This window comes from Carcharodon carcharias, chromosome 1 (genome assembly GCF_017639515.1).
Source record: "Carcharodon carcharias isolate sCarCar2 chromosome 1, sCarCar2.pri, whole genome shotgun sequence".
NCBI classification, from domain to species: domain Eukaryota; kingdom Metazoa; phylum Chordata; class Chondrichthyes; order Lamniformes; family Lamnidae; genus Carcharodon; species Carcharodon carcharias.
The window spans coordinates 16824310-16896398 of record NC_054467.1 but is presented as its reverse complement, the minus strand read 5'-3'; the positions used below and the strand labels follow the sequence as shown (position 1 = coordinate 16896398).

At 43.2% G+C, this 72089-nt stretch overlaps 1 protein-coding gene across 1 annotated transcript; it reads left to right on the top strand.

Annotated features, from left to right (window-relative positions):
• Positions 1-16599: 16599 nt before the first annotated feature.
• fut10 (fucosyltransferase 10) lies at positions 16600-65566 on the top strand. Its single transcript, XM_041197560.1, has 4 exons — positions 16600-16719; positions 27247-27526; positions 63302-64137; positions 65336-65566. The coding sequence occupies exons 1-4, from the start codon at positions 16600-16602 to the stop codon at positions 65564-65566; spliced, it is 1467 nt and encodes a 488-aa protein (XP_041053494.1).
• Positions 65567-72089: the final 6523 nt, after the last annotated feature.

The window sequence follows — 72089 nt, the reverse complement described above, 5'->3', positions numbered from 1 at the left end:
TTCTTGGTTCTGCAGGTTAGCTAAAAGGAATTGTCTTGTTTCCTTTCTGACTGTGGCTTTGCTGACTTGTGACTTGCTTCCAGAAATCAGAGTAAGACTTTTTACCTGCAAACGCAGGAATGCCTAGTTGATGTTCTTCAGCTGTGACCTTCACAGCACACGCTAGCACCAGAACAGAACACCAGGCAAGCACACCGAGACCAGGGTTGCAGTTGGCTTTTTGACCCCTTCTCTTGTGTATTCCTGGGAGGGAAAAAACAAGCATGCCTTTCACCCAGAAACTGCTTTCTTTCAGCTTACCTCATTTCCACAGTCTGGGATATAACTCACAGGAGATAGCTCCTGCTGAGATGGTAATCAGCCTCCTTACCTCCGCAGCCACAGGAGATTACAGTTCAGCTTTTGCATTGCATCTCTTCCTTTGAAGTGTCTCTGTCTGAAGTAGGCCTTGACACCTTTTTAGGTGGACTAGTTAGTCAATTGTAATCACATGTAAGTTTTCCAGCAAGTGGTTACTTTACAGTACCAGCCAGCTTTTGCTTATAGGCCCTTTTAAAAAAAGAAAAACACATCTTACTTAAAAGTTCAATATGTCTGTAAGTAATTTGGGGCTATGATCTGTGGTCATAACAAAATGGTAAGTTTTCCCAAAGTCCAGGATGTAATCAACTCCTCCATGCAGCACTCTTACTTACAAATCTGAAGATTGTGGGTTTAAGTCCCATTCCTTAGATTTTGCAGGCAATATTTAGGCTCACTTGGATGTAGTACTGCAAGAGAGCTGCACTGTGTTTCAGATGTGATTTTAAACCCTGGCCCTGTCTTCCCTCAGGCAGATATTAAAAAAATCACCTGCCACTATCTTAAAGAAGAGCAGAGCAGCATTCTCTAGAGTCCTGGCTAATATTTATCCATTGACCTGTACCAATAAAACAAATTACCTGGTCATTGTTACATTGCTGTTTGTGGGACTTGCTGTGCACAAATTGGCTGCTACAATTTTTATATTGCCCTTGTTATAACACAGCAGATGGTAAATGCTGAGCTGTTTAAATCCCAGAGGGAAACTTGAAACAACTGTCACAACAAATTTTCAATTTGTATGTTTTGAGATGCAGGCTTTGAATTCAGTAATAAGACCACTGAGTCTAAAGAGGTTTTTATAAAACTAAATTAAACATTCATTAATAAAATAAAAGATTGTAAGCACATACGTATGTCTACAGATTACTATTATAATAATTTCTAAATCCCCTAGTTAATTTAACTCCCAATACACTTTCGAAAAGGCAACAGTGAGACACATAGATTTTAAAAGACCCAGGCAAAGTGAACAATACCCTGGACAGTCAAATTCAAAGTGAGTTCTCTTAACTTCAGTCCCTGGAGGCAACAGTTTGGTACATACAGGCTAAAGGCTTTTCAAACTACTTGGTTCTTAAACTGCCTCCCTTACAAACAGCCTTCTCTCCTTTATACATATTTTCCTCTTTGAATGCAAATTCACTATGTCTTTTGAACTTTACCTCTCTACTAATAAAACATCTATCATAGCACCACTTCCACTGGTAACCTTTGGGAAAAATAAATAAACACACTATTTCTTACTACTTCTGCTGGCTAGGTATATATTACACCCACTCCTTTGAATTCAAGCCACAACAGTTTGTTTAAAAATGCAAATGTTCCCTTTACACTTCACATTCTAAAACTTCCCCATGTTTACCTAATTGACATTTCAAGCCAAACTTCTCTTCTTACATCAAAGCATCCAGACTAGCCATCTCTAATTCAATTAAGTCTCTCACACCCACGTGCAGACGCACACATAGACACATCAGACTATTACTCTGTTATACAATAAATTTCAATAACATTATGGAAATTATTATATCTTCCTGACACCATGAAGTACCAAAGAGTACTGCATTGTCTATAAAACGCTTTAGGATGTCCGGAGGTTATGAAAAGTGTAATACAAATGCAAGACTTTTGTTTTTCTCTTTCTGCCTTTTTCTTCTCTTTTCCCCCTTTCTTAAGTTTTGTCTTATTTTTTCACCCTCTTTCTTTCACTTTTGTTTTTAAATCAGGGTTTAACGCCAAGCAGTGCAAAGTTTATTCTTTGTGCTGGTGATTTTGTCAAATAACAAAGCAGACATGCTTGATCCATTCCAACCTTCCAAAACCATTACATTTCCTTTTCACCACAAGGATAATGAGAAGCTGAGTGAGTACAAAATGTTGACAAGCAATTAAAAAAAAAACTCCTTTCAAGGCAGAAAACTTGCATTAGTGATTAGTTTAAAGTACTAAATGGGAAGAATATATTTAAATACGATCTACTCTTGGCACACTTCCACGTTACTTAATAAAACAAAATTAATACACAAAGGCACTTATGGGAAAAACAGCTTTCAGAAAGGTCTGCTTTGATTGCTGGTTTTAACAAATTGAAGTTGTAGTTCGACAATTACAGGGAAACAAGCCAAAAACTGACTAATCCCTACCAATTGCACAACTCTTGATAGAGTGGATTTTGTGTTCCTTTGAAGTTGGTGAGTGCAGTAATTGGCAACACCCTGGTAGTGTTGTACTGGTGATGAATGAATGATACTTTTTAACATTTATGGTATTCCTGTAAAATGCTTCCGCGTCCTACAGGAAGAATATATTGATGTCAGTGGGAAGCAACTCATAAATGTAGTAGAAAGTTAAATCCGATGAGTGAGATGAATTCTGGATATGATTCACATTGAAATTGGAAGCATTTATACACTGAGTATAAAGAAATTTATGAATGCAAGCAAATGTATTTGATGGCAGGTACCAATTCACTGTAGAACCATTGAATGCACTTGATGTAAAGGAGAAGGGATCTGGCTTTAGTATGCAAACATTTATATTTCTGAATGGTATCAGAATGGACTTTTACAATAGTGCTTTGAGTTTATCCATGTTGCTATCCTGGGCTAGTCTTATGGTGCAGTTCCGTGTGAAAAATTATGACAGATGAGGTTCGGTGTGCGCAAGTGTGAGGTTGTCCACCTTGGACCAAAGAAAGATAAATTGCATTGTTGTGTATGTGGTAAGAAACTAGGAACTGTAGAAGAGCAAAGAGATTTGGGAGTCCGAGTATGTAAATTGTTAAAAGCTGGCACATAGGAAGGAACAGGTCTTTATCTCAAGGGGGTTAGAATACTAAGGGAAGGAAATTATGCCCCAGTTGTACAGAGCCTTGGTCAGACCCCATATTGAATACTGAGTTTAGTTATAGACATTGCACCTTTGGAAGGATATATTGACCTCAGTGAAGATGCAGTAAAGATTCACCAGATTGATAATGGAGATTAGAGGGTTAAATTATGGGGACAGGTTGCAAAAACTTGGCTGAGTATAGACGATTGAGGGGCGATCAAGCTGTTCAAAATGTTATAAAGATTCAATCAGGTGGATACAGAAAAACGATTTGCTGTGGTAGGGAACCTAGCATGAGGGGGTCATAAACTTAAAATTAGAACTGGGCCATTTAAGATAGAAATCAAGAAGCACTTTTTCACACAAAAGATAATGGAAATCTGGTATGCTCTCTCCACAAGGGTGCAAAAGCCAGGATAAATGGAGTTTTCAAGACCGAGATTGATGAATTGTTGCTGGGTAAAGGTATCAAAGGATATGGAGCAAAGAAAGGAGTTGAGATACAGATCAGCCATGCTCTAATAGAATGACCAAACAGGTTCAAGGGGCTGGCTAATGTTCCTATGTGTCCCTGGATAGAAAAAAATGAAAGGCATGCTTTCCATACATGTAAAGAAGCAGAATGATTGACCTATACACTGGTGTGTACCGTTGCAATTCCTCCCCTCTTCCAACATTAATCACGCAAGATAGCTACCATAGAGAGGGTTATGGCTCCGGGAACCAAACACAACACTATGTGTGAAGTGACTTGTGTGTGAGATGTAATTGTAGCCCACAACTGAAGAAAGGAGGAAGAAGAAAACGGGGAACTACAGATCTATTAGCCTGACATCAATTGTAGGGAAAATGCTTGATTCTATTATAAAGGATGTAATAACTGGGCACTCAGAAAATAATGGTAGGATTGGGCACAGTCAACATGGGTTTTGAAAGGCAAATCATGTTTTTTTCTATCCAGGGACGCATAGGAACACTAGCCAGCCATTCAGCCCCTCGAACCTGTTTGATCATTCTATTAGAGCATGGCTGATCTGTATCTCAACTCCATTCACCCTTCCATGCTCCATATCCTTTGATACCTTTACCCAAATCATGTTTGGAAAACCTGATGGAGTTTTTGAGGATGTAACTAGCAGCATAGATAAGAGGGATGTGGATTTGGATTTTTAGAAGGTTTTCGATTATTGATCTGGAAGCCGAAATGCAGACACTGCGCAGCATAAGGGATGGGGAGAAATACCTGGATATTTTGTTCCAGAAGACAGTCACACCTCTTAGAAGAGGGTCATTTGTTTTCATCAGCAGTGAGGGACAGGAGGATGTGACTGTCGGTGAGGCAGGTAATGGGACTGAGCAGACAATAGGGGAGGAGCCTGAGGCTTTGCGATTGTCAAACAGGTTTGAGGTGCCCACAACCTGTATGGATGAAAGCGAGGTCTGCAAGGTGGATGAGCTGACTGGCCATGGCACTGTGGTACAGGTACCACGTTCAAGTGGGGGGGGGGAGCAAAAAGGAATGCAGTGGCAGTAAGGGATAGTATATTGAGGGGGAATTGAACTGTTCTCTGCAGCAAAGTGAGAGAGTCCAGATGGCTATGCTGCCGGCCTGGTGCCAGGGTTTGGAACATCTGCTTGGGGCTGGAGAGGAACTTGCAGTGGGAGGGGCAGGATCCAGTTGTCGTGGTCCATGTAGGTACCAATGATATAGATAGAACTAGGAGAGAGGTTCTGTAAAGTCAGTATGAGGAGCTAGGTACCAAATTAAGAAGCAGAACCTCAAAGGTAATAATCTCTGGAGTATTACCTGAGTCATGTGCAAATTGGCATAGGGCAAATAAGAACTAGAGAGATGAATATGTGGCTCAGAGACTGATTTCAAATAAGTGGGTTCCAGTTTGTTGGGCACTGGCATCAGTACTAGATAAAATGAGGGTTTTTAATGTTGGGACGGTTTACCTGCACCGTGTTGGGTTGGGTGTCCTCGCAAATTGCATAACTAGGGAAGTAGAGAGGGCTTTAAACTAAACAAAAGGAGTGAGGGATCAAGCTTGGGTAGAGGTAGCAATTCAAAGTGTAGAGTCAAGACAGAAGAGCAAAATAGTAATATGAGAAGTGAGGGCCAGAGAATGGCAGGAAGAGACAGAGAGAAAAAAACCTAAGGATACATCAACAGTCAAGACTATGTGTTACAAAGGTAACAAAAAGACAAAACTGAAGGCTCTCTACCTGAATGCACATAGCATTCATAACAAGGTAAATGAATTGATGGCCCACAATGAAGTAAGTAAATGTGATCTGATAACAATTACATGGCTGCAGGATGACAATGATTGGGTCCTTAATATTGAAGGGTACATGACATTCAAGAAGAATATGAATATAAAGGTGGAGGGGTAGCACCGTTAATCAAAGAGGGCATTGGTGCAATAGTTAAAATTGACCTTGGTTCGTGAGATCAGGATGTAGAATTGCTTTGGGTGGAGGTGACGAATAGTAGGGGGAAAAAGTCATTAGTAGGAGTGGACTATAGGCCTGCTAACAGTAGCCACAGTGTAGGACAACGTATTCAGGAGAAAATATTGTGTGCTTGTGATAAACGGAAGGGAATAATCATGGATGATTTTAATCGACACATAAACTGGCATAGATTGGCAGTAGTAGCCTGGATGAGGATTTCTTAAAATGCTTTCTGGATAGTTTCTTAGAGCAGCATGTTCTGGAACTGATCAGAGAGCATATTTTTTTACATTTGATATTGCATAATGTGACAGGATTAATTAATGACCTCAGAGTAAAAGCACCCCTAGGTAGCAGCGAACACAATATGATTGAATTTTACATCCCGTTTGAAAGGGCAAAGAGTGGGTCTAAGACTAGTATCCTGAATGTAAATAAGGGCAACTATGTGGGGATGAAAGCTGAGCTAGATGAAGTGAACTAGGAAACTAGGCTAGAGGATAGATCAACAGAGAAGCAGTAGCAGACATTGAAGAGGATATTTCAGAGTATTCAGAATAAGTGCATTCCTACTATAAAAAAAATTAACCACCATCCGTGGTTAACTAGAGATCTTAATGAAAGCATCAAACTTAAGGAAAAAGCATCCAACTTCGCAACGATGAGTGGCAGGACAGATGGTTGGACAGAATATAAAGAATGGCAGAGAATAACTAAAAGGTTAAAAATTATGAGAGGAAGCAAGCTAGAAATGTAAAAATGGAAATCAAGAGTTTCTACAGGTACTTAAAAAGGACAAGAGTAAGTAAAGTGAGTGTTGGTCCTCTAGAGAGTGACAGTGGGGAGTTAATAGTAGATAATAAGGAAATGGCAGAAGAAACAAACAATTATTTTGCTTCTGTGTTCATTATAGAGGGTACAAAAAACATTCCAGTAGCTGCAAATCAGGAGGTGAACGGGAGAAAGGAACTTGGTGAAATTGAAATCATGAGGGGAATGATACTGAGTAAGTTGATGGAGCTGCGGGCTGGCAAGTCTCCAGGTCCCGATGCACTACATCCAAGGGTCTTAAAAGAGGTGGCTAATGAGGTAGAAGATGCTCTGGTGTTAATTTTCTAAAATTTGCTAGATTCTGGAAAGGTTCCATCTGATTGGAAACTAGCAAATATAACATCTCACTTCAAGAAGGGAGGGAGGCAGAAAACAGGAAACTATAGGCCAGTTAGCTTGACATCTGTCATGAGGAAGTTATTAGAATCGATTATTAAGGAGATAATAGCTGGGCACTTAGAAGAGCTCAAGGCAATTGGGAAGAGTCAGCATGGTTGTGTGAAAGGAAAATCATGTTTAACCAATTTATTGGAGTTCTTTGAAGGAGTAACATGTGCAGTGGATAAAGGGGAGCCTGTAGATGTACTGTACTTAGATTTCCAGAAGGCATTTGATAAGGTGCCACATCAAAGATTATTGCGGAAAATAAGAGCTCATGATGTAGTGGGTCAAAATCCTGGAACTCCCTTCCTAACACTACTGTGGGTGTACCTACACCACATGGACTGCAGTTGTTCAAGAAGGCAGCTCACCACCACCTTCTCAAGGGCAAGTAAGGATGGGCAATGAATGCTGGCCCAGCTAGTGAAGCCCACATTCCATGGATGAAGTTTTTAAAAATTAGCATGGATGGAAGATTGGCTGGCTGGCAGAAAGCAGATAGCATGCATGAATAAGTCTTTTTCTGATTGGCAGAATGTGACAAGTGGCGTCCCACAGGGGTCTGTACTGAGGCCTCAACTTTTATGATTTACATCAATGACTTAGATGAGGGGAGTGAAGACATGGTAGCTAAATTTGCAGATAACACAAATATAGGTAGGAAAGTATGTTGTGAAGAGGACATGAGGAGGTTGCAGATGGATATAGATAGGTTGATTGAGTGGGAAAAGATCTGGCAAATGGAGTTTAATGTAGAAAAATGTGAAGTTGTTCACTTTGGCAGGAAGAACAAAAAAGCAGAGTATTACTTAAATGGAGAACGGCTGCATAATCCCGAGGTGCAGAGGGATCTACGTGTTCTAGCAGATGAGTCACAAGAAGTTAGTATGCAAGTACAGCAAGTAATTAAGAAGGCTAATGGAATGCTAAGCTTTATTACAAGAGGGATTGAACATAAAAGTAAGGATGTTATGCTTCAGTTATACTGGGCATTGGTGAGACCACACCTCAAATACTGTGTGCAGTTTTGGTCCCCTTATTTAAGGAAGGTTGTAAATACATTGGAGGCCGTTCAAAGGGGTTTTATTGGATTGATACCTGGAATGAGTGGGTTGTCTTATGAGGAAAGGTTGGACAGACGGGGCTTGTTTCCACTGGAGTTTAGCAGACTGAGGGGTGATTTGATTGAAGTATACAAGATCCTTAATGGCCTTGACAAGGTGGACGTTGAAAGGCTGTTTCCTCTTGTGGGTGAATCCAGAACTAGGGGGCACTGTTTTAAAATAAGGGGTCACCCATTTAGGACAGAGATGAGAATTTTTTTTCTCTGAGGTCTGTGCAACCTTGGAATTCTCTGCCTCAGAAGGTGGTGGAGGCGGGATCATTGAATATTTTTAAGGCAGGGGTAGATAGATTCTCGTTAGGCAAGGGAATCAAAGGTTATGGGAATTAGATGGGAATGTGGAAATCGAAACACAAACAAATCAGCCATGTTCTTATTGAATAGCAGAGGAGGCTTGAAGGGCCGAATGGTCTACTCATGTTCCTATTTCTTATGTTCTTATGTTCTTGTGATAAGGTCCCACATAAGAGGTTAATAAAAAAAAAGTGCATGGGATGGAGTGAGAATTGGTTAATGGACAGAAAACAGAGTAGGAATAAATGATCACTCTCAAGTTGGCAGGGTGTGACTAGTGGGGTGCCCCAAGGATTAGTGCTTAGGCCCCAGCTGTTCACAATCTATATCAACGCTTTGTATGTGGGAACGAAATGTAATATTTCCAAGTTTGCTGATGACACAAAATTACATGGGAACGTGAGTTGTAAGGAGGATGCAAAGAGGCTTCAAGAGGATTTAGACATGCTAAGTGGGTGGGCAAGAACGTGGCAGATGAAATATAATGTGAGAAAATGTAAAGTTATCCACTGTGGTAGGAAAAACACAAATGCAGAATATTTTTGAAATAGTGAGAGATCGGGAAGTGTTGATATCCAAAGAAACCTGGCTGTCCTTGTTCATAAGTCACTGAAAGCTACCATGCAGGTGCAGCAAACGATTAGGAAGGCAAATGGTATGTTGGCCTTTATTGCAAGAGGATTTGAGTACAGGAGAAAAGAAAGATGTCTTACTGCAATTGTATAGAGCCTTGGTGAGACAGCGCCAGGAGTATTGTGTACAGTTTTGGTCTCCTTACCTAAGGAAGTATATACTTGCCATTGAGGGAGTGCAACAAAGGTTCACCAGGCTAATTCCTGGGATGGTGGGATTGTCCTACAAGGGGAGATTGTATTCTCAAGAATTTAGAAGAATGTGAGGTGATCTCATTAAAATATACAAAATTCTGACAGGGCTCAGCAGAGTAGATGCAGAAAGAATGTTTCCCCTGGCTGGGAGGTCTAGAACCAGGGCACACAGTCTTGGAATAAGGAGTAGACTTTTAGGAATGAAATGAGGAGGAATTTCTTCACTCAAAGGGTGTTAAATCTTTGGAATTCTCTATCCCAGAGGGCTGTGGAGGCTCAGTCATTGAGAATGTTCAAGCAGAGATTGATAGATTTCTAGATAGTAAAGACATCAAGGGTTATGGGGATAATGAGGGAAAATGGCATTGAGGTAGAAGATCAGCCATGATTCAACTGAATGGTGGAGCAGGCTTGATGGGCTGAATGGCCTCCTCCTGTTCTTACTTCCTACGTTTCTATGACTCGTAGAGTGTCCCTCAGCATTCACCTTACAATACTGTGGTATACACTAGAAGTTTTATTGATTGCCCAATGTACAGTGCTAACTTTAAGATAGTTGCAAAAGCACTACACTTGCCCAACAGTGCCTCACGGTTCCTAATATCAAGAAGGACAAGAGCTGTAAGATCACAGGAGCACCATCACCTCTATATTCTCCACCCCGACTAGGACAAAAATTGTCATTCCTTCATTGTCCCTGGGCCACTGCCCTGGAATTCCCAATTCAGCAATATTTTGGAAGAAAAATCACCACGAAGATTGTAGTGTCTAAGAAGACGACACATCACCACATTCTCTGAGAAACTGGTGGCAATAAATGCCAACTTCACCCACAATCCAAGAATAAAAAGTTCAAAACTGGAAGAAACTTCCAGATTGAGTAGCAAAGACAAACTGCCTGAAAACCCATAAGAAGCCATGGCTCAGTTGGTAGCACTCGCACCTCTAAAGTTGGAAGTTCTGGAGCACAAAAAGCAAGGCTGACTCTCCAGTGGAGTACTGAGGGAGTGCTGTGCTTTCAGAGATGCCATCTTTTGGATGGAATGTTAAATCAAGGCCTTGTCTGCCCTCTCAGTGAATGTAAAAGATCCTATGACACTATCTTGCAGAAGAGTGGGGAGGGCAGGGATTATCCTCGGTGTCCTGAGTAATGGGACAAGGAACACGAAATGGCTCCTGAGGAGATATAAATGGTTCTAGCAGCATCTGATGTCCAAGAAGATGTAGTTATGATCTAGAGTTGTTGAAGTCCATTTGGAGGCCAGAAAGCTGTAAAGTGCCCAAACGAAAAATGAGTAACTGCTTCTCAAGCTTCCATTGAGCTTCATTGGAACAGTGTAGGACTGAGGACAGAAAGGACAGAGGGTAAATGGTGCTGCAAAGGAAAACTGGAAAATCTGCTAAACCCGGCCTAACCTGGGCATCAAACACCCCAAAGTTCTGGAGAAATCAGTCCAAAACCTAGGCCTTGAACCTCAAAAACCCAGGCCTCAAACTCCCAAAGCCTGGCCCTGAACCCCCCCAAACCTGGGCCCCGAGCATCCCAAAACTGTGGCTCCAAACGCCCCCAAACCCCAGGCCAAAATTAGTCCCAAATTCCAGGCCCCAATTACCCCCAAATCCCAGGCCCTGACCTTGCAGAAATCTGGGCTCCAAACCTCCAAAATTTGGGCCTCAAAACCCGGGACCTGAACTGCACAAAATTGGGGCCCTGAACTCTCCCAAACACAGGCCCTGGACCCACCCTCTCGCCCCAACAAAATCAGGGTCCTGAACCCCCAGAACTCTGCAACCTAGTGTCCCAAAATTCAGGAACCAAATCTCTGAAACTCGGGCTGTGAACCCTCTACAGCTGAGATCAACCTCTCAAACCCCAGGGGCCAAACTTCCCAAACACTGGGCTCCGGAAGTCTGAAAAGCCTGCTTCCGGACCTCAAATGTCCACCCCAGGTGGCAATATCTGCTCATCCAGTACGGATCCAGTACAGGATAAGCAGCCTGATAACTTGGTAACAGTGAAAGAGTTGAGAGAGGTGTTGGTGAGCTGGGCATTGTCAGCGTACATGTGAAAACTGATGTTGTGCCTTTGATGATGTCACTGAGAGGCAGCATGTAGATTCGAAATAGCTGGGGACCAAGGGTAGATCGCTGGAGGACACCGGAGGAAATGGTGTGAGAGCGGAAAGAGAAGCCACTACAAATGATTGTCTGGCTATGCTTAGCTAGATAAGAATGGAACCACATGACAGCAGTCCACCCAGCTGGATGACAGTGGAGAGGCTTTGGAGGAGGATGGTGGGGTCAACTGTGTCAAAGGTTGAGGAGGGAAAGTTGACCTTTGTCACAGTCACATAGGATGACATCTGTGACTTTGATGAGAGCTGTTTCAAAACTGTGGCATATATGGAAACCTGACTGGAAGGGTTCAAACATAGGATTACATTGTAAATGGGCTGCGACCTGAGAGGTGACAACCTGTTAACAGAGGGTGGAGTTGGGTCGGTAGTTTGCAAGGGCTGAGAGGTCAAGTGCAATCTTTTTCATGAGGTTACTGATGACAGCAGGTTTGAAGGGGACAAGGATGTTACCGGAACTCTTAGAAAAATGAATTAATGGGATGTGAGCGCCACTGGCAAGCCCAGCATTTACTGCCCTCCCTATTTGTCCTTGAGAATGTGGTGGTGAGCTGCCTTCTTGAGCCGCTGCAGCACACCTGGTGCAGGTATGCCTGCAGTGCCTTTAGGAAGGGAGTTATAGGATTTACTGTGAAGCAACGACGATATAATTCCAAGTCAGGCTGATGTGTGGCTTAGAGGGAAATTACTACTGAGTTGTTGAATCTGTTTCCAGCCTGCTTTCATACAACACATTCCCGATTAAAACAATTGGCTGTGTAGAAATAAAATTCATCTCAACTCCCCTCTGGTTCTATTGCCAATTATGTTACATCTGTGCCCTTTGGTTATTGACCCTCTTGCTACTGGAAACAGATTCCCATTATTTACTCTATCAAAACACTTCAGCATTCTGTCTCTTAAGACGATGGTTTGGACTGTGGTGGTCAACCCTGTGTTAAGACTCGCCTGGTGTAGCTCAGGAACCCCATGCTGCCATGCCAGTCTCTGCCACATTTGCTGTAGAGGAAGATGGTGGACTGAGAAGGTGCAGGATTCGCTGGCTACTGTCTTCTCAGGACCCTCTTCTCAACCTTGTTTGGAAGTACAGACACCCAGAAGGTCTTAATCCAGTAACCAGTTCACCATACAGAAGGTCTTTGGGTGGATGGCCATTATCCATTCGATGAACATGGCTGAGCTAATGCTGACATCATTGGCTTAGAGTGTAGCACACTCCAGGACCTCTGAGTTAATGAAATTATCCTGCCAAGAGATGCCAAGGTTACATCTGAAACAGCGAAGGTGGAAACCGTTTAGCCTTTTCTTCTGTATAGCTTATGTTGCTCAGGTCTCACCACTGTTGAGGAGCACGCTGAGGACACAAGCTTGCTAGACTCGCAGTTTGGTGTTCTCAGTTGGGTTGCTGCTCTACACTCTCTTACTCAGCTTGCACATAAAAGTTGCAGCTTTTGCAATGCATTTGTTGACTTCAGCATTGAGTGACAGATTGCTGGTGATTGTGGAACCTCGATATGTGAAGCTATCAACAACCTCTAGCATCACATTGTCGATGCTGATAGATTGCGGTATGGCAACATCCTGGAGCTTGACATTTAACTTTCTGATGCTGATGGTCAAACTAAACTCTTTACATGTGTGAGAGAGTCGATACATTTGCCACTGAAGGTGTTCCTCAGTATGGAATGCTAGTGTGATATTGTCAGCATAAAGCATCTCTCTGATGAGGACTTGGTACACCTTTGTCTCAGATCTTAGGTGAGCAAGGCTGAACAGCTTTCCATCACTTCTGGTATATATGTAGACACCCTCTGTAGATGACCTGAAGGCATATGACAACAGCAAAGAAAAGAATATGTCAAAGCTCATATTGGCTGTAGATCTTCCAGTTCTGGATCCACACTGGGATTTGGGGTAGATGCGTTCAGCCAGGATCTGCTGTCTGACACAGGCAACAGCAAATACTTTTCCCATGATGCTCAGCAGGACCTTGATCTTTGTTGCAATCGCCAAGGTCGCCCTTGTTCTTCTACAGGGTCACATTCTTTGCATTACGCATATCCTAGGGCACTGCCTCCTCCCTTCAGCAGAGACAGAGGTTTGTGCAGATGCTGAAAGAGTGCCTGTTTCCCGTGATTAATGAGCTCAGGTGGTGGAGCAACAGCACCTGGAGCTTTGCCTATGGCTAGTGAGTCAATAACTTTGCTAAGCTCCTCCACTGCTGCATCAAGATCCAGCTTTGCTGTGACAGGCAGGCTTTCTTCCTCGGTGACAGTGTTCTCCCTAGAGTTCGAGTCAAGGTAGTGTTTCACCCATCTCTCCAACTATTGCTGTTGGTGATTACTTCCCCTATCTTTGCTTTCAATGTAATTGTTTTCTTTGCTGATGAACCTGTTACCTTTTTGATCCCTTCATACATCTGCTATCCTTACCTGGTCTGGCCTACGTGTGACTCCAGATCCACAGTAAAGTGGTTGACTCTTAACTGCCCCTGAAATGGCCTAGTAAACCACTCAATTCAAGGGCAACTAGTGATGGGGTAACAAACGCTGGCTTTGACAGCAATGTCCGAACTCCAAATAAAAGAATGAAAAAAAGGTCTCTGTGTTAAGGATCATTTGGATATCCTGGCAAAGCTGTACCCAGTAGCCATTGGCACACTGCTTAGCAAACTGTTGGACTTTATTTCAAGCGGCTCTTAGTGCATTCAGAGTCCTCTTGTTTGGATCTCTTTTGTAATTGATGAGAGAGGACCATTTGGCTTCAATGACAGGTTCCATCACAATGGTGTTAGTCTTGAACCATTCAGCAATTTTCCACTCTTGCTTCCCATATGTGGAGAGTGTGGTATTGTTGATAGTGTGTCAAAGTATGTTCCATTTCTTCTCCTTATTTAGTCTATCAAAACCCTTTGTGAATTTGAATACTTCCAATAAATCTTCTCTGCTCTAAGGAGAACAATCCCAGCTCCTCCAAGCTCTCCACATAACTGAAGTCCCTCATCCCTGGTACCATTCTAGTAAATCTCCTCTCTACCCCCTCCAAGTCCTTAACTTATAGGAAGTGAATAGATTAAAAGATAAGAACTAGGAACTAGCATAGGGCAAATGGCCCCTTCAAGCTTGCTCCACCATTCAGCAAGATCTTGGCTGATCTTTGACCTCGATTCCATCTTTTCCTCAGGTTTCGGAGAAATAAAGAATATAGAAGGCACCACTGGGGAGACAAAATCTATAATAGAAATGTTTTAAGAACTGCTGTGGCTCAGTGTGTAGCACCCTTGCCTCTGAGCTGGAGCATCATGGGTTCAAGTCCCACTTTAAGTCTTGGAAAGCAAAAATCTAAGCTGATACTGTAATGGAGTGCTGAACTGGCAGGGGTGCTGCCTTTTGGATGAGATGTTAAGAAAGGCCCTCTTAGGTAGATGCTAAAGATGCTATTGTTCTGAAGAAGAGCAGGGGAGTTATCCCGGGTGCTTTGGCCAATATTTGCCCCTCAATCTGCATCACAGAAACAGATTATCTGGTTGTTGTTGTTTGTAGGATCTTGGTATGTACAAATTGGCTGATGGACTTCCTACATTACAAAAGTGGCTACGTTCCAATAGCTTCAGTGGTTGTGAAAGGCACTATGGAAATGTAAATCTTTCTTAAAATACGGGCATTGTACATGGATGTGAGGAGGAACTTTTTTATACAACGAGTGGTGATGACCTGGAACTCGCTGCCTGCGAGTGTGGTGGAAGCAGAGACGATGAATTATTTCAAAAGGAAATTGGACGGGCACTTGAGAAAAATAAACTTGCAGGGCTACGGGGCTAGAACATGGCAATGGGACTGACTGGATTGCTCTACCGAGAGACAGCATGGACTCGATGGGCCAGATGGTTTTCTTCTATGCCACAATGACTCTATGAAAGTAGCAATGTTATAACAGTGATGCTGCAGTATTTAGAGATGACACCAGGAGCTTAGTGGCAAAGCTCTTGAACAATCCTGCGAATCAATAATGTTATTTGTTGCCCAAGCAAAATGTTTTATCATAGTTCTTGCTTACTGCAACTGCACCAGAGGCAGGAAAGTGAGACTTGCAGTGGGATTTTGTCACTTTGTTCTCAGTGTTGGTGACTTGTGTATAAATAAGAGTCGACAACAAAAATTGGTTTTAAAAAAAAATCATATCCAGATGGGGGAAGGAGATTTTTTTTCAGAATTGTTATGATCTGGGACGGACTGCCTGAAAGGGTATGGAAGCAGATTCAGTAGTAACTTTCAAAGGGGAAATGGATACATACTTGAAAAGGAGAAATTTGCAGGGCTGTAGGGAAAGAGAAGAGAGTAGGGCTAATTGGATGGCTCTTTCAAAGAGCTGGCACAGACACGATGGGCCAAATGGCCTCCTACTCTGCTGTAAGATTCCAGGATTCTAGCTAATATTTATCTACCAATCAGTATCACAATAAAACAAATTATCTGGTCATTATCACATTGTTGGTGGTGGGGGTTTGGTGTGTGCAAACTGATTGCTGCATCTCCTGTATTTTTTATAGGTGATCCATATAATAATCTGAAGGGGGTTTGATAAGATTAGATGCCGAAGGGATGTTTCCCCTCGTGAGGGAATCTAGAACAAGGGGGCACAGTTTGGAACTTAGGGGTCTCCCATTTAAGACTGAGATGTGGAGAAATTATTTCTCTCTCAGAGGATCCTTTTTCTTTGGAATTCACAGAGCAGCAGAGGCTGGGCCATTGACTATGTGCAAGGCTGAGTTCGACAGATTTTTGATCAACGAGGGAATCAAAGGTTATGGAGGACAGGCAGGAAAGTGGTGTTCAGGCCACAATCAGGTCAGCAATGATCTTCTTGACTTGGTGCAGGCTTCGGGGGCCAAATGGCCTGCTTCTGCCTCCATTTCTTACATTCTTATGTACTTAATTGACTGCATTTTGGGGCATTCAGAGGTCATGAAAGGCACTTTAGAAATGCAAGTCTTTTAATTATATTGTATTTCTATTTATTTTCCATTCCACCAGACTCAATTTAGTTTTTCTAACTAAAGTTCTTCTGTGAAGGGAGTTGGAGTCACTAATTAATCTTCCAGTAATTAACTCTCGCAAGTGAAGAGGGGACAAGAGGGGGTGGCGGCAGAAATAGGGTCCAGGACACGTGACACTGCTCAGTCCAGGCGGGAGGAGGAGGCGGGAAGAAGCTGTTGATTGGCAGCCCACGTAGCCAATAAGCGTGCAGCACGGCGATGATATCACAAAGGGAGGTCGGCGAGCGGCCGCGGAACGAGCCAATGGGGGCAGGGCGGAGGCGGGAATAATGATGTATCCTTTTTTTTGGTTACATGATGGAAGGGGAACCGTGGCTCCGGCGAGAGCGGCGCCGCGGAGGCAGGACGGGGCTCAGGCGGCTCTGGCTCTACTGTCTGTGCTGCTGCGCCCTGCTGTTCCTCATTGTTACTTTGCAGGTTAGCTGCTTTCAATCCGTACTTGCTGCTGTCCCTCTGGGCGCGGTGGTTGATGAATGGCTCCCCCCCCCCCCCCCCCCATTGTCACACCCAGCCATTGATTGCCCTCAGTCCAGCTCGTCTCTGGTACAGGTATCTCCAGCCTTTGGTTACAGCTCACCTTGCACAGGGGGAGCCCGTGTATCCTTCAGGTGGACTAGGGGAGGGCCTCGTTTCTGTATTGTAAATTACTGGGCGCTATTATAATGGAAATTAACACATGTACTGTTGCTGTAAACCTGAAATAAAAGAACAGAACATGTTTTGACAATCCTCGGGTCTGGTAGCATCAGTTCTGATGAAAGTCGTTGACAAACGTTAACTCTGTTTTTATCTCCGCCGATGATGCCAGACCTGCTGAGTATTTCCAGCATTTTCTGTGTTTAATTATCATGCCTATGTAAACTTGTCACGCTGTACTTTCTGCGAATGACGGTGCTGCAGCCACTAGGTGGTATGTCATCTTGACCTCAGGACACCCAAAAGTATCTTACTGTTGAGGGTTCACATAGGCATTTCTATAATAGGATTAGAAATAGGAATTTATGATAGAGAAGTTGACTAGAAGTTGGTACTGATGTAGGATGTTTACTGTATTAAAGCACATGCAGGAATGTTTGGCCTTTATGAATAATGTGTGGTTTACTAACTTTGTTTTTCAACATGATTACAGAATTGCTTGTGCAGGTATGCTTATTACAAAATGAGCTGCAAAACACAGGAAAGGCCATGGTTCGCCACCCTTTTTTTATTTAAAGGTTTAATTTAACCCGTCACTGCATAAACCTTTGAAGTTAATTGTGACCCTTTTCAAGGTCTATTCACCACTGCCTGTTTTACTTTATAATAGAAAAATTGTTGAATCTCCAAATACAAATGGGATGCATTTGCTCTCATGGGAGAAAACCAAATGAGCAGATAATCTTTCCTCACAGGTCTAAGTATATGTCCTTATTCTCTCACTACCTTTTCTGTTTGCTATTGAATAGCTAACCTCCCATTTTACATTGGAAAAAACAGTTATGATTTCTCAATTTTGTCTTTACTGTATGAAATATTGAAATTTTGTCCTAGTCCTTGAACTTGTAGATTTTTTTTTGGTGGTGTGGGGGCAAAAGAACTGTAGTTCTTAAGCTACGGTCTTTAGAGTCGTTGGACTGTTTGTCTCCTCCTTCATTCTGATTTGAGGTCCATGTTGGTTTACAGTGATCACATCAACCCCAGATGACCACCCACTTTCTCTTTGCATACGTGCTTCCTGACTTTTAAGGTTTAAGTTGAGCATCGCAGATCCTTCTGTGCACCTAACCTTTCAAGACCACCCATACTGATCTGTAAAACTGTCCAACATCTTCAGAGACACTGACCTCCACTAGACACCTGCCAACTCAAAAAGTGTTGAATATAAGTCCACCATACTTCACACTGAAAGTGCAGTGGGGCTTGGGGGCTTGTCATAATTTCAGCTGCTGGCATATAGAACATTCCATTTCTTGTACAGCAAAGAACATGGAAAAATTATGGAAACTGTCCTCTTTCTTTGGGGAAACTGCAGATCATTCTGTATCCTCTGTTGCCAAATTGTCAGTCTTTCCTCTTGCACCTCAGTTTATCCCAGCACTCCTTTCATTCACACTGGCAAACTTCTAGTTTTTCCCTGTCAGATCATGATGACACACAGCGTTCCTTCCCCTAGCCCTTTTTTTTTATGCTGGCACTTCCTCCCAGTTCTCACTGGCATTTTTTCCCCCCACCCCTCCTCACATACAGTTCCCACCTGATTTTGCAGCACCAGGGAATAAACTACTCTGTAGTTGGAAATAACAGATCTTGCAAAATTATCGACACTGGCATGCTGTCTATCAACATCGACTCGCAATGTACTGTCTTCATTGGTCACATTACTGAAATAATTGTCCCGACTCAACAGAAGGACATTACAAAGTTAAGTAAAGCATTGCTCAGCAGATGTGGTGACATCTTTGGAGGCTGAAACAGAAGTTAACCTTTTGGGTCAATGTTAATATAGTTTGGTTCCAAGCACGGTGCTTGATTCTTACCAGAGCTTAAAGATGTCAGATGAACTAGGCACAGAAGCACTCCCAACTTTAACATATGGTACTGTTTGTAAGACTATTTGCATGTAACAGTTGTGTGCCTATCTTACAAATGACTGATGAGTAAGATAGTAAGATATCCTTGGCAGACACAGCAAAGGAGGCACATAAGCAGTTCCTAGTGGTTCTGAGTTTCGGACCAATCATTTAAAGTCCTAGTGGTGTCCACCACAGAGGCTGATGTTCTTCAAACCCTATTTCCAAGTATCAAAAAGCCATTACTCATGATTCTGTCCCACTCTACTAAAAAGAATTAAAAAGACAAACTTAATTTCACACCAGTAGAGCCAGTGTGAAGCGCTGAGCATTGTGAGACTGTCTCCTTGAGGCTGTGCCTTACAAACTGCTTAAATTGGAGTAGGATGGTCTTGCATCTGCATTAAAATGCATAGTGTGGGACTTCACTTTGATGCAAATATTGCAATGTATCTGGTCAATTCATGTGTTTGGTTCACTGCCTGGTTGTGAAAAAGTCCTACCAGATCTGGAGCTTGCATGAGCCAGCTTTTATGCATGTTAGTGATAAAGTTTGCAAATTAGGATGATTTTGCTTGCTTAATTTTCTTCCCTTATAATTCTTTATAACTTTTAGCTCTGTAACCTAAGTATTTTTTAATGCTATGTATATCACGATGCTAAATAGATGTTGCTGTAGATGATTCATATTGATCATTTTGATACAATTTTGCTCTCTTCTTGCAGGCTTTACCCTACAGTAGCTTACGATATCTTCCTGGCTTTCCTTTCTCCCTGAGCAACCTCTACCAGTTCCTGTCTCCTGTTGCTGATCCTGTAGCTTACAGCTGGCGGACTCTCTTCCAATCCCACTCTATTCCTCCTGGTATATACAAAGTGTGGTGTGACATTTTATTGTCGCTACTAACTTTCTCTTGCATGTAACTAATTGTACCGTAACTAACAGCAATGCTAGAACCGAAGCAACATGCTGCAGATACCGAAAATCTGAAATAGAAGCAGAAAATGCTGGAAATGCTTGGCTAGTCTGGCAGCATTTGGCTAGGGAGCAACAGAGTTAATGTTTTGAGATGATGACCATTTATCAGAACTGGAAGAAGTTCGAATTTAAACAATTTCCAATAAGTTCAGAGCTGGGTGGTGCTGGTGTAGAGGCAAGACATAGGACAAGAATGGTGCCAGGGATGAGGAAATGCAGTTAGGCAGCTGAATTGGAGAAACTGCAACTGATTTCCTTGGAGAAGAGAAGGATGAGAGGAGATTTGATTAAAGGTGCACAAAATCGCGAGGGGTCTGGAGAAAGTAGATAGGGAGAAACTTCCTGTTGGTAGAAAGATTGCGCACGAAAGGGCACAGATTTAAGAGAATTGGCAAAAGAAGCAATGGCGACAGGAGGGGAAAACTTCTTCACACAGTTAGAATCTGAAATACACTGCCCGAGAGTTTGGTGGAGGCGGATTCAACCGAGGAATTCAAGAGGGAATTGGATTGTTATCCGCAAAGGAAGAATGTCCAGGGCTATGGGGAGAAGGCGGGGGAGTGGCACCAGATAAATTGCTCCTACGGAGAGCCGGCACAAACCTAATGGGCTGAATGGCCTCCTGTGCTATAACAATTCTGAGACTCTGGAAGGCCGGTGACAGGCGGAAGGCAGGAGTATTTGATTAACAATGATGGTGTTAAGATGAAAAGGAGTGGTAATAGAAGAAAAGAAACGAGAAATGGCTCCTGAGGAGATATAAGTGGTTATAGCAACATCTACTCTGAGAAAACAGCCGCGGTAGTTATAATCCAAAGTTGTTGAAGTTGTTTTGGAGGTCAGAAAGCTGTAAAGTCACCGATTGAAAGATGAGGAACTGCTACCCAAGCTTCCATTGCGATTCAGTGAAACAATGTAGAAGGCTGAGGACAGAGGGTAAATGGGGCGGAGAAGGAAAGTAGCGATGTTAGAACGGTGATACTGCAGCATCTAGAGCTGGCACCAGGAGCTTAGTGGCAGAGCTCATGAACGACCCTGCCAATCAATAATCTTATTTGTTGCACAAACATACGAATTAGGAGCAGGAGTAGGCCACTCGGCTCCTTGAGCCTGCTCCGCCATTCAATAAGATCATGGCTGATCGGATTGTAACCTCAACCCCACATTTCACCCTACCCCCATTCACCTTTCACCCTCTTACTAATCAAGAATCTATCTAGCTCTGCCTTAAAAATATTAAAAGACCCTGCTTCCACCACCTTTTGAGCAAGAGAGTTCCAAAGACTCACGACCCTCTGAGAGAGAAAAAATTCTCCTCATCTCTGTCTTAAATGGGTGACCCCTTATTTTTAAGCCGTGACCCCACGTTCTAGATTCTTCCACAAGATCCTCTCCACATCCATCCTGTCAAGACCCTTCAGGATCTTAAAGGTCTCGATCATGTTGCCTCTTTCTGTTTTAAACTCCAGTGGATACAAGCCTAACCTGTCCAACCTTTCCTTGTAAGACAACCCACCCAAACCTGGTGGTAAGATGGTTTATCATAGATCTTGCTTACTGCAACTATACCAGAGCCAGTAAAGTGAGACCTGGGGTTTAGTCACTAGTTTTCAGTTTTGGTGACTTGTGTATGAATAGGAGCCAATAACAAAAATTAGCTTTTAAAAGAAAAAATCCAGATGGGGCAACGAGAATGTTTTTTTCTCTCAATGGGTTGTTGTGATCTGGAATGTACTGGCTGAAAGGGCGTGGAAGCAGATTCAGTAGTTACTTTCAAAATGGAATTGGAAACCTACTTGAAAAGTAAAAATTTGCGATGTCATAAAGGAAGAGTAAGAGCGAGTGATTAATTGGATGGCTCTTTCAAATAACCGACACGATGGGCCAAATGGCCGCCTCCTGTGCTGCATGATTCTACGATTCTGTTCCTAGTTTATTAATGAGGGCTAATTAATGGAAATGGAAGCCACAGAAGATTGTACGATGCTCTGGACTAACCTAAGTGTCTTTTTGAGCTGTGTTATTTCTTCTATGTTTAGAGAAGGACAGAAGAAGGAGAAGCTATTTAGTCCACTTAGATCGCTCCTCCCAATATGATTGTGAACTCCTGTTGAGTAATTTGGTTTCCTGAGGGGGATACCTAACCTGGAGGAAAGTTTCCCAGGTGATAACATTTCTTTGGAATTTCTCCCTCAATCCCCAAGATAATTGCACAAAACTTCCAGAAGATCCATTTCATTTTGTAATTTACATTGAGCATCAAAATGCTGGGCGGCTTCAGTTAAAGTGACATTAGATGGAGAGAGATATAAATGAATCATGACATGCAGATACAGCCTGTCCCTGTTTTAAGTTGTTGTACTTTAACATCAGTTAATGGGCCCGTATTCGTGTTTAGCTTCAGCAGTTTTATTTTAAAGTCATCTTCCTGTCGGTTCTGACAGAGCACTGCGTGAGCCAAATGGCGCTGTTTAGGAGAGGCAGAGACCTCTGCCTTTCCCTGTCCCTCCCTCTCACAGCCGACCCTCCAGTTTGTGGCCTCTGCCCAACTCTGTCCCTCCCTCTTGTCGCCGATCCGCCAGTTTGCGGCTCACCCCCTGCCTCTCGCCACTTGTCTCCAGAGCCCTTGTTCACAGTGAGGGTTCGGGATAGGGAAGCAACAAGCAGGAGAGCTGGGGAGTGGGAGGTCTGGCGAGAGGAAGGGTCTGCAGTGACCAGGGTGAGGAGTCAGAGTAGCAGAGGCCTCAAACCAGAGGGTTGGTGATAGGGAGGGTCAAGGAGCGGGATGTGTGGTGAGCAGGAGGTAATTGGAAAATTAGTACATCTCTTTTAACTGCTAAAATAAAATTAATTTAAAAATATATTTCATTTACCAATATAGGAATTTAGCAATGTAAAGTATTTCAACTTACAGGGTATAATGTTTTAATGATTTTTCTTATCAAAAAAAAATCCTACACAATCTAACTACAGCTTTTACAGCGGTTTTAATGGGAAAATCTGATTTGCTTAAAGTCATTTCCCATATAGTTGCTTGTTTCAGGAAAACAACTATAACTTTAAGTCAGGACTTAGTGTATAATGGAGTCCCCATATTGAAGTCCTACAACCTGTCCTTGTATTCATGGAATATGTGTGTTGCTCATTTTCCTAGTTTGGTGTCATCTGCAAACTTGATCACTTTGTATTTGAGTGGTTTATTGTAATCCTAGTATGGAGGTAGTTAAGAAAGCTATCTATTTAAAGTAGAATGGCCTAGCTGTTTGAGGTAGCATCATCACAATAGAGAGTATGGCTTTTCCTTATTGCAGGCATGTGTTTCTTTTAACGTGGGAATGTTGGATGAGAGGGTAAATTGTAGTCTTTACCTTGGAGTTTGAATTTAATGGTGCAAAGCAGTGTGCTAAGGCAACCTTGTGCCGACACATGATCGTGGTGTGATTTATGAACATGAACTTGCTTGTTCCTGAATCCTCAAACAAAATTCTTACATTCACTGTGAAGTAGAAAATGGTAGAAATGCAATTTGCATTATCCTCTCCTTGAGTTTTAGGTACTTTGGCTTAGTGCTGAGCTTGCTGTATTTGGCTTGATGAAAGAGAGCTACTTTCCATTTCTAGGAGAATTTACTGCCACACTGCGAGTTTGACCGATATCTAAAATTAGTTTTCAGTGCAATCCTTTGCACAATCAGGATTGTTTAGCAAGTGTTGTCCAATAGGGTTTGCAATGTGGCTCACCTCAGCATGCTAGAAGCTACATATATTCACACATAGGGCCCTGTCCTTTGCAGACAGAAGGACCATGTCCATGCATTGCACCTTTTTCAACTAAACAAAAACATGGGGGGGGCAGCCGTTCCCTTGTTCATTCCCCATGGCAATGCCTTGACCAGTCAGAGCCGACCTGCTTAGTTTGAATTTGAACTAAAGCTTGGTAGTTAACTGTTCCCTGGTGCATTCTTCATGGCAACGCCTCTACCGCTCAGAGTCTACTTGCCAACCAATCAGCACTCTCATCAGCATAAATTGTTGTTCCCTTGTTGCGAGCTGTCCTGATGAGTGCAAGACAAAAAACTTCATGTCTCTTTTTGTCAGTGATACTCAAGTTCTTTACCAAATGACAAATTTCCAGTCTCCATCTCTACCTTGGCACATCTGTTGAAACCCATCAGACCCGACTAATCAAACATTATGGTTGCCAATCTCTCACCTTACACTCGCCATAGACTTCTGCTTATCCAAAACTCTGTTGCCTGTATCCTATCCCGCACCAGCTTGGCTCACCCATCACCTCTGGCCTCACTGCTCACTGATTTACATTGGCCCTCAGTTCCTTAATGTCACAGATTTAGCATTTTTATTTTCGTATTTATGCCTTTTCATGGCCTCGCCCTCCTTATTAAAGGAACTTGCTCAACCATACAATGCCTCCTCCGAGTTCTGTGACACTGGGCCTTTGTCTACTCACCCCTGCCCCCACCCTTGCTCCCACTTTGGCGGCTGTTCCTTTAAGCCCCTTGGCCCCATACTTTGGAATTTCCCCCATAAACCTCCTCTCTGACCACATCCAAGATCCTCCTTGAAAACTGACCCCCCCCCGCCAACTGCCCTCCCTGCACTTTCATCACCACAAACCCTGTCCATAGTTATCTACTTCTTTGAATAATTCTACCTGACCAGCTCTGTGGAGTGTCTTGGGGCCAACACTTGTCCAAAAGATTAAAAATTGAGCTTGTCAGATTTTGCCACTGTGGATTTAGTAATTGATGCAAAGCTTTTAAATATTATGCTGATCCAGTGTTGAGGTACACGCTGTTCCTTTATAGTGCTCAGATTCTTATTGAGCCGCCATCTGAAACCTCTGATGCCCTCTATTGCACAAGGAGACATGAATTGTAATGTACAAGTGCAAAGTCTTGATCGAAACAATCCTCCTGAATGTACGTCCCAGTAATTGGGAATAAAGCTGTTTATGCTTGCTCTGTTTAAGGCCTCAAATCCAAATTCTGTATGGGGCTGTGAGAGTGTATCTATGAATGTGTTTGGATATTCTCTTGACTCTTCTTTAGGCTATGAATATGGCTATTGTACAGGCACAATTTAAAAAAAAAACCTTTCTGAATTCTGAACAATTATTTCTTTGACTGGTCAATCCTTTGGGGCTAATTGTTAAACTTCTGTTTTCCCAACATAACTTGGTGATTCATGGGACTCCTCGTATGATAGATATTTGTTGGAAGCTATTAAAGCCCAGTTTTTGATGGGACCGCTTCTGCCAATGTCTTGTAACGAGTCAAATTGTCTCAATAATTGTAAGCTAAATTTGTTTGCTTGGGGATTGTAAAGAAATGTGGCTTTTCTCTAGAAAACTCCAGATCAGCCCATCCAGTACTAAATGAATTGAGGGGAAGTGCTGATTAGCCGGAACATTTCATGTTACCTTGCATTGCTTTGAGCTTCTTTCTTTGTCAAAATTCAATATTAATTGCTTCCAGTTGAATATAATAAAGTATTTAATTTCAGAAATCACTATGGGCTAGGTCACCGCAAGCTTTTAGTTATGTAAGCATGGGTTGAAGAAAATATGTAAACATGTAGTTTTATTGCAACCCCTATTTTTTTTTTGGAATTAGTAAAATTGATTAGAATGTGATTTCTTTTGGGCGTGAAAGGTTATTACTTTAAACCTCATTCCACACTCAAGTATTGGGGTTGTTCCAGTGTCTCGGCTCCCAATACTCTTGGTTTTGGGATGAATGATTTTCTGCAGCCCTCCGTTGATAGTGAGGCCCAACAAAAACTTTATCTCGACGTTTTTTGACCGAGTACGAGGAAGAAATAATTGCTTTGAGCAGGTAAAGTGCGCAGATGGAAAGACATATGGGTATGTCGGCACAATCTGAATGTCAAACGGATGAACAGACCGATGACTGATGTGATGTGGCTTAATGAAGAAATGCAATATTAGTTGTAAAAATACAACTTGTAGCTAAGCATTTGTTAAATATCCTAACATGGTTTCTTGCCAAGTGAAATGATTGACACAGAATATCGTAGATGCCAGCACTTTAACAGCAGACACTGTATAAAATTCTAGAAGTTTGGATTGATTTCATTGTGGTAGGTTGCAGTGAAAAGTAAATTTGGTTCCTATCCATGCTCATTCAACAGCAGCATTGCATTAGCCAGTCAAGGTAAGAAATTAAACACAAGCCCTTTAGTAAGAGAATATTCATATGCTTGAACATTATAACACATATTGTAACATATGTGTGTGTTTAGGAGTGAGCCTTGACTGAGTAGCTGTATTCCTGCCTCGTGAATTGGCAGATTATAGGTTCAAAGCTCACTCCAGGCAGCCCCAGCAAACAGGAAATCAGAGCTCTGGATGGTGAACCCTGGGTTGGCATCCAGCAGGTACCTTCCTCTGATAGGAACAGAGTGACGCCTCTGTGTGTCTCTCCTCCGTCGTATCTAGGCAGTGTTAGCTGTGCTAACGACCTGTCCATGCAAAAGCAAAAGTGAGACATTGTAATGGAAGTAACCCAGAACACAATTAGTTGTTAGTGCAGTGGAAGAAATGGGTTGCTGCTTGGCTTGAAGGAGGAAAAAGAAGAAGGCGTATGTGGCTCGGTGTCATAATTGGTTTTATAATGTTCTGCGAAGTGCCTTGGAATGTCTCATCATGCTGAAGTTGATATATAAACATAAGTTGTTTAGTTGCAGGCACAGATACTGGTCAGAAACTTGTCTTGGATTACTTTATTCATTCTGGAGATGTGAGCACCGCTGGCAAGCATTTATTGCCCATCCATAATTGCCTTTGAGAAGGTGGTGGTGAGACACTTTCTTGCACCGCTGCAACCCTTGTAGGTACACCCACAGTGCTATTAGGGAGGGAGTTCCAGGATTTTGGCCCAGCGACAGTCAGGACGGTGAATGTCGTGGAGGGCAAATTGCAGGTGGTGATGTTGCCATCCATCTGCTGCCCTTGTCCTTCTGGCTGGTAGAGATTGTGGGTTTGGAAGGTGCTATCGAAGGAGCCTTGGTGCGTTGCTGCAGTGCATCTTGAGGGTGGTACACACTGCTGCCACTGTGCATCGGTGGCTGAGGGGAGTGAGTGTTTAAGGTGGTGGGTGGGGTGCCAATTCAGTGAACTGCTTTGTCCTGGATGGTGTCAAGCTTCTTGAGTGTTCTGGGAGCTGCACTCATCCAGGCAAGTGCAGAGTACTCCATCACACTCCTGACTTGTAGATGGTGGACAGGCTTTGAATGGTGTTTCAGGAAACCGTTGTCAGGTCTGAGGGGTGGAGAATAACTCCCCCCACCGAAGTGCATTAGACAATTCTGCAAGTAATTCAAAATGGTTGCACCAACTCGAAGCTTCGCATGACTTGAATGTTCATATCTGCAGGTGGTGGTTGAGCTCGGACAATTTGAAAGGAAGAAAGTGAAAATTGAGAGTGTGCACAGAGACGGACTGGAGCTTTGGGATCATGTGAAGGAAACAAATAATTCACCAAACAACGTGAAGAAATCTTCAGATGTGGACATCCAACATCCCATTATTATCTGGTGGTCACCACTGACTGGTGAATTGGGCCGATTAGGCCAGTGTGGAGCAGATACCTGTTACTTTACCATAAACAGGACTTACCAAGATCATCACATGACACGAGCATTCCTCTTTTATGGTGAGTTTTCATTGAATTCTTGGTCTGCCTTGAGAACTTTAGATATATATATAGACACTTGAGTTTAGGATGTAAGGGCTTATATACATAGAAGTTGAGATTAACTGCGGGGCCCCTTGTGTTCATGCTGACCGACAAAGAACTATCCAGCCCAGCCTCACCTTCCAGCTCTTGGTCCATAGTCCTTCAGGTTATGGCACCTGAAGTGTATATCCAAGTACTTTTCAAATGTTCTGAAGGTTCCTGCCTCTGCCATCCTTTCAGACAGTTCCAGAGCCCTGCTACCTCTTTGGTGAAAAAAATTCACCTCAAATCTCTTCTGAACCTCCTACCTCTTTGCCTCAATCTGCCGCCCTGTTTATGGGCCTTCAACCAAAGGATATCTGATCCACCATATCTCGACCCCCTCATAATTTTATACACTACAATTAAATCTCCTTTCCAAATGAAACAACCCTACCTTATCCAATCTTTCCTCATTGCTAAAGTTTTCCAGTTCAGGCAACAAAGTTGTAAGTCTCTTCTGGGCGGCCAATTTATAATCCCAATCAAAGTTGAATTTCACCGCCCTAAATTTTTAAAGGGTTGAACAAGCTGTAAAAGAGGCAGTTTGATTCTGGAGTATTGAATGTAAAAACTAGAAAGTCCTGTTAAATTTATGCAAGGCAGCAAAGTAACATCGGTTAGGTGAGTGGGCAAAGATCTGGTAAATGGAGTATAATGTGGGCAAATGTGAAATCGTTCATCTTTGGCAGGAAGAATAAAAAGGAAGCTTATTATCTAAATGGTGAGAGATTGCAGAGATCTGAGATTCAGAGGGATCTGGGTGTCCTAATGCATGAATCACAAAAGGTTAGTATGCAGTTAATTAGGAAAGCTAACAGAAAGTTATCATTTATTGTGAGGGGAATTGGTTATAAAAGTAGAGAGGTAATGCTTCAGTTGTACAGGGCATTTGGTGAGACCACATCTGGAGTACTGTGTTCAGTACTGGTCTACTTACTTAAAGAAAGATGTAAATAGATAGAAGTAATTCAGAGAAGGTTTACTAGACTAATATCAGGAATAGGTGGGTAGTCTTATGAGGAAAGTTAGGCTTGTATCCATTGGAATTTGGAAGAGTAAGAGGTGACTTAATTGAAACCATTAAGATCCTGAGGTGACTTAATTGAAACCTTTAAGACCCTGAGGGGTCTTGACAGGGTGGATGTGAAGAGGATGTTTCCTCTTGCGGGAGAATCTGGAACTCGGGGGGGGGGGGGGGGGGGGGGGGGGGGGGGTCACGTTTTAAAAATAAGGGGTCGCTGTTTTAAGACAGAGATGAGGAGAAATTTTTTCTCTGAGGATTGAGAGCCTTTGCAACTCTTCCTCAAAAGGTGGTGGAAGCAGAGTCTTTGAATATTTTTAAGGCAGAGCTAGATAGATTCTTGATTACAAGTGGGTGAAAGGTTATTGGGGGTAGGCAGGAATGTGGGGTTGAGGTTACATTCACATCAGCCATGGCAGAGCAGGCTCGAGGGCCTAAGTGGCCTACTCTTCATAATTCATATGTTCATATGTAAAATGTTAGTTATAATTGGGGTATTTAGTGAGTGCCGTTACTGGAGGAATTATTGGAGCCATGGGAAGGGTACAGCAAAGATTCAAAAGGATGTTGACAAGAATGAGAAGTTCGACTTGTGACGAAAGGTTTGGGAAAACAGGGGCTCTGTTCCCTGGAAAAGAAGGTTAAGTGGGAAACAAATAGAAATATTCAAAATGCTGAATGGCATTGAGAGCACCTTGGGGTACCTTACAAGGCATTTGATAAGTACAAGCTGTTGGTAAACTGGAAGCTAAAACTCAGACTATCGCTAAAAGACTGAAAAGGGAAGTTAAAACTTTTTTTCGTAGAGGATTATTAAACATGCAATGCTTTATAATTAATTTTAAACCTGAGATTGATAGATCTTGCTAGCCAAGATACAGATTACCTGTCTTGGCTCCATGTCATTTAATGCCTATGGCCAGCAAAAATCTCATTGATCTTATTGAATGGCAGAACAGGTATGAGAGCCTGAATGGGCCTACATCTGTTCCTATGTTTCTTTGCTACAAATCTGGAGGATGTGACTAACATAATGTAGAAGGGAATTGGAGAGGAATTTGAAAAAAAAGAATATAATAGGATACAGGAAAAGAGTAGTGGACCGAAGTGAAAGTAAATACACTTAACACCATCTCCCTGTCTTTTGTTGGGAGTGAATGATCTCCGCCTGTACTATAATAAAACGTCTGTGCTAAAAATGACGATTAGGTGCTGTTTGTTTGATATTTGAAATTACATGCCTATTATTAAGTAGTTGAGTAAATGTCCTGCTGGTGATATAGAATTCATTGATGAAGCCGACTGAGACTTTTTTTTAGAAGAAATTCTGACCAACCTATTAAGAACAATCTCAAGCTTCCTATGCATGGGTGACAAAATGTTGTCTGGTACCAGTTAGTCTATCCTATGTGAGCTGTGGTTATGGTTGAACTGTCACCAGGTTTATTTAAACTCTGTAGGATGATTGGAAGCATCAGCTACAACATGGCCGGACGTAAGTGGGTCTTGGTTTGTGTATTTCTGGATGGTCGCTGAATGCTGCCCTCCCAAAGAACAAGTTATTATCAGCTTGGCTATGCTGACCATGTTCTCTCCTTTCCTTTTGGGTCAGTAGCCTGTGGGTTCAATGCCAATCTTGAGCACCTTATCTGAACTAATGCTTCAGTGCAGCATTGAGGGCGAAGAGAATAGAGGGATACTTGGTGAGGATAGGAAGGTCCAATTTTAGAGTTGGGGGGTGGCATGTGTTGAGTATGAACGCAGGTATGGATCAGTTGGCCTGTTTCTATGACATAGAGTATATGAAATTCTACACGGTTTTCACTCTCTCTAGGTTACTCCAGAAGCAACCGTTTTATTTACTTTTTTCTTGGAAAAATGGATCTCTTGCGCATTCCTTTTAATCTCCATTACCTGTCCTCAAGAGCTGAAGGAGTTGATGCTTGAGTGACCTCCATGACCTATATAAATCCTGGAAGGGCTCTTAAACAGCATTGCTATTTCCAACTTTATCACCAACTTTGAGTGCAAGCAGGGTTTTTACTCCACAATGTATCAACGGGGGGAGGCTGCCAGAGGACTGGAAAACAGCCAATGTGGTTCCACTATCTAAGGAGGCTTATAGAGATAAGCCAGGGAACTACAAGCCAGTGAGTCTCTCGTCAGTGATAGGGAAACTATTGGAGAAAATTCTGAAGGAAAGAATCTATCTCCACTTGGTTTGATCAGGGATAGTCAGCATAGCTTTGTCAGAGGGAGGTTATGCCGAACAAATTTGATTGAATTTTTTGAGGAGGTGACCAGGTGTGTAGATGAGGGTAGTGCAGTTGATGTAGTTTATATGGATTTCAGCAAAACCTTTGACAAGATCCCGCATGGGAGACTTATAAAGAAGGTAAATGCACATGGGATACACGGTAATTTGATAAGGTGGATTCAAAATGGCTTAGTTGTAGGAGACAGAGGGTGATGACAGAAGGATGCTTTAGTGACTGGAAGCCAGTGTCCAGTGGCTTACCACAGGGATCTGTGCTGGGTCCTCTATTATTTGTCATTTATATAAATGACATAGATGTCTATGTGAGGGGTAGGATCAGTAAATTTGTGGATGACACGGAGATTGTCCGGGTTGTTAACAGTGAGGTTGAGTGTCTTGGGCTACAGGAAGATATAGATGGGATGGTCAAATGGGCAGATAAGTGGCAGTTGGAATTTAACCCTGAAAAGTGTGAGGTGATACACTTTGAAAGGAGTAATTTGACAAGGAAGTATTCAATGAATGGCATGATACTAGGAAGTTCTGAGGAACAAAGAGACCTTGGCGTGTGTCCATAGATCTCTGAAGGCGGAGGGGCATGTTATTGGGATGGCGAAAAAGGCATATGGGACACTTGCTTTTATCAATCAAGGCATAGATTACAAAAGTAGGGAGGTCATGTTGGAATTGTATAGAACCTTGGTGAGGCCACCGCTGGCTACTGTGTGCATTTGTGGTCACCACATTATAGGAAGAATGTGATTGCTCTGGAGGGGGTGCAGAAGAGATTCACCAGGATGTTGCCTGGGATGAAACATTTAAGTTATGAAGAGAGGTTGGATAGATTTGGGTTGTTTTCATTGGAGCAGCGAAGACTGAGGGGCGACCTGATCGAGGTGTACAAGATTGAGGGGCATGGACAGAGAGCAACTGTTCCCCCTAGTTGAAGGGTCAGTCACAAGGGGACATAATTTCAAGGTGAGGGGCAGGAGGTTTAGGAGGTATGTGAGGAAAACCTTTTTACCCAGAGGGTGGTGACGGTCTGGAATGCGCTGCCTGGGAGGGCGGCGGAGGCGGGTTGCCTCACATCCTTTAAAAAGTACCTGGATGAGAACTTGGCACGTCATAACATTCAAGGCTATCGGCCTTGTACTGGTAAATGGGATTAGGTAGGTAGGTCAGGTGTTTCTCACGTGTCGGTGCAGACTCGATGGGCCGAAGGGCCTCTTCTGCACTGTGATTCTATGATATAGGAATGCACATGATGTGTTGGGTTGGCCAATGTGCTGTCAGCTCACCCAGCTGGACAGCAGTTGGCTGGATAGACCCAAACCAGGACTCAGCACCTGGCTACAGAGGAAAAAAATTAGGGTTTCTGTTCCTCATTGTTAGACAGTAGCCTCTGCTAATAAGATTTTTGTCTTTTTGTAACACTTTTTCTCAGGATGTGAGTAATTCTTAAAGGCTATATTTATTGCCCATTCTTAGTTGCTGTAAGAGGGTGGTAGTGGTGGATCACCTCCTTGAATCGCTGCAGACCTTGTGATGGTGCTGTCAATATGATGTTAGGTAGAGTTGTGCAGGATCTTGACCCAGCCACCATGAATGGGCAGCATTCTATGTTAACACCAAGATGGTGTGTGCGCCTGGGAGGAAAATGTGAAGGTGATGGTATTCCTAGGATCTTGTTATGCTTGACCTTCTCTGCAGTAGAGATTGCAGAACTGGAAGGTGCTGTTGGAGTTGATTTTGGTGAGATGCTGCAGTGCATCTGCATATTGTACACACTACATCCACAAGTGAAGTGGGGAGGGTGGGCTGATAACATATTAAGTCTAGTGCAGTGCTCTGACCTAGTATACTGCTGTGTCCTGGATGGTATTGAGCTTCTTGAGAATTGCTGCGATTTACCCCCACTCCTTTATTTTTTTGATCGGTGTCACTTATGGTTCAGCAGCTGAGATGGAGGGTAAATTACCACTTGTTGGTCATCTACTGCCCAGCAACAGTGAGAGGTCACCAGGAGATGCCATTCAGAGTTACTTTCTCCACAGTTTCTGTCTATTGCCCCTCTTGGGCTCATGCATTCCTCAGAAGCACCTCACTTACCAAATGTTGGCTGGGATGAGGACCTTCTATAAGAGACAGTGTTCCCTGTAAGCTCTGTGTATGTGAGATTATGCAGAAATCCGGAGGTACCATGCAATGCCCCCTTTAAGCTTTAAGACCGCTAGATGTTATAAGATGGTTATATTTTAAACTGTCTCCTTTAATTCAAGGTAAAATGGAATAGTGGAGAGGGGCATTTGATCTCATACAAAGCCTGCCCAGGGACAAGCCTATGTGATCTGGTTGCCATAGGGTGAGGGGCCCAGGTCGAATCTTATTGCAAGTAAGGTGCAAGCTTTAACACCTGAACACAAAGGAGAAGGCAGCTGTTCTTGCTGCTTGCAGACTTACAGACTGTCAGAGATGGTCAATCCAAGAGAGTTGGAGAAGACCTGCATGAGCTGCTGTTATGCCAGGAAGAATGAAAGGACTGCTGTTGTGGTAACCACCAAGTGGAGGGCTGGTGACGACGGAACCCATGTTCAATGAAACAAGGATTGTGAAGAGTTAAAGACCACATAATTACCAGAGGGTACTTTGCAACAGGAAGTCCATGCAATTATGCGCAAAAGGTTGAGTAGAGGGGACTTTGTTTAAAAGGACACTGGAAGATTCAGCCTCTTGAAGCAGAGCGAAGCAATCTTGTTATTGCCAGGAGGAGCTATGGGCTTTAAACTGAAAGCTTCATGTCTACAGAAAGTGTGGTGTAATGTATAAACATGGCATGGGGCTTTTATTTGTGTTAAGTTGCTGGGAATACCTAGTTTCGGGTATAAGTTGCCCACTAAGTCATGTTTAGTCTATGTTGACTTTTAGTGTGTTTGTTACAGTAAAAGTCTTAAAACATGAAAACTTCTTGTGTGGTCCTTTGAGTCGCTTACTGGAAAATCCATATCTCTTTTTAAAAGTTATTGGTATCTATGGGGATTGCAACATAAGATACTGCACAGAAAAACTTTAAAAGTACAGTACATTCAGATGAACAGGCCGTACCCAACTGAAAGAATTTCATGGGGATTGAGTGAACATTTGCATCTGAGCACTCTGTGGCCAATAGTTTCTCAAACCGATCAGTAAGCAGTTCCTTGTATCCACCAGCATTTATTTCTTGTGTTTCACCTCATTACAAGCTAATAGGGTCCAACGCGCACTGACACAGACAATCTGTTGCTTCTGTCAAGCTCAGTGCAGACATTTACAGCCTTGTGTTAGAAACAGACCTTGAAATATTTCAAGTGAATTTCTTTTTTTTTAAAGATAGAGAACACGATTTAAAAACTAGATTTCTATTATTTATTGACAGCTTTGCCCTCATCCTCCAACTTCTGTACCAGAGCATAAATGGGTGGGTTTATTTGTTCGTTCCTCGGATGTGGCTGGGCCAGCATTTATTGCCCATCCCTAATTGCCCTTGAGAAGGTGCTGGTGAGCTGCCTTCTTGAACCACTGTAGCTCATTGGTTTAAGTACACCCACAGTGCTGTTAGGAAGAGTGTTCCAGGATCTCAACCCGGTGAAGGTGAAGGAACGGCAATACAGTTCAAAGTCAGGATGGTGTGTGAGCTTGGAAGGGAACTTGCAGGTAGTGGTTTTCCCAAGTTTGTGCTGCCCTTGTCCTTTGAGATGGTAGAGCTTCGGGTTTGGAAGGTGCTCTCTATGGAGCCTTTTGGTGATGCAGTGCACCTTGTAGATGGTACATACTGCTGTCACTTGTGCATCAGAGAGGGAAGGAGTGAATGTTTAAGTGGCGGATGGGGTGCCAATCAAGCGGGCTGCTTTGTCCCAGTTGGTGTTCAGCTACGGAGTGTTGTTGGAGTGCGCTCATCTAGACAAGTGGAGAGTATTCCATCACACTCCTGACTTGTGCCTTGTAGTTGGTGCACAGACTTTGGGGAATCAGGAGGTGAGTTACTCGCCACAGGATTCCTAGCCTCTGACCTGCTCTTGTAGCCACAGTATTTATATGGCTAGTCCATTCAGTTAATTCCATTAAATGTTAAGTGGAGATGGTTAGATTCTCTCTTGTTGGAGATGGTCATTGCCTGGCACTTGTACGACACAAATGTTACTTGCCACTTAACAGCCCAAGCTTAAATGTTGTCCGGATCTTGCTGCACACGGACACGGACTGTCTCAGTATCTGAGGCGTTGCAAATGGTGCTGAACATTGTGCAGTCATCAGCGAACATCTCTATTTCTAACCTTATAATGGAGGAAAGGTCATTGATGAAACAGCTGAAGATGGTTGGGCCTAGGACACTACCCTGAGGAATTCTGGAATTCCTGCAGCAGTGTCCCAGGATTGAGATGATTGACCTCCAACAACCACCACCATCTTCCTTTGTGCTAGGCATGACTCCAACTGGTGGAGAGATTTCCCCCTGATTCCCATTGACTTCATTTTTGCTAGGGCTCCTTGATGCTACACTTGGTCAAATGCTGCCTTGATGTCACCTTACCTCAGGAGTTCAGCTCTTTTGTCCATGTTTAGACCAAGGCTGTATTGCGATTCTTTACAGAATAAAAACATATGCTCCTTTTATTTCATGTACTTGGAAAGCAAATAGCTCTCTTACTATCAGCCTGCTCTGGTGTTTTGCCTCAGAGGTAAGCATTTTTGGATTTTAAAAAAACTCTTTCATGAGATGTGGGTGTTGCTGGAAAAGCCAGAATTTTCTGCCCGTTCCTTGGACCAAGCGGCTTGCCAGGAAATTTCAGAGGACGGTTAAGAGTTAGCCACGTTGCAAAATTGCAAGAATGACGTGCAAAGGAAAAGATGTCAAACCAGTGCTACAGTGCAGCTGTAACGGAGAGAAACCTAAACCGAAATTTTGACACAATTGTTTTAACAAGCGGCATCTTATACCCCAGCCAACACTACCCACCACCCCTGCCATCTTCGCCCAAGAAATTTTATGTAGAGACAGCTTATCCCATTGTCAAAAATGAAACTTCAGCCTTCCTTTTAGGAACTGTTGTTACTTTGAGCTTGTCATTCATTATGCTGATGAAATGTGCAGGGTATAATTCTTCCAAGTCATCCCAGTTTTACCGCCAGATTTGTTGGAGCAAAGTAGTAGCATTCCTGCCTCTCTGTCGGAGAATCCTGCTGCAGGCAATGTTGGCGAACAGTGTTCGCAATTCTGGGCTGACGTCCAACAGAATGCCTGCTACGGTGAGTGTCTCCCTCTCCCTACCGTCACTTTCAATGTAGGGGTTGTGGTAGCTCCTTCTGCCCTACAGGATTATGAGCACCCTATGGACTAGTATAATAAAGAAAGAAAATGCTGGAAATACTCAGCAGATCAGGCAGCATCTGTGGAGAGAGAAACAGCATTAATGTTTCTAGTTAATGACCTTTCATTAGAATCCCTGACTGGTATAATGATGGCTATGACCATTTAAGGACACTTCACATTATGGCTTGTCAAGTGTTAAAATCAGTCTATGTGAATCCTTCCACTACCTTATGCTGTTGTGAAAAGGAAGAGTGCGTAGCACAGAAAAGACCAACAACTAGGCCTTCCAGCACACGAAGATGCCCATCACGTCTCTATGGAAGAATTATCTAATAGTCCCACTCCCACAGCTTCTCAAATCTTTCCTTTTCAGTGCCTTATTATTCAGTTATTATTGAATCTGCCTCCACGACCCTTTGAGGCAGATTTTTTTCTCTCTTTTATTTGCTCAAAGAGTTATTTATTCCAGTTATCTTTCCTCATCAGTACCAGAAAACAAATTTCCCTTATCCAGGGGTTTCCAAACTTTATGGGTTGCATATACATGCAACAGTTCAAATCCATTCATTACTGCACTATTTCAAGTTGCTGATCCTAACAAGTTTTGTAGTTCTGGTTTAGGTTTAATCTGCAATGAATAATGTTCAAAACCTTCAAACCCACAAACTCAAATCTGGAGAAACCAGAAAATTAAAATAAGTATGGTGAGCCGTTCAACAAAGAGAGTGATAGCAAGTCAGGTGGGATGTGTAATGGGCAGCTGTCCATGAAGAGTGTGTGGAGTATATATAATGGACAGACAAATTGCTACAGCCTGTTTTGCATTTGACAAAGTTCAATTTTACTCCCTGTAAATGTAAATTGGACTTTGTTGCTTGATCTTTGAAGGTAGCATTTCTTGACTCAAAACTTTCACACCAGTTTGGAAGAACAAAGCCTATAATTGTACAGCTGGATGTATTTAACAGTTTCACGCAGCCAGTATTGCACATTACTCAAATCCTGATGACACCAGTACAAGCAATAAGGCTCCAAAGCCAGCTGAAATTGCAATGTGTTCTTGTTTTTTTTTTTGGTTGCCAGATGTTGTTAATAATCACACTTTAAGCTTAGAAAGATCAGGAACTCTTTGTTGAATGTTGTTATGCTGCCTGGTATAAAGGAGGACCAGATTGACTGGTTCTGTTCCACTTCATATGAGTCTAGTGCAGAGGTGAAATGTGGGTCCCTGGATCACTTACACGTAACACATTGGTTCCTAGCTAATTAATTCCTAGCTGTTTACAGATAATACAACAATATATAGCATCCCTCTTTCTTTAAAATGTAATACCCCTATCAATGTGTCTGTTCTAGTCATTAACATTTATAAACAAAAGATTATCAATCGATTTTTGGAAATGAACTGAACCCCTTAGTTTTTTATAGCGTGTGTTCTTTTCTAAAAATATTATTCATAATATCACTTAGGTGGTAAAATGTCATGCCTCCATCTTGTAGATTTGGCATTTGTTGCTCTGAGTGGTGAGTTGGCACACTAAATAGGTGATGTGTGTGTTGTTCCTGGTGTTGCAGGAATCGCGCTTACTGTGCAAACGTCTCGATTGCTGATGATGTTGTTAATTGTCTCCCTGGATATTGATGTTTCCGGCGTTGTTGCTGGTGTTTTCTGTTTTTCCGGCTCTGGTGTAGGTCGAATATGGACTCTTGTTTCTTCTCATTTGCTTATTGGTTTCGGTCTCATTTATGTATGACCTTAGTTTCTCGGCTTATCTTGTTTCTCCTGTGGCGACAACCGAGATGGGGGATCTGTTAGCCTCCTTTCTCTTCCTGACTTGTATTTCAGAGTAAAATCATAACTCTGAAGCCTCAAGAGTAACCTCTGCAGTCTTGCTGGTGCTCCAGTGGATGATGGTCAATCTCCACTATGAACTTTCTCCCATAGAGAGATGTAAGGAACTTCTGACATCCATACACAAATGCCACTAGTTCTCTTTCTAAGTTAGCATATCTGGTCTCAGCTGAAGTTAGAGCTTTGGATACGAGCATATGAACTAGGAGCAGGAGTAGGCCACTCGGTCTCTCGAGTCTACTCCGTCATTCAATAATTCCATGCTTCTCAACTCTCTCTTATCGCTTCGGGCTTTCATCCCAGAGAGATCCATGATTCCTTCATGCTCGGCTTGATTCCATCAGGTGTGTACACACTTTGGGAGAACTGGCAATCTGTCACTTTCACAACGCATTTGGCTGCAGTTAGCTTGATCCCAGCTTTCCTGGTTCTCTCCATGGTTTCATGTAGATGGTAATCATGATCTTTATCACTTACACCTGGATATCTGGATATCATCTGCTGTGCTTATTGACCTTTTGCATCCCCTGTGTGTCTTGTTTACTTTCTGCTGGAACACGTCCTGGCTCACTTTAAGGCCAAAAGGTAGACGTAGGAATTTGAACCGTCCAAAGGGTGTGTTGAAGATTCTGCATCTAGTTTCACATTCCAGTAGCCATTTCTGGCATCGAACTTACTGAAAACTTTAGCCCCTGTCAGTGTTGGTGTGATCTCTTCCAGTGTTGGAATAGGGTAGTGAATTCTTTTAATAGGCTTACGATCTTTGGAATTGAGGCTAATTATTAGCCGCCCATTCTCACACCACGATAGAATTTACCTAGTGGGGGTTGGTTTCATCACTGGGTCAACAGTGATGCGATACTCAAAAGTTTCAAAGCATCCAACCATCTCCTCGAAATATAGTTAACGTCTTTTCCTTTGTGTGTCCACCTGATTTGGGCTAGTCCTAGCTGTTGAATCTTGGTTCCACCCGTTTGCTGTTGGAACGACATTGCTTGGTTTCAGAACACCTTTCTTTGGTTAACCATTTTCTTCCATATTTTCAAGAAAGATCTTTTGGTATTGTCTGTGCGGGACAATATTACCCTGCACTCTGATATCAATCTTCACCTTCAGATTTATCATTGGGGCTTTTCTCTCACCCTCTACCTGGTCTGAATGGCTGTGTGAACTTCTTTTCCCTGGGAATGGTCTGCATCCTGCCATCTCATGCAGTTGTGTGGTTCCCTATGTCTATTGTGTTCTCAGACTTAACATCATCTTCCAGGGTATGAATGTTTTGATTTCTGTTCTGTTGCTCCGGCTCTGGTGCCTCGTCTAGCACCTTCTCCTTTTTGTTCTGCACATCTTTGCTCAATGATGGGCCTTTTCACAGATTGATCTATGTGTGGGAGATTTCCTTCGGGCTGTGAATTCATGTGCTCATCCACACCTGCCCATCCTCTTCTCTGTTTGGTCTACATTCTTTTCTTGCTGCACTGCATCAACCCTGCAGCATTTCTCTTGACTTAACTGAAGGCTAGCCGTTTGTGTAGTTAACGTCTTCATGTGTCTGCTCATGGCTTCGTGTGCTCTAGCAGTGTCTACAGCTTGCATTATTGTGAGCTCGTCTTTCCCAATTAACGCTTTTTGTACTTCAGGGTGTGCAGAACCCCAAATTAGTTGATCTATCGGCCTTTCATCTGTGTCTTTAAACTTACGTTTTCTAGCTGCAATTTTTAACCTTGTTACAGAGTTATCATCAAGCTTGCCTAAATCCTGCATGAGGCCTTGAAATTCATACTGGTAGATCCAATGAGTCAATTTTGGTTGGAGATTGGTGCTGAATTTTTCAAAAGGTTTGTCTGGATCTCTGCTTCCTCTTCAGTAAGCTCCTAGCCGTTAAATAACTTTAATCCTATGTCTCCTGCCTACAGAAAGGTTATAGTTGACCCTCTCCACCTTGCTAGTGCTTTTTGGGAAGCTACTGAATGTCAATCTGCACTTTTGTTTAAACTTTACAAATTCCTCTATGACATCATCAGCTTCCCAATTCATTGTGGGCTGTACCTGTACATTCATTGCTGTGCCAGTTGACATTTCACCTTTTCTTTTTGCACAATTCACTCAGTTTCTCTTCTGGCGCTAATGTGGGTTGATTTTCCCAATCATCACACAATTAATTTAAAATGCTTTAGATTTACTTGCACTTGCTGCCACTGTGTTATGTGTCTCTTGTCTTTTCATTCTCAGACGTTAATAATCACACTTGGAAAGATTAGAAACTCTTTTTGTTTAATTCTGCTGTGCTGTCTGGTATAAAGAAGGACTGGATTTAACTAGTTCTGTACCACTTCATATATGCAGCCATAAAATGTAGCCCCATGGAACACTTACACAGAAACACATTGGTTCCTAACTAATTAGTTCCTAGCTCTTTACGGATATTTATAGATAATACAACAATACATAACATACTTCATTTCCTATGTTCAGTTTAAGATAAAACAGAGAAACAGAATGTTGCATGTGTGGCACGCCCTTAAAAGAAAGAAAGAGTTGTGTTTATGCAGCACCTTTCACGCACTCTGGACATCCCAGAGCACTTCACAGCTGGTTATGTACTTTCTGAAGTGTAGTCACTTTCAGAACTTTTTTTTAAACTGTGACTGCACACTTAATTGCCCCAAATCGGGATGTCTACTTCTTGAATTTTATTGAGCTCAGACGTGAAGTTGATTTTCCGGCAGTGAAAGCGATTCACCTTATTCCCAAAAGGAAATGTTAGCAGTGTGTGCAAACGTAAAATTGTAGCACACTCCTGTTTTATTTGTCCCTTCCAGTACAAAGAGAGACAGTGAACTGGATGTGCCGTTTCGAATTAAGACAAGTATTTGCATTCTTCAAAGTTTTAATTAAGACACAGCCCTGAAACTATGTTAAATTGGCACAAACGGTGCAAATATGTAGTTGATCATTTGTACAAGTTGTTCCAAAAGGTTTAATTTTGTGTCCTCATCCTGTAAATTCAACTATAGGTTTTAACTGATTTGTTGTTCAGTTGAATTCACTTTAAATGGAATGCCATTAAGACTATGCAGATTTTAACGATAGGGAAGCAATGCATTATTGTACTCAATACTTCCTACAACTGGAATAAAACCAAAGCTTCTCCTGTTTAGGATTTTGGGGTATTATTACCCTGTACCTGGTGGGAATGTGGCATGTATGCAATAGGACTTTGCAGAGGGAGCCGTTTGGGGGAGCCAACTGCTTTTGCTGAAGGACAATAAACAGAGGGCTCTTCACTGGAGCAGCGATTTATTCTTGATAATGTTACTGCATCATTGCAGTACACATTGTGGCTACCTTTCTATTTTATTAAACTGCAAAGCAAGCACTTCTTTTTGTAAGTGGATTGTATCTCCCAAGAACTGACCTTGGGTGGAGTGTGGTGGGTATAAATAATTGAAGGCATTTAAAATGATGCATTGTAGGCCTATCTGATCAAGAATGGGAAAATATTTTTAGGGAAGTGGCTAATGTGCTGTTGAAAATCAAACCTTAATCCATGAAATGTACCCATTTTAAAAAGCCCAGTTTTTAAGTTGCTTTGTTCTAATGTTGATATGCAGGTTGTATTTACCATTCTAAGTAATGAGTTCTAAGAGGTGCTGTTTCTTGGATGAGACCTTAAATGGCCCTTACAGACGATCCCATGGCACCATTTGAAGAAGAGCAGGGGAGTTCTCCTTGGTATCCTGGCCAATATTTATCCCTCAACCAACATCACTAAAAATGCAAATTATCTATCAATTATCTTATTACAGCTTGAGACCTGGGTGCATGCAAATTTGGATAGCTTGCATTACAACAGTGATTACATTTAAAAGGTAGATCATGGAATGTAAAAAGCTTGGGATGTCCTAAGACCGGAAAAGGACTGTATAATTGCAAGTTATTTTTCTTTGTGTGTGTGTGTCTCTCTCTCCCCCCGCCCCCCTAGATTAAAGATGTCATACTTTTGCATGACATGACTTTACTTGACATACGTATACTAACCAGGGTTCAGTCTTCAGAATTAGGTTTGTAGATAGGCACAAGACATGGGCACCCCTCAGGGTAGGCAGTTTTGTCCAGCTAAGGAATGAAGTCAATACTTTCTGAAAAAAATCCACCTGCTCTTTCTCTCCAATACAGACCCAATTCTTCTGTGAAACATTAATCTTCCGACAGTCCTCATTACTGAGATCTACATCAGCAGACCAAAGTTGACAAATTGAGAGTCCCCCTCAAGGCATTCCAAAGGAAGAGTATACAAGTCACTTCAAGCTCTTTTTGCAATGTTGCTGTGCCTAATAGCTTCATCAGGAAAATGCCTATTGACATAGCAACCTCTAACCTTCAGTACCCCTAAAACTCGTGCATATCTTGATGTCATTTGTAAACTGACCACTCATTCTCCAGTGACCTACGTCTAGATTATTAACTTGGTTCCTATTCCCTTGGTGCTAGAAATTGAGGAATGAACTGCTCTTAAAATGTTAGTAGAATTCGATTAGGGTGGTAAACTATTACCCGTGTTAGGGGAATCAAGAACGAGGCAGCATGATCTTAAAACTAGAGCTGGGGGCCATTTTGGAGGGAAATTGGGAAAGCAGTTTTTCACACAAAGAGTAGTAAGCAGTTGGGACCTTTACCCCAAAAGGCTGTGGATGCTGGATTGGTTTATGCTTTCAAGACTGAGATTGATAGATTTTTGTACGGATATCAGGGGACATGGAGCTAAGGTGGGTAAAGATTTGAGGTACATATCAGCCACGATCTGATTGAATGGCATTGGAGACTTGGGCTGAATGGTCTACCACTATTCCTAATGTAAATGGTAAGCAACAAAGATCCTAACACTGACCTCTGCAGGACACCACTGGTTACTGGTTTCCAAACAGATCTAGATCTATTGATTACCGCTTTCGGCCAATGAGCTATCAGCTAGTTCCCAATCCAGGTTGGATTACCACTAATTCCACGTGATTCTATCTTTTGGGTGGAATCCTGTTGCGGATACCTTCATCCAAAGCTTGAGGTCATTCACTGCCCAAATCCTAACTCACATCAAATCCTGTTCACCAATCACTCCTCTGCTTGTTGATTGAACAACATTGGCTGCTGGTTAAATAAAGCCTTTATTTTAAATTCTCAGCCTTGTTTTTAAAGCCCTCGTGGTCTCTCCCCTCCCTATCTCTGTAATCTCTTCTAGTTCTACAAGCCTCCAAGATATCTGCACCCTGAATTCCAGAGTCTTGTGCGCCCCAGATTTTAAATCACTCCACTGTTGGTGATTCTGGCTTCAGCTTTCTAGGCCCTAAGCTCTGAAATTCTTCTCTAAAGCTCTCAGCCCCTCTACCTCGCTTTCCTCCTTCAAAGCCCTCCTTAAAATCTTCCACTTTGACCAAGCTTTGGCCATCTTGCCCTAATATCATCTTACATGGCTCAATGTCAAATTTTGTTTGTGACATCTGCTGTGAAGCAGATTGGGCTGTTTTGATACATCAGAGGTGCTATATAAATACAACTTATGGTTGTTGTTGCTTTCTGTTTGTCCAGGTAGACTATAACTATTAGGCTTACTAATTCACTTATGTGGTGACTCCTTGAAGATTCAGTCAAGATCGTAAGACACAACCTTTTCCGGAGTCTGTGTTGACTGAGCCTGGTATTGTCTTTATCTGTCGTGCTTTTGACCTTACAGCCAGCACAATGTCAATGTATTGAGCTCAAAGCTCTCGTTGATTGTAATTATACGACAAGCATAGTGTAGGTACAAAGCGATCTCACTGATAATAAAGGTCACATGAGGTTGAAAACCAACTCTCGATGCAATTTGAACTTGAAACAGACGTGGATAAGTTATGCATGTGTAATTTAGTAATGACAGCAAGGGCCATTCTGTGTTAAATGGTTGGCGAGAGAGCATCTTCGCATTTACAGGCAGGCACCGATTTCCAGTCCTCAGAATGAAACTTTAAATAGCGGTCTCTCAGAGTTCACAGCTGCAGAGGTATTTTAATGTGTCTGCATCCTTCAGGAGATGCTCTGTGTCATCTGTCATTTGTGACTTACTAGGTGTTTACAGCAAAGAAATGGACAATTTAGCCTCGTCTGTGCTGGTGTTTATGCTCCACACGGGCTTCCTCCCACCTTAACTTCATGTCACCATATTCCTTCCTCCCTCATATTTATCTATCCTCCTCTTAAATGCATTGATATGTGTCTGGCAGGCTGTGCCTATTGTACTGGAAACTTCTATTCCGCTCTCACTTTTAGAAGTGCTGTTGAAATTGTGTTGCTTCCCCCCCCCCCCACACGGTTGTAAATTCTAGTACACGTGAACACCAGCTGGCTTCTTAATCCTGTTGCACCCGATCGTGTTGCAACTCATGCACATCATGACTCTCGTCGGCATCTCCCTCATCAATCTGCACAAAACCTCCCGGGGCAGGGAAACAATAAAGGAATAATCCCTGCGATTGTTTAGAGGGGGGGAAGAAAGCTTGAGGATGTTCTTCTCTGACTCCCTGTGACAAAGGAGTCCACGCTTCAACAACCCCCCACTGCCCCTCCCCACCAACCATCTTCTGTCATGAAATTTCCCTTATCCTTCATTTTGATAACTTCAGACTTGCGTTTTCTCTATTGGCCTTATGGAAGATTGATAGAACTCGGAGAGAGAGTTTAAAAGTAAGGGGTCTCCCACCTAAGACGGAGACGAGAAGAAATTTTCTTTAACTCGGATGTGCCTGAATCTTCAGAACTCTCCGGGGAAGAGCGCGGCGGAGGCAGGGTCAGTGAATATTTTTAAGGCAGAGGTGGATCTAAGGTTATTGGGTATAAGCGGAATGCGGAGTTGAGGTCACGTTTCTATCCGCCATGACCTTATTGAAAGGTGGAACAGGCTCGAAGGGCTGAATGGCCTACTCTTGCTTCTAATTCGTATGTTCATATGAAGCTGCATGTGTTTTTCCAGCTTTTGAAAGTAAGGGAGAATTTGCATTTGTATAGCGCCTTCCATGACCTCCGCACATCCCTAAGCACTTAACAGTAAATGAAGTACTTTTAAAAGTGTGATCATTGTTGTTATGTAGGAAATGCAGTAGCCAATTCGCACAGAGCAAGCTCCCAGTATCAGCAGTGAGATAAATGATCAGATAATTTGTAGTTTTTTTACAGTAATGTTGGCTTAGGGATAGTTGTTGGCCAGGACATGGGGGAGAACTCCCCTACTTTTCTTTGAATAATGTGGGGCATCTTTTACATCAAACTTAGTGGGCAGACGTATCGAGAGGCAGATTTGACCTCTGATTTGTGTGCTCACCTTTAAATAGTAGGTTAGTCCTTATGCTTTAATTCCGCCCTTGTGTGTGTTTTTGCAGAAATCTAACTTAACTGGAATTGTAATCAAAACAGTTTACTTTGTGCAAAGACAGCTTTGTTGCAATTACATTTAATTTATTTGGCACTAGAGGGAAGTGTTCAGCTTAATATCCATTTCTGACACAGGCTGTGCTTTGAAAGTACAATGAGCAAGTGTAGGTTTAATTCAAACTGTACTGGCTGGCGCTAAAGCAACGCGATTTCAAAACACTGCCCTTTAGACAGTTAAGCAGACATGGAATTTAGTCAGTTGTGTCTTGTGTGATGTGATGACCTTGACCTGGAAATTGTTTGGAAAGGGACTCTTTTTATTCGTTCATGGGATGTGGGCGTCGCTGGCTGGGCCAGCATTTATTGCCCATCCATAATTGCCCTCAAGAACGGAGTGGCTTACTAGGCCTTTTCAGAGGGTGTTTAAGAGCCAACCACGTTGCTGTGGGTCTGGAGTCACATGTAGAATTTGCATCAATTGTAAAGGGATCAATTTTAGTTTTCTCAGATAAGAAACACTGGTCCATGTGACCTGGCGACCCTTCCTAACTGGAAGCAGTACCAAAAGGAAGCAAGTTAATCCAGAAGTTGAGTTATGTGGCTGGCAGACACAAAGGAGAGCTGCAAACGCAAAGGAGAGCTACTAGCAGACGTGTTGGAGGGTGAAGGCGATCAATGCACAGATGCAGATACACTAAAAAGGCAGACAGAGACAAAGAGGAACACAGAGAATTCTTGTGAGGAAGAGAACCAAATTGATCCCTGAAATAGATCAGTTTTTCTATTTGCTCGAAAAGGATATGGAGGTACCGTGTGAGCTGGCTAAAACAGTCTAAAGCCTGGAAAGCTGTGTAAATAGCTCAGAGATGCTAAAGAGCTGGGTGTTTTCCCAGAAGTGGAAAAACCGTAAAGCAGGTTGGTCAATTGAAAATGAACTTTGGAAACCACACCATCAGGTCTGTCATGACCCAAGGGAGAGAGGGTTCGTAGACGTGTGCCACAAAGATTAAAGCTGTTATCGGATAGGACTCCTGATTGATGCTGCTTGAATAAAGAACACATATTATCGAACTGTGTCACTACATAATGACACATGTCTGCGGGGAGTGATGTGGGTGCTTCTGGCTGTGTAAGATGTATCTTTGTTGTATCGGCAATTTAAAGTGAAATTTACTGTTTTTATTTGAGGTATCGTTTGCCTGTTAATTTATGGGGAACTTGTGTTGGCTTTGATTTGTATTAAAGGAGAAGCTGCAAAAAAAAAATCTTTTTGGCAATTTCTTCATTTGAGGGTAATTCAGTAAACTTGGTTATTTTGGTTTTCAGTTCAGAGGTTTGAACACTTTGGCTTTGGATTTGTGTTGTAATGTCCTTTTGAATCGACTATAATCGAGGCATTTCATCTACCCAACAACTTGAGCAGAGGATAAAGAAATCTCTTTGCTATGCCAGTTAAATAGCAGGTTTATTTCATCTGGTTTGTTAAATATGCTGAATAAAGTTGGAACAATCGACACAGCACTTCATACTCACAGATCTTGAGTCACATCATTTATCACATCTTCCCAAACTTTGTCCCTCAACCCCACAAAATTATTTGGTGGGGGGGTGGAGGATGCAAGGGATTAAGTTTGGGAAGACGTGATAAATTAAATACAGAAGACAAGGCAGGATTGAGCAAGGTAGGGATAAGGGAAATGATGATCAGAGTGTGGTGGGGAGGGACAGAGCATAGAAGCCTAAGAGTACACCAACAGATAAGGCTAGAGGTTAAAAAAAGACATATAGAGCCTTTAGTCCTGAATGCACATAGCCTTCGTAACAAGAGAGATGAATTAATAGGACAAATAGAAATAAATATGTATAACCTGATAGCCCTCACAGAGCCATGGCTGCAGGATGACAAAGACTGGGACCTAAATATTCAAGGGTATATGACATTTAGGAAGGGCAGGAAGCTAGGAAAAGGAAGGGTAGCTCTGTTATTTAAGGATGGCATTGGTACAATAGGTTTGGAGATCAAGATGTGTAAAGTCAGTTTGAATAGAGATGAGCAATAGTAAAGGTAAGAAGTCACTGGTGGAGGCCCCCTAACAGTAACCACACTGTAGGACAGGGTATACAGGAAGAAATATTGGGGGCTGCTGAGAAAGGGACGACGATAATCAAGGGTGATTTTAATCTATATATAGTTTGGATGAATCAGATTGGCAAAGGTATAGTCTGGATGATGAGTTCATAAAGTGTTTTCTTAGAGCAATACATGCTAGAGCCAACCAGAGAGCAGGCTATACTAGATCTGGTAATGTGTAATGAGACAGGATTAATTAATGAACTCATAGTGAAGGTGCCCCTAGGTAGCAATGATCATAATATGATTGAATTTCACATTCAGTTTGAAGGAGAGAGGAGTGGATCTGAGACTAGTGTTTTAAATTTAAATAAGAGCAATTATGAGTGCACAAAGGCAGAGCTGGCTAAAGTGAACTGAGAAATTAGCTTTAGGGATGGGTCAGTAGAGGTGCAGTGGCAGACATTTAAGGAGATATTTCAGAATACTCAGAAAAGCTATAGTCCAGTGAGAAAGAAAGACTCTAAGAGAAGAGCGCACCATCCGTGGCTAACTAAGGAAGTTAAAGATTGTTTCAAATTGAAAGAAAATATGTATAATTGTGCAAAGATGAGTGGTAGGTCAGAAGATTTGACAATATAAAGAACGGCAAAGAATGACAAAAGGTTAGGGGGGAAATCAGAGTATGAGAGAACACCAGCTAGAAATATAAAAACACATAGAAAGGGTCTCTACAAACAAAAAGCAAAAAAGTAAAGTGAGCATTGGTTCTTTAGAGAGAGAGAGTCTCAGGAATTAATAATGGAAAATAAGGAAATGGTGGATGAATTGAACAGATTGAGTCTGTCTTTACTGTAGAGGATACAAATAACATCCAAAAAATAATTGTGGATCAGGAGGTGAAAGGGAGGTAGGAGCTTAAAACAATTACAATCACCAGGGAAAGGGTGCTAAGAAAATTATGAGGACTAAAAACTGACAAGTCTCCAGGTCCTGATGGGCTTCATCCCAGAATCCCAAAAGAAGCAGCTGCTGAGATAGTAATGCATTGGTTTTAATTTTCCAAAATTCCCTAGATCCTGATAAGGTCCCATCAGATTAGAAAATAGCGACTATGATTCCTCTATTCAAGAAAAGAGGGAGACAGAAAGCAGGAGACTGCAGGCCAGTTAGCCTAATATCTGTCACTGGAAAATTGCTGGAATGTATTATAAAGAAGGTTATAGCAGGGCAGTTAGAAAATCTCAATGCAATCAGGTACAATCAACATGGTTTTGTGAAAGGGAAATTAGCTTTTACTAATTTATTGGAGTGGTTTGAGGATTTAACAAGCAACGTAGATAAGGGGGATCCTGTGGATGTGCTGTACTTTGACTTCCAGAAGGCGTTTGATAAGCTGCCACATCAAAGGCTACTACACAGCTGGGGCCTCAGCTGCTTACAATTTATATCAATGACTTGGATGAAGAAACTGAATGTACGGTGCTAAATTTGCTGATCACACCGAGATAGGTAGGAAAGTAAGTAAGTAATGAAGAAGACATAAGGAGTCTGCACAGGGACATAGGTTAAGTGATTGGTAAAAATTTGGCAGCTGGAGTATAACGTGGGAAAATGTGAACTTGTCCACTTTGGCAGGAAGAATAAAAAAAGCATATTGTTTAAATAGGGAGAGATTGCAGAACTCTGAGGGACAGAGGGATCTGGGTGTCCTGGTGCCTGAATCGCAACAAAGTTGGTTTTCAGTCACAACAAGTGAGCAGGAAGGCAAATTAAATGTTGTCGTTTATTGCGAGGGGAATGGAATATAAAAGTAGGGATGTTTTGCTGCAGTTGTACAGGGCATTGGTGAGACCACATCTGGAGCACTGTGTACAGGTTTGGTCACCTTATTTAAGAAATAATATAAATGCGTTAGAAGCAGTTCAGAGAAGGTTTGCTCGACTGATACCTGAGATTGGGGGGTGGGGTTTATCTTATAAGGAAAGGTTGGACAGATTGGGCCTGTATCCACTGGAGTTTGGAAGAATGAGTGATTTTATTGAAACATATAAGATCCTGAGGGCACTTGACAGGTTGGATGATTGTGGGAGAGACTAGAACTAGAGGACACGTTTTAAAAATAAGTAGTCTCCTATCTAAGACAGACAGAGATGAGAAGAATGTTTTTCTCTGAGGGTCGTGAGTCTTGAAATTCTCTTCTCCAGAGATTGGTGGAGGCAGGGTCATTGAATATTTTGTAAGGCCGAGGCATATAGAGTCTTGACTAACAAGGGAGCCAAAGGTTATTGGAGGTAGGTGGATTGTGGAGTTGAGGCCACAATCAGGTCAGCCGTGATCTTACAGAATGGCAAAGCAGACTCAAGGGACCAAATGACCTATTCCTGCTCCTATTTCATACATTTGAGTTGTTCCATTGCTACCGATTCTGTTCCTCTCCTTGACAACTGTCTGAGGCTGAACCAGACGATATTTGCCCCCAAGATGAGCTTCCCACCGCATCTCGGTGCCATCACCAAGACTATCCCCACCTTCGTAACATTGCTCAACTCCACCCTGGCCCCAGTTTATCTGCTGCTGGAAACCTTCTCCCATGCTTTGTTACCTCTAGACGTGATTACTCTAACGCTCTCCTGGCTGGCCTCCTACCTTCCGCCCTTCATAAAGTTGAGCTCCTCCAAAGCTCTGCTCCCCTTATCCTAATTCACAGCCAGCCCAGTTCACCCACCATCTGCGTGCTCACTGACCTACACTGGCTCCTGGTCTGGCAAAGCTGTGAGTTTAAAATTCTTATCCTTGTACTAGCATCCCTCCATGGCCTTGTCCTTCCCTAAGTCTAACCCCCTCTGGGCCTACAGCTCTGCAAGATATCTACACTCTTGCAATTCTGGCATCTTGTACATTCACCATTTTAATAGCACCGCCATTGGTGGCTGCGCTTTCAGTTGCCTGGGCCCTAATGTCTGGAATCTCCACCCCACCCCTACTAAAATTCTCTCTGTTTCTTTAAAATCCCCCTTAAAACCTAGCCCTTTGATCTGTCCTAATACCTCCTCATGTGGCTTGGTGTCAGACTTTGTTTGACGACACTGTGAACTGCCTTGGGATGTTTTCCTGTGTTTCAGTTGCTATATAAATGCAAGTTGTTGAGTAGTCCCTCATTAGTGGCAGGACCAACCCCAGTGTACCTGTCACGATCTGATCTCGAGGCTAGTGTTGGCAGCAGTGGAAAAACGCTGAATGGTCTGGATCAACGATGTGGGTCCCCATGCGTCTCTATAATTTAATTTTCCTTCAAATCCAGGCCTGCACAGTTGTCTAAATTCCTTGTGTGAGCTGTAGCTTGGGTACCCACCAGCATTGATTCTCATTCCTCAAACAAGCAGAAACTCCTTTTAATTGAGACGTGTTTGCACCCCGATGTTACTGCATCAATCTTGACTGCAAAAGAGAATATGAAACGGAGGAGGATGTTTTTAACTAAAAGGGCGGAATCGTCCCAGATTTGCACATAGTGTGGTGGATGCTGGGATAGAGGACATCGCAGCACATAGTGTAGTGGCAAACGGGAAAAAGTGGTGAGTTTTCACGCTGTATCGTCCTTTTCCCGCCTCATTAATTATGCAGCCAAATGAAAATTGCCATCTCATTGGCCTCCGACTTGCCTACCACACCTTTACCACGCTGCTTCCTCACGCAGGGCACCATATTTAAATTGCATCCACGCGCACACTTCTCAATGCTTGCAGCCTAGGAGGGCACTATGAAGACTTGGGCCCAAACGCCAAGAAGAGCGCAGCCCCCTGGTTCAGTGATGCATCCCTAGGATGCTTTCTGGACGCTGTGGAGGCCCACTGCGATGTCCTCTACCCCAGCTCTGGCCACAGGAGGCCCATCATTCTCACCGCTCTGGCTTGGGAGGCGGTGTCAGAGGTGGCCAGTGCCAATGCTGCACAGAAGAAGTCAGCCATCCAGTGCATAAAGAGGATGAATGATCTCATCCATGCCACCAAGGTAAGACAACCATCTCATCACCCTAAACTCACAAGGCCATCTCACATTGACTGGCATCTTATCTACTGCCAGCTCAAGGGACATCACCACACTCTCTCTCTCTCTCTCTCTCTCTCTCTCTCTCTCACACGCACCCTTACATTTTCATCTGGCTTCACCTCCTCTGGAGACTGCCCTCTCAGCCCTCACCATCTTGAGGCCACTTGTACAGATCAACACGTGACCCTCACCCGCCCCCTTCCCCAGTGCAACCCTTGCCCTGCAGCCCTGTCTCTTGCCTGAGGCCACTTCACAGAATCACAGAATTGTTACGGTGCAGAGGGGAGGATATTCGGCCCATCGTGCCTGCACCAGCTCTTTGAGCATTTTAACTTAGTGCCAATCTCCTGCCTTTTCATCCAGTGCTCTCTTGGATGCCTCAATCGAATCTGCCTCCACCACACTTCCTGGTGCTGATGATAGTGAGCGCTGCCCAGAGCAAGGTAAACAAACGAACCTCGAAGTCCCGAGTGAAGTGCAGCTCGCCAGATGTGGGTTACTTACGTACAGTTGTGAAAAGCGTGTAACCACACCGACGTGCCCAGATGATCCAGCGTGAGGGGATGATTCTGGCAAGCAGGGCTTAGAATTGGATGCAAAAATGTATTAAAATGACATTCCTGATGTGTGGTGACAGGAAATGCGCCACGTCATTGACGGGTGGAGCGGTCGATCGCAAACTGGCTTCAAGACTGCGCGAAACTGATTTTTGGCTTTCCCGCCGTATTGGTCCCTCCACCTGCCCGATGCCCAACCCCAACGGGGCCAGAAAATTCCTGCCAAAGGGTGGAACAGTTTACCTGCAGGTGTGGCGGAACAAGAACTCATAAGAGATTTCAAGCAGAGACTAGACGGGTTCATGTCAACAAATGGGATTTAGGATTATTAGACATGAGGAGGCGGGCTAGATGGAAGATCTTCTGGGTTATCATGTTACTTTGCCACAAAAGTTATTGAAAGTTTTTTAGGGAAGAGAGACAGCTATGAGAATAATGACCGTAATAGTCCTGGCTCTTATCTTGAGAAATGATTCCCAGATCATTGCAGCGTATAGGGGTTGATACTTATAGCGATTTTGAAACGCGGAATGGAAGAGTAAGTTGAGACTGTTGATGACAGAAAACTAGATGGGAGTGCCAGGAGGGTGCAATGAGGCTTCAAGGGATTTAGACAGGTTTAAGCGAGTGAGCACGAACATGCCAAATGAAATATAATGTGGCAAAATGTGAAGTTATCCACTTTAACGGGAAACACAGACATGCAGATTCTTTCTTAAATGGTGAGAGATTGGGAAGTGTTGCTGTCTAAAGGAACCTAGGTGTCCTTGTTCATAAGTCACTGAAAGCTAACGTGCAGCTGCAGCAAGCAATTAGAAAAGCAAATGGTATGTTGACCTTTATTGCAAGAGGATTTGAGTACAGGAGTAAAGTGTTGCACCTGGAGTACAGTTTTCAGCTTTAGTCTCCTTATCTAAGGAAGGATTTACTTGCCGTAGAGGGGGTGCAATGGAGGTTCACCTGATTTAAACCTGGGATGGCAGGATTGTCCTATGAGGAGAGATTGAGGAGAATGGTTCTGTATTCTCTAGCGTTTAGAAGAACGAGAGGCGATCTCACTGAGACATACAAAATTCTTACAGGACTCAGGGTGGATGCAGGAAGGTCGTTTCCTCTGGTAGGGAGTCTAGAACCAGGGGACACAGTCTCAGAATAAGGGGCAGGCCATTTAGGACTGAGATGAGGAAGACTTTCTCTACTCAGAGAGTGACGGATCTTTGGAATTCTCTACCCCAGTGGAGGCTCATGCACTTAGTATGTCAAGACAGAGATCAATAGATTTCTAGATATTAAAAATATCAAGGGATATGGGGATAGTGTGTGAAAGTGGTGTTGAGTTAGAAGATCAACCATGATCTAGTTGAATGATGGAGCAGGCTCGAGGGGTCGAATGGCCTACTCCTATTTCCTATGTTTCTATCCACTCAAGCTGTTTTTAACATTGCTCATTTGGGGTGCATCCAAGGCTGTTTTACAACAAAAGGGGTGTTGATGTTGTTGTAAGGGATAATATTTACAGTAGCAGAACAGGAAAATGTTCCATTTACATTCAATAGCATTACAGGATTTTATTCTGGAGAGGCTGAATCCATGTCTGTCAATTATTGAGAAAATTAGCAAGGAATGGTCTTCATTTTTAAACAGTCCTTTAGCTACGTACTTATCCTTTGGCTCAGTGCTAGTCAAAAGATGAAAACTCTGATTCCTACTCCAGCTGAACACAGCCCTACAGTATAGTCCCCAAATACTGGGTTGGCCTTCAGCAGAGGTTCATGTCCAGATGAATGACCACGAGTTCAGTGGCAGTATTTGCGGTTCAGGGTCAGTGTGGTTGGTTTTGGCCATCACTCTGGCCAATCCTGGCGACCAGATAACAACAGAGTGCCAGCTCTAAAGGCTCGATTAGCATCCAGTTGGAGTCCTTGTGTCCAATGAGTGCTGCACCCCAACTCGTCAATTGTAGCTGGGTCTCACTAAGAGGTAGGCCATTTAGGACTGGGGTGAGCAGGCATTTCTTCACTCAGAGAGGGTGATGAATCTTTAGAATTCTCTCCTTCTGAGAGATGTAGAGGCTCCGTTATTGGGCATATTCAAGATAAGAGATGGATAGATTTCTAGTTATTAAAGATATCAAGGGATATGGGGATACTGGGGGAAAATGGCATTGAAGTGGAAAATCAGGCATGATCTCGTTGAATGGTGGAGCAGGCTCGAGGGGGCTGAATAGCCTAGTCCTGCTCCTATTTGCTATGTACCTACCACAAGCAATGCCACAGAGATCGACTTGTAATACGTATAACCTACCGATACCTTCAGGAGCATTATTCCCACTAAACCGCAGCATATGTGCGGTCTTGCAGCTGCCTGGAAGGTACCTCACAGGCTTGTACTATGTGAAATACCATGCTGCAAAAATATTTAAAGGTGCCACACACTGGAAAAACTGGCTGTGCACAACAGTGGCATTTTAAAGGGGCCTTTGCTCAGGAGTTCCATTTCCATGATAATCAGTGGGGAGGGGAGTGGCAATTGTCATGGAAGAAAGTACAGTCACCACTGAGACCACTGCTCAAATACGTCTGAGGCTGCGGAGGGTATTCCAGGAGGAAAACGGTGTTAACACGTTTCTTTGCAATAATCATGGGTGTGTACTACAGAATTGGCAGCAACTGTCAAGTGTGCTAACCTTATCAACAAAACACAGGGTGTGGTGGCATCTGCTGAGAATAACTTGGAGAGACAAAATTCCAGAATCTCCCAAGGGAAGAGAATTCCAATTTCATAACCAGTTTAATAAATTAACTGCTTTATGTCTGACGTGTGAAAGTTAATGTACGAAGATCATGTTCATTCTAGTTAAGGTGCCGTTGTAACTGTGAATGATTTAGCATACTTCAGAGAAATTGCTCAGCTAATTAAGACAGTTACCTTTGACATTGTGAATAATCATGATGGCGTTTAAATAGCCCATTGGTTTCCCCAGCCCTCCTTCCTCAGAGAGCTTCTGCACAGTTTTGAATGAAGTAAAGCTCGCTTTTCTCCTCATAGTTGAATCCAGTAGCGAGACACGGGCAATTCCTCTGCATTGTCCTTTCATTGCATTCCCTGAAAATGGAAGACTTCCATGTGAGAGTAAACCTTTCCAGTCATTGCAGATCACTCTTGGAAAAGGTACGGTGCAACTGTGTACTTCTGACTCGTGGTAATTTAAACGAGAGACTGGGTGTAATTCTTTTATTCTGGACTTTCACCCTTTAAAATCTGTGACATGTAACACTAAAGCCCACTTTGCAAAGGCATTGTTGACACAGAACAAGGAGCAAAAATAGAGCCATTACAGCGTTTGATGCAGTGGTGCACTTGACCCCTGACCTCAACTTTGAGATGTCGAACTGTGGCCTGTGTATTAGGCACAGTCGCTCTTCATACCCGAGATTACTAATCAGCTAATTGCACTATGCCGAACACCGCCTTCTCCCTAGACAGTGGAGTCATAGCTGGCTGCATTGCTGCTCAAACTGCAGGCCCTTGGAGAGGTTGCAGAGGAGATTTTATCAGAATGATACCAGGGAAGAGGAGCTTCATTCCTGTAGAAATTCTTGAGTAGCTGGTTTTGTTCTCGTTGGAGCAGAGAAGGCTAAAGGCGGAATTTAATAAAACTTCTCAGATGTGTGAGGGGGTTTGGCAGAGTAAACAAGGAGCAACCGTTTCCTCTGACAGAAGATTGGGAACCAGAGGACGCAGATTTTTAAAAATTATTCATTCATGGGATGTGGGCATCGCTGGTTGGGCCAGCATTTATTGCCCATCCCTAATTGCCCTTGAGAAGGTGGTGGCAAAATGCCTCCTTAAACGGCTGCAGTCCATGTCCATTTAAAATAATTAGCTAAAACACAAGAAGGGAGATGAGAATTTTTTTATGCAGTGAGTTGTAATGATCTAGAATGTACTGCCTGAAAGGGTGATGGAAGCAGATTCAATAGCTTTCCAAAGGGAATTGGATATATACTTGAAAAGGAAAAAACAGGTAGGGATATGAAGAAAGAGTTGGGGTGTGGCATGGGACAGCGAAATGGAGCTAATTGGATCGCTATTTCAAAGAGCTAGTGCAGGCATAGTGGGCTGAATGGGCTCCCTCTGTGCTGTAGGAATCTATGATACTGATGATAACACAGTTATTACTGCATTCACCAAAATTGTAGCTCAGCTATTGTCAAAGCCTGCCAAATGGATTTACCAGCAGTCAGTCCAGAACATGGCAGCTGAGGAGATAGTGTTGCTTCTGTGCAAGTAGTGGGGGAGATGGCGGCAAAGCGGTACTGTCACTGGGCTAGTAATCCAGAGGCCCAAGCTAATGCTCTGGGGACACGGGTTCAAAACCCACCTCGGCAGCCGGTGGAATTTAAATTAAATTAATTAATAAATTTGGAATTGGAAAAACTATGAAACTATCATTGATTTTCATTAAAAAAACCCATCTGGTTCACGAATGCCTTATAGGGGAGGAAGTCTGCCATCCTTACCTGGTCTAGCCTACAAGTGACTCCAAACCCTCAGTCATGTGGTTGACACTGCCCTCTGAGATGGTCTAGTTACACCGCTATAGAAAAGTCGAACCAGAAGGATGTCAGCGATTCCAGGAAGTGACTCACCAGTTACGGATGGGCAACAAATGCTGGTCTTGTCTGCAACACCCACATCCCATGAAAGAATTTTTTAACAAGTGAAGTGATATGGTTACCATCAATTTATATGGGACAATATTGCCTCTGCAACCCACCAATGACTGTGAAACCTCTTTAAAGATGATGGTTGGTGAATCCCCTCCACCATCTCCAGGGAGAGTGGAGGCCTCACTGCTTTGGAGCTGCATCTCTTTATGCTGTGGGCAGGGAAAGCTCTGCTCTCTTGAGGCATGGATAGAAACGACCATTGTTCATACCTCCTCATATCTTTGGCTTAGCACTGCTGCCTTTATATTTGACATTTGTCAGAGACTTCACCACTAAAAAAATATGAGTTGTATCAGTGTGTTTTAATCAACCCTGAGATTAATGAAAATAAAGAGAAAGTGGGCTGAGTTTGCCAAGAGTGTCAGGCTAGACAAATATTTTCTAGAGGTGGTGGTGACCTTCACCATTCTGACTAGAAGGTGTTAGATTCTTAGTGAAGAATACCCTCAAGCAGATAGATAGGAAGGACACAGTTGAGAGGGAACAAAAAAGAGGATTAACTAAAACGTGTCACTGGATCAGAATTGAAGTTGACTAGTACCATGTTTCTTCCGAGCCTGGGTATCGATTTTGTGTCACTGAGATCTGATTCTGATTTTGATGGAACACGTTGCCTGTAAAAGTCAGTTTAGTTTATTTTAAACTAAATGGACTACAAAATTCTGACAAGTGATCTGAAGCTGAACATTGCTTCAGTGAAGGATTTTACATCTATATGAATTTTGAATAACTACAATGTAATCCATGGCTGAACCAGTATTGATATCATGGGGTTTAGTTTTTCCTCCAATGTCTAAGCATTATCATCCTCCCTTGCGATTTAATTTGAAGGCAATTTTGATGCAGTGTTGTGACTGTACACTGGCACTGTTATGGATTCTAGTCTGGCATTAATGCCAGCTCTGGTTCAGTGGTCTCTTTCGCTCCTGTAAGCGAAGCTGCTTTTATGGGATTTGATTTGCACCAACCAGCGTTTATTTGTGTGGGAGTGTAACCCCAGGGGGTATCAATTATAGCTGCTCTATAACCTGAACTGTAGCTTTTGCAATGGACTAATCTCCCTGAAGGCGAGCTGAACAAATACCTGTGAGACAAGACCCAATTCAAGTCGAAAACCAACCTTGTTTCACAGTAAGGTGAACAAATGAGGCAGCAGTTAAGATCCGATTCAATTAATTCAATCAATAACGTAGTAGTGCAAAACAATGAACAAGTCTCGCTTCCCCACATCGGTGGGTCGTCTTACTTAACTTAAAGAAAATGATATCTAATTGGTCTTTGGCTTTTCTTGGTCCCTGTGGATATCCTCGCAGCTTTCCCATTGAACAAAAGCTTACCTGGCTGCACGCATCTCATTTTGTGCTTCCCTTGGCTCTGTCCACTGACAGATTGAGCTCAAAGATTTTCCAACACAACGAGTACAATGCTGCTTTCTCAATTTACTAAGATAACCTAATGTTGCTGATTGTTTGCAGCCTTTAGGTGAGATACTTTCCATAAGATATGTTTAATTGCCATGGTTTAACCTTTTTGAAAATGCGGTTTGCTTTAAAAGCCCACTATTAAAAGTCATAGAAGACAGAATATTACGGTGGTCGGATGACTCGATTTCCACCGCCCCCCCCCCCACCCCCACCCCTCCCCCCAAGAAACAAAGTCAGTGCCAACCCGCTCCAAGCCATAAAGTGCAGTGGGTGGGCATAACAAGGACAGAGTAGGACTTCTATCCCTCGCTACACAGGAAGGAAGTCCCACCCTCGGGAGCTGCCGGCCAATCCGATTGGTTAGCAGCTCCATCAAGCTGGGTAGTGCCAGGAGCACATTGATGGGCACTGCCAGGAATGTAATGAGGAAGCAGAAGAAGGCCCAATGGATCCCTGGAAAAATGTAAGTCCAGGATCTTGGGCAGGACGGGTTTGGGCAGTTTAAGGGGTGGCTGTGGGAATGGTGGGTTAAAGGCAGCAGGCAAGTAGGAAGAAAGGGGGTGTTTGATATTAGTTGGGGGGGGGTGGGGGGAGGTGGACAGCCCCTTGATTCACAAAGGGCAGTCTCCACCCTTTGAAGAATTTTAAAAAACAATCAGGCTGCCCACTCGCGCCTGACTGCCCACACCAACCGTTTTATGGCGTGGGTAGTGTATAGTCGGGGTCAATTGGCTTGGTAACAAGCCTGATTGACCCTTGATAGTCTATTTAAATATAGCAGGCAGGCTGCCAATTCCCCCCCCCCGCCCCTCCGTCTTATGGGCACCCACCTTATTCTACATGCCACCCCTGCTGAAAGCACACCTGGTGGGGGGGACATAAACTGCAGCCCCCTCTCTCCAAATCCTTTCAGTGGCAAAATACCCAAATTCCTGAACCGTGGTACACAGTTTGAAATGACATCGCTACCCCCTTTCTCAACATTTAAGTGCTGGGCAATGTATAAACTATTAAGTCTATTTAAAGTATGACCCACTACTTGACGCAGTGAAGAGGACACAGTTGATTCTGCAGAATAAAATTGGGCTACTGAAGCCAGAGTACAAAGCCTGTACTCTATACAAGCCTAAACAAAGTCTTGGCATAAGTGGTAGGCAGTGACTGAACTGGCCCTTAATCGTTCACTGAACATGAGTGCGAGCTTTCTCTCTGTACTTCAGTCTAGCTGACACGGCAGAAACCCGTTCCATTGCAGAGTCATTGGATTTATGTGCAGGGAAATCTGGTTAATGTATTTTGTAATTGCCCCATTGTGTATTTAACATTGAAAACGAGTGTAGGAGAAAGGAGGGAGTCATGTGCCATCCTTTTCGATTTATGACTAGTGGAAGATTCAGGTTCCCCTCTGCTCGATATAAATAAGTCCGGCATGTACTAAAGTGGGTTTTCCATAAACAGAACGAAAGTTGACATGACCGAGAATTCTCCCTCCCCCACCTTTTGGGGGGAGGGGAATTAGCAAAAGGTTTACATTAAAAAGGCAAACAGGAGCGTGCCTAGTGCCAAACCTACTAAGAGAAATGTATGTGGAGGGGGGGAATGTATGTACATGTGCTCAGTTCCTGACTTACTGCATGCATTATATATGTGAACATACTACCTATATATTTATATATACATTTATGTGTGTGTCTGTATGCACATGTGAGTATTTGTGTGTCTATATTTTTTCTTATTCATTCATGGGATGTGGGTCAGTCATATTGCTGTGGGTCTAGAGTCACATTTAGGCCAGACCAGGTTAAGACGACAGATTTCCTTCCCTAAAGGATACTAGTGAACCAGATGGGTTTTTACAACAATCAATGAATCACAATCACCTCCCCATTATATATATTTATATCTTTACACCCATTCAAAAACTGAAAAGATAATTCTTGAACCCTGCACCAATATCCATTTTAATAGTCCATGCTGTCAATTATTTCAGTTGTTTGGTCTCTTAAATGAAGTAAGTCAGACTTGTCTTTTGTATTTAGTATCTGATGGTGACTGCCAGCAATGGTGTTACAATCAGCCAAGATCATGGCTGATCTGATTGTGGCCTTAACACCACATTATTGCCTGTCCCCATAACCCTTGACTCCCTTGTCAATCAAAAACCTGTCTAACTAAGCCTTAAAAATATTAAATGACCCAGCCTCCACTACTCTCTGTGGAAGAGAATTCCAAAGACTAACAACCCTTTGAAAGAACTTCCTCCTCAGTATCATCTGAGATGGGAGACCCCTTACCTTTAAACCATGGAGTTATTTACTGTATCAGTATTTTACCCCTGTAACCTACACAAATTATTTTTAAAGATACTGGTGTGAAATGTATTGAACCAATTAGTTGTCTCAATTCTTTACCCAGAGAGTGGTTAGAATGTGGAACTTGAACTCTCCTCCCTCTTTTCCCCCCCCTATCCTCCCAATTTTCCCCCTCTCCCCTCTTTTCCTCCCTCGTCCCTCTTCCTCCTCTTCCCCCTCTCCTCCCTCTTTCCCCCCTCCTCCCTCTATACACTTTTCTCCCTTTTTCACCCTTCCCCTCTCTCCCCTCCTTTTGCCCCCCTCTCCCCTCCTTTTGCCCCCCTCTCCCCTCCTTTTGCCCCCCTCTCCCCTCCTTTTGCCCCCCTCTCCCCTCCTTTTGCCCCCCTCTCCCCTCCTTTTGCCCCCCTCTCCCCTCCTTTTGCCCCCCTCACCCCTCCTTTTGCCCCCCCCTCCCCTCCTTTTGCCCCCCCTCCCCTCCTTTTGCCCCCCTCTCCCCTCCTTTTGCCCCCCTCTCCCCTCCTTTTGCCCCCCTCTCCCCTCCTTTTGCCCCCCTCTCCCCTCCTTTTGCCCCCCTCTCCCCTCCTTTTGCCCCCCTCTCCCCTCCTTTTGCCCCCCTCTCCCCTCCTTTTGCCCCCCTCTCCCCTCCTTTTGCCCCCCTCTCCCCTCCTTTTGCCCCCCCCTTTTGCCCCCCTCTCCCCTCCTTTTGCCCCCCTCTCCCCTCCTTTTGCCCCTCTCTCCCCTCCTTTTGCCCCCCTCTCCCCTCCTTTTGCCCCCCTCTCCCCTCCTTTTGCCCCCCTCTCCCCTTCTTTTGCCCCTCTCTCCCCTCTTTTTGCTCTCCTCTTCCCTTCTTTTGCCCCTCTCTTCCCTCCTTTTGCCCCTCCCTTCCTTTCCCCCCTCTCTTCCCTCTTTGTCTCCCCCCACCCCCCCTCTTCCCCTCCCCTCAGTGGTGGATTTACAGTTAGTGGGGCCCTGTGCTCAGCTTCATTTTTGGCACAATCACCCCCGCCCCACCACCACCCCCCCCAACCCCTCACACATCCAACTCCCGCGACCCAAAAGGCAAAACCAAGAAAGGACACAAATTGATCAGTGCTTCTTCACTTGTAAAAACATGCCGGTGTGAATAATTGCCTCGTTGAAATCCAAGCTTATCTCTTATCTGAATGATGGTAAAGATGGTAATGTAGTTCGCGAGGCAAGCAAACATGGAACTTGCTGGCAAGAAAAGCCAAAAACCAGGGACAGATTATACATAGAGAGAAAGGTAGAGAGCGTGCTTGTAGGTAGGAGAGGGAAGCTGATTAGATGCCCACTTGAACATCGATATGTTAGTCTGTTCGTTTAATTTTGTAGCGAGACTGGAGCCCTGCTCCGGTGCCAACAGTTTACTGAGGTAAAACAGCACTGACAACACATCTGTTACCAAGAAACATTGCACCTTACTGAGATCTCATCACTCACTGGAAAATCTCATAACAGTGTCACTCAGTGGAAGAGCATGAGCTGCTGTTGCGGTTTGAGGCCAGCCCACATTACAACCATTTAAATTAAAGTCAAATTAAAACTCAGCTTGAGGTCAATGTTTCGACCTCTGACCAAACTGGCTGAGGTTTTACTGAAACTCCTCTTCCCCCATCAAAGCTTGCTGATGTTTAAGAGAGAATGGGAATGTGTGGAGTGCCTCCAACACCTGACCACTGCCCGTTTTCTAATCATGGTGCAGTTCAGTAGGTAGTTCCAGGATTTTGACCCAGCAACAGTGAAGGAACGGCGCTATATTTCCAAGTCACATATAGATCGTGGTGCACCCGTGCACCAGCTGCCCTTGTCCTAATGGCGGTAGTGAGTAGAACTTTGGAAGGTGCTGTCGAAGGAGCCTTAGCAAGTTGCTGCAGTGCACCTTGTAATGCATTATTCTGCTGCTGGGGTGCTGTTGTGTTCCTTTAAGCTGCAAGGTCATATACAGGCACATCTTGTGGTAAATTAGAGGGTAACTTGCAAGTTGGCAGCTAGTTGTAAATGCTGCTTCTGTCAAGGTTGGAATAAAACAACAGACAATGATCAGCTGTCTTTCCTTTTTAAGATTGCTTTGCATCTTTACCTAATTTGCTGTGGTGGGAGGGGTGAGTTTAAAACATCTTAATTCTTTCTTCCCTTCCAATTTCCTTCTCCTGGCTGTGCCTCCCCCCCCGGAAGACATTCACTCCTGCTGAGATAGATTTCCAGTTATTTAGCACCTCATTCAAATGGCCAGTTTTCTTAGACGATTCTGGTTAGTGAGCGCTAACCTGAGCTTCCTGTCATGGAAACCATTTAACCTAGAACCTATCCTCACACCAAGTTCACAAGAGTTCACTCTCCAGCAGGGAGGTCATCTGATTGTGACCAAACATGGGGGGAGCTTGCTGTTTTTGCCCCCTCCAACCCATTCCCTAATCCTAACTCTCCCTGTCGCCACCCTTCTAGTTAATACAGCTCAGTGGATGAAGCCAGTGTGTCATCTAAGCCACGCAGAACCGGTTCAAACCCTAGATAGTTTGATATAGGGACATTCTTCCGACTAAGTCATCATTAGAGCTAATGTGTGTTTGCTTCTGATTTAACGTGCAAACTTACTATTTCATGGACGTTGTTTGACCTGCTAACCTTTATTCCTTTTGCATTCCTAAATTGAATAGGCACTGACTTCCAGGTCAACAGTTTACCGTTGCCTCGGAAACCGCAACACGCATGGGCCTTGTTCCACGAGGAGTCACCTAAAAACAATTACAAGCTTTTTCACGAAGCCGCAGTCACGTTATTTAATTACACTTCCACATTCAGCCGCCACTCTCATATGCCCTTAACCACCCAGTATTTGGAGAGCATCGAGGAGTTGAAATCTCATAAGTACTTGATCCCACTGTCTCAGAAGAATCGGCTGAGGGAGCACCTGGCGCCATTAGTGTATGTGCAGTCTGACTGTGATCCACCTTCAGACAGAGACAGTTATGTGCGGGAATTGATGAAATACATCCCGGTCGATTCTTACGGGGAATGTTTACATAACAAGGACCTTCCGAGTAGCCTGAAGGATCCCACAACCATGGACGATGATGGATTTTATAAGATACTTGCTCAATACAAATTTATTCTCGCTTTCGAGAACGCAGTTTGTGACGATTACATCACTGAGAAGCTGTGGAGACCTTTCAAACTGGGAGCGGTCCCGGTTTATTATGGCTCCCCAAGTATAGCAGACTGGCTTCCCAGTAATAAAAGTGCCATCCTTGTTGGAAGCTTTTCACATCCCAAGGACTTGGCAGAGTACATAATGCAATTGGACGGGAATGACCAGTGGTACGAGGTCTTCCTCGAGTGGAAATGGAAAGGCCCAATCTCCAATAAGAAGCTACTGACTGCTATGAAAGAACGCAAGTGGGGAGTTCGAGATGTTTCCCGGGACAACTACATTGATGCCTTTGAATGTCTGGTGTGCAACAGAGTGTGGGAAAACCTCAGAAGAAAGCAAGAGGTACATTAGGCGTACACTGACTGCTCTGCCATTGTCTGTGAGGTCACATCAAACCAGAGGCAGAATGGGATAATTGTTCTAAGTTGACATTACAGCCCTAAAAGTTCCTGGGTTGGGAGAGGAAATAAGTCCAATTGCTACTTGGAAGGCCCAGAATGCCAATCTACTGGGATAATGCCCTCTTTGTAGACTGGCCTTTAAATTTCAGTTGGAATGGAAGGGAGTGGTGTGAGATGTCACCTGCCCTCCAGGTTAAGTGGGAATGCAATGAGATTCAGGACTTGGTGGAACCTACTCAGAATCCATACTTCTGTGAATTCCTTTCGGGCCTCTGAATTGAATAGGTACAGATTTCCAGGATTACCCTGGAAACCCCAACATAAATGGGCCTTGTTCCACAAGGAGTATAAGACACTAGTTAGGCCTCATCTGGAGTACTCTGTCCAGTTCTGGGTGCCATACTTGAGGAAGGATGCGAAGGTATTGGAGAGAGTACAGAGGAGATTCGCAAGAATGATTCCTGGGATGAGGAACTGTAACTATGAGGATAAATTGGAGAGGTTGGGACTGTTTTCCTTGGAGAAAAGAAGGCTGAGATGAGATTTGATAGAGGTATTTAAGATCCTGAGGGGTATGGACAGGGTAAATAGTGAAACTGTTCCCACTCATGATAACGTCGAAAACTAGAGGGCACAGATTCCAAATAATTGGTAAAAGGAGTAAACATGATGTGGGGAAAAATTTTTTCACCTAGAGGGCGATTGGAGTCTGGAAAAAACTTCCTGAAAGGGTGGTGGAGGCAGGTTCGAACACCTGAAAAGAGAGAATGTGCAAGGTTACGGGGATAAGGCAGGAGAGTGGGACTAGGTGGAATGCTCTTTCAGAGAGCTGATGGAGACCTGATGGGCTGAATGGCCTCCTCCTGTATTGTAAAGATCCTGTGATACTGAGAATCACCCAGGCCTTTAGCAGTCTTAGGTAATCAATCCCTTGGCATTGTGGCTTCAATGGGAAAACTTGATGCGGCAAACAGAAACAGTACAGGTGGTTACGGCTTCCTCAGAAGCCTGGGTTTGAGAGTTTTGAGTTAGGAAATGTTTAAACGATGACAATGGGTTTCTGAGCGCGTTAGAAACTTAACTGGGATTTGTTCCTTTTCACCCTAGTAATTTTTTCCCCTCCTTTGCCTTACCAACAGGGCTTATCGCCAATTCAGTGGCGGGCACAAGCCAATCACCTCTGCTGCCCAGCACCAGAGGCATTCACTTTCTTGCCACCCTCGACGGGCAGGACAGCAGTCCGGGATTTGTGGATGCCGAGCTTCCACCAGTCAAAACGAGAAGCCACTGCATTGAGACACCTGGTGGAGCTGAACCAAAACTTTACAACTGAGAAGTTCTGGAGGATGGTGTTCAAGGAACAACTTTAATTGCAATTGTATTTTCTTTTTTAAGAAGGAAGAGCATCTATTCTTACGATGCTTCTAAGGAAGCGCAGGAAAAGTGCAACCAGCTGATGCCTGTTTTCTGCATTGCAAAGCAGACTGAGGAAAAGAAAAATCAGCACTTAGTAAGTGCCGTAGCGCAGCTTTGCATCTTAGTGGTTCCACTTAAGTGACCGTTCAGTGTGATGGGAATTGGATGGGAATTAGCTCTAGCGTCTGTCAGCTGATTGTAACTCAGAGTTGGTGATGTTTTCTCATGTGCAGGAGATTTACTGAATAAGAACCATTTTAACACTCATGGACCTTGAAATTATGCTGTGGTAAGTGCCCAAATGCTGAACAATTTCTTCTGAAGATCCGCTCTGCTATTTTCGTGGCAGTGTGTACTCCTTAGAATAAATAGAGCATTGCCTCCACTAGATTAGAGAATGGAATCTCAGACAGAAAATCAAAATATTGGTGCTTAATTGCTGCAAAAATCCCACAGCATCTTTTCAAGACCATAATTACAAGGGCTTATATGTAAAGGCTAAGTTGATGGAAGGAATTTAACACAGCTGCATATCAAACTAAACTGACAAAAACCAGCATATTGCAAAGTTGGATTTCACCATCAAGATGATCAGGTAGAAAATAATGGACTGACTAATGGAAACTGAGAGATTCTAAGTAGTCTGTAACATCACCTGTCTCTTCCCCTCCCTCAGCTCATCTGCTGATGAAACTTTCATCCAAGCCTTTGTGACCATGGGACTCAACTATTCCAATGCTCTCAGCCTATCACCTTACACCCTCAGTGAGCTTGAGCTCATCCAAAACCTTTGCTGCCCATCTCTCAACTCGCACCAAGTCCTGTGCATTCATCAACCCTGCGCTCACTGACTTACTTGGCAGCTGGTCCAATAACACCTGGATTATAAAGTTCTCATCCATGTTTTTACCATGTCCCTATCTCTGGAGCCTCCTCCAGGGCTACAACCCTTCGAAAACTTTCTGCTCCCCCAATTCTGGCTTCTCATGCATTTCCGACATTCACTCACTCCACTACTGGGCTTTGGCCTTTAAGTCCTAGAAATCCCTTCACTTTTTTACCTCTCTTTCCTGTTAGAACAGTCTATAAAATCTACCTTATTGACCAAGTTTCTTGTCACCTGTCCTAATGTGACTCGGTGTCAAACTTTGTTTGATAATGCTCTTGTGAAATGCTGAATTACATTTTACCGTACTGCTGAAAAGAGATACATGTTTCTGAAGCTTTTCGTCTTGCACTCATCAGGACAAATGCAAGAATGCCAAATTTCAAACAATCACTACAGTTTATATTAGAGGAGAAAAGGGTGCTGATTGGTTGGGAAGTTTTTATTCATTCATGGGATGTGGGCATCATTGGCTATGCCAGCATTTATTGCCCATCCCTAACTTAAGAGTCAACCACATTGTTGTGGGTCTGGAGTCACATGTAGGCCAGACCAGGTAAGGACATAAGTGAACCAGATGGGTTTTTACAACAATCAGCAATGTTTTTGGGGGCCTCATCAGACTTGAATCCCAGATTCTTTTTTGTTTTTTTTTATTTGTTTTTTTTTTTGTGGTATATTAAAAAAAAACTTTTGACTTTGATTGGCCAAGGAGTTGCCATAGAGAAGGCAACGGGAAACCACTCTTCTCCGTCGATGCTGCCAGACCTGCTGAGTTTTTCCAGGTATTTCTGTTTCTGTTTTTGTTTTGGATTTCCAGCATCCGCAGTTTTTTGTTTTTATCACAAGCTCCCCATACTCCGGGGTAATTCAAAAAAGCTAATTTACACTTGCTGGAAATGACATACCTTCATGCACGGGGACCTGTTCTCTGCAAACAAAAGGAACATGTTCACACCTTGCACCTTTTTTGAATTACCCAGGAGCTTAGTGAGCCGCCTACTCCATAGCAACACCTCAGTCATTAAGAGTTGACTTCCCGACCAATCAACACCCTTTTCTCCTGTAGTATAAATTGTTGTGATCGTTTGAAATTTGGCATTCTTGTGTTTGTCCTGAAGAGTGGAAGACTAAAAGCTTCGACAGTGTATCCCTCTTTCCAACAATATTCAAGTTCTGTACAATTGGACTGGAACCTTGCAATTTTGGTAATCAGCCCGTGCTGAATTTCCTGACCTGAGGGTGAAACAGTTATTTCTAATAATCTGTCTCCTGTAAATATAGTCCCGCGTTACATTATCACGCTCATTTTGAAAGAGCATACATTAAGTTCAACCAGGCTGCAAGAATTAATACGGTTACTCACAAGTAGGGATAAGAAGCACTGTTATGATCCCCAGAGTGGAACCCAGCTTGATAGATCCTAACATTTATTTGTTTGTTTAAATATGTGGAGAGTAGCTACTGAATAGTCACAGGAGTCAGCTGATTAACTTTTTATAAAAGAATAAAACATTTTTTAAACAAGAAAAGATTAACTGTATTACTATACTCTTCACCCACAACTATACCTTTACAGTGTATACAGATTTGTAAGGATAATACAAGTCACAAAAGCTGCCTTATGCTTTAATGTACACGTAAGTACCCAGTCCATGTAAACCTATGGCACCCCGTGGTCATACACACCACACTTTGACCTCAAGTGACAGACGCCACGTCAACCAGATGCTATGGATCTCTCCTCAACTCTCCCCAGACGCTTGTCACACAGTGAGCCGACAGTCTCACTGAATTCCATCCTTCACACAAGGGTTTGCAATCTCCATTCTCTAAGATCTCACCTTGGAATCTTCTCCCAAACCCATGCTTTCTCTTAGACGCCTTCAACAAGGGTTTGCCTCCAGGGTTCTGAACTCTCCTTCTGATGTTCCACTTCCCTGAGTGACCAAATGCATTCAAGCTGTCTTCCACGCACTCTGTCTCTCTGTCTCAGCTGTCAACAATACACCATTGCTTCACATGCCCATAGCAAAAAGTCATCTCTTTGGACCTCCTTGCCTCTTGCAAGTTGTTCTCATTTTAAATCTGCATTCTGCAGGTTTTGGCTCTTTAAATCTGACCTTGGAGCATTTCTCTCTCCCCCTCACTTTTAACTTCACTTAACAGGGCCTTTTCCCAGGTTCCTGTCCTTCCTTTGACTACAATGTGTTCTTTGGACTTTCTCCTCTTCTACTCTCTTGGATTTTTGGGGTTTTTCTTCAGTTTGGGACTTCTATTTGCCCCCTTTGCTCCAATCTCTCTTGGCAGCAACTACAAAACCAGCTGAACTCTTAACAGCTTCCAAAACAAACTGTTGTCTTTCTGTTTCTGTGTGTATGTTTGTTGGAGGAAGCTGCCTATCTAGCTCCCTGTTGCTAGGCAACGGCACTGTTTTTCTGTGTTTACCTTTACCTTACAGCAGTCGTAAACTCATTAGAAATGCAAGCAGCCGTTTAAAAGTGAAACTAAAACTCCATTTGAGCACCTTTAACACACAGATACAGAAATACAAAATAAACTTAAACTTTAAAGCTGAAACTCATTCCTATCACCCACAAATACAAATATAACATTCTTAAATTATCTCAATTTCCTAACAAGCACTTAGCGATGCATTAACAGCACAATATAACAAGTGCAGTGAGAGAGATCTGTTATGTGCTATTTACCCTTCATGAGAGACACCTTAGCATATAAAAAACAATTCTCTGGATTGAAATTTCAGCCTCTTTTCAGCTTCCCCTGCTGTTTTTATTATCATTGTCTCTCCTCATGCTTTATTAGTCACGTTTGGACAATCAACTTGAGTTTCCCACTCACATTTCAGAAGAACGTCAGTTTCCCATTGTCGTATTTTTAACCCAAAAAGCAACTGCTTCGGGAAATCTCCATCATATAACTTGTGCAGCGCAAACGAAGGAATAACTCACACTTTTCACGAGCATCTGCAAAGGCGTGATAGTTCCTTTTAGCCTTTTTTGATTCCTTCACCCCACCCCACCCCCACTAGGGCTATCTGTACCTTGCTTGTCCTGCTTTGTACCCTTAATTAGTGCATTCCTTAGATAATAGCACCACCTTCAACACCTCTTTGTCCTTTTGTCTGTGACATCTTTTGGTTATCTCCACCTATCACTGGCCCTCTATCCAGCTCTACTTGTCCCATCCCCCCTTAAACTAGCTTATATCTCACCTCTCTTCTATTTTTACTTAGTTCTGTTGAAGGGTCATCCGGACTCGAAATGTTAACTGTGTTCCTCTCCGCAGATGCTGCCAGACCTGCTGAGTTTTTCCAGGTATTTTTGTTTTTGTTTTGTGACAGTTCCCTGACTGATTAACAATGCTTCCTCCTTAAATTCAATTAAAGACCCGTATCCAGGTGACCCCACCTCCAAAAACTGAAAAACATTTCCAACTGCATAACTCGGTTGTGTTTCCATGTTTTCAGACAAGCGTCGCCAACTTGTTCAGAGTGCGGAAGGGTCTTCACAAGTCCACTCATTAGCAATTTAAGCAAACAACCTAAAGTATAAACCAGGTCTGTTTTAATCTGCCAACCAAAAGTTTGAACACTGATTAAATTCAATAATTATTCGTGCCTTTGTACGGGGCACTGCCAATGTAGTTCCTAATAACCAGAGAAAATGCTGGAAATGCTCAGCAGGTCTGGCAGCATCCTGTGGAGAGAGAAACCGAGTTAACGTTTCAGGTCTGTGACCTATCACCGGAACTGGGAAAGGGTATCCCCAGTTCCAATGAAAGGTCATCGATCTGGAATGTTAACTCTTCTTTTTCCTCTCAACCTCAGATGCTGCCAGACCTGCTGAGCATCTCCAGCGTTTTCTGTTGTTACTTCAGACTCCCCACTCCGGCATTTTGAATCTGCCACAATACCTGGAACTTGGTACTAAATTGCAAGTCTCATTCAAGAAGCTTTAAGGGTACACAAGGAAGTCGAAATAAGAATTTAAGGCAGTTTCAGATTTTCAAGGTTAGAGTTTAGACACTTTGTTGAGGTATTGTTGAGGGACTGTTACTCTGCATTGGTAATTTTAAACTTCACTGCATGGAGGATTCTGCTATTGTTGATTTCTTCCCAGCACTGCCTTGTCCCTACTTCCAAAAGATAGGGCTAGTGATCCAATGAAAAAACATGCTGTTGTTGCAGTTTTTAGTATACTGCAGGGACAATTGTGCTAATTTGGAGCTATTTTAACTCAACCTGCCCAGTGGGATAGGAGCAAAACAGGTTTACGCCCGATTTTAATTTTTATTGCCCACCCCTAATTGCCCTTGAGAAAGTGGTTTGAGCTGCCTTCTTGCACTGCTGCAGTCCATGAGGTGTAGTTACACCCACAGTTGCTGTTACGGAGGGGGTTCCAGGATTTTGACCCAGTGACTGTAAGGGAACAATGATATAGTTCCAAATCAGGATGGTGTGTGGCTTGGAGGGGAACTTGCAGGTGGTGGTGTTCCCATGTATCTACTACCCTTGTCCTTCTAGGTGGTAGAGGTTACAGGTTTGAAAGATGCTGTCGAAGGATCCTTGCTGAGTTGCTGCATTGTATCTTGTAGATGGTACACACTGCTGCCACTGTTTCAGTGGTGGAGGGAGTAGATTTGAAGATGGTGGATGGGTGTCAGTAAAGTGGGCTGCTTTGTCCTGGATGGTTTTGAGATTCTTGAGTGTTGTTGGGGCTGCACTCATCCAGGCAAGTGGAGAGTATTCCATCACACTCCTGACTTGTGCCTTGTAGATGGTGGACAGGCTTTGGGGAGTCGGGAGGTGAGTTACTCCATAGAATTCCCAGCCTCTGACCTGCTCTTGTAGCCACAGTATTTATATGGCTAGTCCAGTTCTGTTTCTGGTCAATGATTACCCCCAGGATATTGATAGTGGGGGATTCAGCAAGGGTAAAGCCATTGAATGTCAAGGGGAGATGGTTAGATTCTCTCTTGTTGGAGATGGTCCTTGCATGGCACGAATGTTCCTTGCCACTTATCAGCCCAAGCCTGAATGTTTTCCAGGTCTTGCTGCATATATGCATGGACTGTTTCAGTCTCTGAGTGTTCGTGAATGGTGCTGAACATTGTGCAATCATCAGCAAACATTCCCACTTCTGACCTTATGGAGGAGGAAAGGTCATTGAGTAAGCAGCTGAGGATGGTTGGACCTGAGGAACTCCAACAGTGCCATCTCAGGACTGAGATGATTGACCTCCAACAACCACAACTATCTTCCTTTGTGCTAGGTATGACTCCAGCCACTGGAGAGTTTCCCCTGATTCCCATTGACTCCAGTTTTGCTAGAGCTCTATTATCTATTATAAAAGCCCCTCTGGAGAGGGGTGGTGGGGAGATGTGGGGAAGGGGTTAAAAATTACATTCCACCTGTTCATGCCAGTTTCCAGCATGGCAATTTGGGTTAAAATTACCCCATCAGTTAACAAGTTGAGCAAAATATGGAAATCTGATGATTGGTAGTTAAAAATGTGTTGATCTTGGATCCCCTGAAATTCGCATCATTGACTCCCTTCTTTCAGGGACTC

Bases quoted from the DNA above. Each gene is read 5' to 3' on its own strand.
- fut10 (XM_041197560.1), top strand. From the start codon at position 16,600: ATGGAAGGGGAACCGTGGCTCCGGCGAGAGCGGCGCCGCGGAGGCAGG. The intron at 27,527-63,301 runs GTGAGTTTTCAT...TAAATTGAATAG, and splicing joins ACGAGCATTCCTCTTTTATG to GCACTGACTTCCAGGTCAAC. The intron at 64,138-65,335 runs GTACATTAGGCG...CCTTACCAACAG, and splicing joins ACCTCAGAAGAAAGCAAGAG to GGCTTATCGCCAATTCAGTG.